General features: G+C 36.5%; 4 protein-coding genes, 1 long non-coding RNA gene and 2 pseudogenes across 10 annotated transcripts; 3 read left to right on the top strand and 4 right to left on the bottom strand.

Moving 5' to 3' along the window:
• The first annotated feature begins 2,487 nt into the window (after positions 1 to 2,487).
• Positions 2,488 to 5,645, top strand: LOC126632210 (putative pentatricopeptide repeat-containing protein At4g17915; annotated as a pseudogene).
• Positions 5,646 to 5,756: 111 nt separating this feature from the next.
• Positions 5,757 to 13,270, bottom strand: LOC126632209 (potassium channel AKT2/3). Of its 3 annotated transcripts, none has more exons than XM_050302504.1 (11): positions 12,706 to 13,270; positions 11,951 to 12,169; positions 10,909 to 11,064; positions 10,328 to 10,385; positions 9,042 to 9,359; positions 8,609 to 8,803; positions 7,747 to 8,085; positions 7,434 to 7,625; positions 7,118 to 7,193; positions 6,468 to 7,028; positions 5,757 to 6,251 (listed from the first exon to the last, which is right to left on the bottom strand). In XM_050302504.1, exons 1-11 carry the CDS (start codon positions 13,014 to 13,016, stop codon positions 6,112 to 6,114), a joined length of 2,565 nt encoding a protein of 854 aa, XP_050158461.1. In that variant the 5' UTR covers positions 13,017 to 13,270; the 3' UTR covers positions 5,757 to 6,111. The 3 variants fall into 3 exon arrangements, with proteins under 3 accessions (XP_050158461.1, XP_050158463.1, XP_050158460.1); XM_050302506.1 differs by having other exon boundaries at positions 8,564 to 8,803; positions 10,909 to 10,947; XM_050302503.1 differs by having other exon boundaries at positions 8,564 to 8,803; positions 12,706 to 13,268.
• A 2,410-nt stretch (positions 13,271 to 15,680) lies between these two features.
• LOC126631518 (zinc finger BED domain-containing protein RICESLEEPER 2-like) lies at positions 15,681 to 16,858 on the bottom strand. Its single transcript, XM_050301636.1, has 2 exons — positions 15,907 to 16,858; positions 15,681 to 15,802 (listed from the first exon to the last, which is right to left on the bottom strand). Exons 1-2 carry the CDS (start codon positions 16,856 to 16,858, stop codon positions 15,681 to 15,683), a joined length of 1,074 nt encoding a protein of 357 aa, XP_050157593.1.
• Positions 16,859 to 25,742: 8,884 nt separating this feature from the next.
• On the top strand, positions 25,743 to 44,652 carry LOC126632535 (UDP-glucose:glycoprotein glucosyltransferase-like). Its single transcript, XM_050302957.1, has 37 exons — positions 25,743 to 26,086; positions 27,273 to 27,719; positions 27,813 to 27,966; positions 28,155 to 28,326; positions 29,318 to 29,391; positions 30,389 to 30,485; positions 30,557 to 30,669; positions 30,827 to 30,942; positions 31,854 to 31,911; positions 32,549 to 32,701; positions 32,803 to 32,901; positions 33,002 to 33,145; positions 33,293 to 33,361; positions 34,489 to 34,577; positions 34,704 to 34,866; positions 35,797 to 35,931; positions 36,014 to 36,113; positions 36,210 to 36,304; positions 36,456 to 36,568; positions 36,651 to 36,861; positions 37,058 to 37,126; positions 37,387 to 37,532; positions 38,016 to 38,117; positions 38,631 to 38,778; positions 40,257 to 40,313; positions 40,410 to 40,540; positions 40,667 to 40,755; positions 40,896 to 41,245; positions 41,384 to 41,473; positions 41,737 to 41,801; positions 42,194 to 42,296; positions 42,401 to 42,559; positions 42,662 to 42,802; positions 42,974 to 43,017; positions 43,119 to 43,233; positions 43,813 to 43,965; positions 44,102 to 44,652. Exons 1-37 carry the CDS (start codon positions 25,878 to 25,880, stop codon positions 44,276 to 44,278), a joined length of 4,950 nt encoding a protein of 1,649 aa, XP_050158914.1. The 5' UTR covers positions 25,743 to 25,877; the 3' UTR covers positions 44,279 to 44,652.
• A 5,029-nt stretch (positions 44,653 to 49,681) lies between these two features.
• LOC126632536 (probable receptor-like protein kinase At1g11050) lies at positions 49,682 to 71,108 on the bottom strand. 4 transcript variants are annotated; one of them, XM_050302961.1, is made up of 2 exons: positions 68,850 to 71,108; positions 49,682 to 49,731 (listed from the first exon to the last, which is right to left on the bottom strand). In XM_050302961.1, the coding sequence occupies exons 1-2, from the start codon at positions 70,865 to 70,867 to the stop codon at positions 49,716 to 49,718; spliced, it is 2,034 nt and encodes a 677-aa protein (XP_050158918.1). In that variant the 5' UTR covers positions 70,868 to 71,108; the 3' UTR covers positions 49,682 to 49,715. The 4 variants fall into 4 exon arrangements, with proteins under 4 accessions (XP_050158918.1, XP_050158917.1, XP_050158915.1 ...); XM_050302960.1 differs by lacking the exon at positions 49,682 to 49,731 and adding an exon at positions 61,377 to 61,581; XM_050302958.1 differs by lacking the exon at positions 49,682 to 49,731 and adding an exon at positions 61,588 to 61,923.
• LOC126632543 (uncharacterized) lies at positions 51,896 to 59,163 on the top strand (annotated as a pseudogene).
• On the bottom strand, positions 53,128 to 56,073 carry LOC126632544 (uncharacterized). The gene is made up of 2 exons (XR_007626737.1): positions 55,885 to 56,073; positions 53,128 to 53,587 (listed from the first exon to the last, which is right to left on the bottom strand). It is a non-coding gene; the product is annotated as an uncharacterized LOC126632544 (long non-coding RNA).
• Positions 71,109 to 71,736: the final 628 nt, after the last annotated feature.

Raw genomic sequence — 71,736 nt, 5'->3', positions numbered from 1 at the left:
GAGTTAAATTATTTGAGTGAGGATCCTCGCTGGATTGTCTTTGTGATGATTCTGAAAATCCTCAAATCACATCTTTTTAGTGTACATTATACGATTATAAATCATTGTAATTTTTTTATTTAAAATTGAATATAAAAGCATATGAAGAAAACTGACCATACAATGTTCGATGAACAAATGTGATTAGAGCATCTCCAGGATCATCACAAAAATAATCCGGTAAGGATCCTCCCTCAAATTACTTTTATATTATATTATGGGACCCACTTTACAGAAATGATAAAAAAAATTGTGTAAATTAATTTAGGTACGGCATGTGATTGGTGGATTATTGGAGACATTTACTAAATACATCAAATTAATAGATTTGCCATTACTGAACTACGTTAAAAAAAAAAAAATTAATGAAAAAAATTTGAAAACTTTGAGTTTTAACGATAAGGATAAAAAAAAGGTAAAGTGAATAGTATCAAATTTGACTTTTTAGAGTAAAAATATAATTTTTTGTTAAAGTGAACAGTACCATAAATTTTTCGTTAAAACTCTCTTAAAAAAACCTATGAGTACTAGCCCAGCCCATACCCAAAGAAGAAGAAGTTTTTATTGTTTTTTTTTTAATACAAGGATATATTTAATTAAGAAAGAAAAGTGTTTGATTAAGCCACAAGTTCAAACTTCAAATTTTTCATTTACAAATAAAAACTTAAAATTTTCCACTTACAAATAAAAAAAAAATCATCGGACCTTTTTCCTCATAATGGTAAGAAGAAAATGTTTAAAAAATAAATATATATAAAAAATGGAAAAGAAAAAAAAAAAAACTTCAGCGCTTCTGCTTGCAACCGTGTTCAGCGCCTCGACCAAGAGTAGGAGCGTCTCCTGCGTCCAGGCTCCAGCTCTCCCTCCCTCTCCCGCTCCCGCTCCTCCCACTGAAACTCCTAATTGGAGGAAACCAAGCTGCCTCTTGTTTTGGTCCACCTCCATTTTTTGGATTCGGATTTCTCACCGGCTACTCTCTCTCTCTCCCTTGTCTACTGTGGAGCTGTGAATTGTAAATTTACTCTTCGAGTTTGTTCCATTGATGGGTTTTTTTTTTCTTTCTGGATTCTCTGTTTGGATCAAAGCAATCGTCTTTTAGAACTCCGTATATTCGGAGACAGACAATCCCTACCGTGTCTCGGCAATAGAATCCACTATGCGAAAGCACTTTTAGCTGTTGAGTTGCTTTTGAGTTGGTGTTGTGTATCTTTCCATTGTATTTGTTTTAAAATAGGTAAAAACGTTTTTAATGAAAATGTTTTTAAAATCAATCTATAGTAAAAATATAAATGAATTATAAAAAAGTTATGACTTTATGCAAGAAGAAAAATTGCCCATACATAGTATTCTGCGACCAACACAATGAATAATTGATTGTACAATGCAATGGGAAATCAGTTGATAAAATGGTTGATAAAATGGTTTGAGAGTCACATTTCGCATGACATTGTTGATGAGGATGCTATGCAAATCGAACGATAACATTATCAGTTTAGATTTGTATTTAGTATGAGTTAATCACTTTGTAATGTTATTATTGCCTAAAAATTTCTTTCTAGCTCGTGGACGTTTTTGTCTGATGGACTTGTTATCACAGCCGATATTGGTTTAGATTCCTTATTCAAAAATTTATTGCCTAAAAGCTTCCCCGCCACAGTTGTGAATACATTGGAGGGGGAGAGGTTTCACTGACGGCTGCCACTGTATTAGCATTACCAGTTTCCGATTATATCCACTGATGTCGGGTTTTAAGGGGAACAAAGCTTCAAGATTGACGTGTTTTCTTATTAATGTATTAAAAGCGTAAGATGTGGGCTGAGGAATCCAAGGGATAAACTAGCCTAGGCGTGAGACAAAGCGTCACAGTATCTAAATTTTTTAATATATACATTGAGCGTACACATACATTATATTAAAAAATAAAAGATTATTAATCAATAATCACCATGAGCACACACATATATTACAAATATATATATACACACACACACATATATATATATATAGAAAACAGAGGATGAAAAGCACAATGAGCACACATATAACAATGTACGCAAACAGCACACAGATCTATTATATAAATAATAAAAAATCAGAAAAAAGGCAGAGAGACGATAGTGCAAGGAAGAGGTATATGAGGCAGTTAAAACCCTACCCAAAATTTGGGTTTGGGAGTTTGTAAAAAAAAAAAAAAAAAAAAACCTTGAGGTGTGCCTAGGTGGCTCCGGCAACGCCTTCCGCCCACTTCTTCAAAATAGAGGCGGCAACCCTCACGTCCAGCCTCAGAGGACGCCTAGCGCGCCCTGATGTGAGCCTTTTAAAACATTGTTTCTTATACAATATTTGGTTTTGTACTGATAAGAGGAAAGGGTGTACGTTGACACATCGTATTTTGACATATTGCCGGCTCGGGTTTCTCGTAGGAAGGTATTATGCGTGATGTACATGATGGTTTCTGGATTATCGACGAGGCTGTTGAACATTTGCATGGCTTCCTTTTGTAAGGCCTGGCCACTGGAGAGAGCAGAAGCCGTTATAATTGACGGCATAAGATTAAGACCTAGTTTGGGAGTGAGGTGCTTAAAAAAAAAGCACCTATGAAAAAAAGCTGTGAGGGTTTTAGGTGTTTGGTAAATTGAAAAAAAGGGCTTATTTTGGAAGCTGCTGTGAGAATAAGCTGAAATCAAAGGAAAAAGCTGAAGCTGCTATTTGTAGCTTTGGAAAACTGGCTTTTTTTTCAAAGCACACGGAGCTACAGTGCTCCTTTAATGAAAAGACCCACTATCAGACTACTTTTTTTTCCAAAAGCTTTTTTACAAAAAAGTTTACCAAACGCTCTGCTGATTTATTTTACAGCCGCTTATTCTCACAGCACAGCTGTTTATTCTTACAACAGTTTTTTTCAAAGCACAACAATACCAAACCAGCCCTAAGGGTGGCTCCAGACGTGGTAACTTACCAGGGGCAGATGCATTAAGGAGCAGGGGTCAGTTGACCCTTCGAACTTAAGTGAATATTTAGGATAACTTGAATGCTGATCATCCGAACTTCGGTGAATGTTCATAGATGATTTGGGTGATGCCCTTTTAAATGTTGAAGTTGCCATTCATATATGCCCTTCAACTGGTTGATAAAATGCATTAGAGAGGTGTTGCCCCTTTACAGTCTAGTCTTAATATTATTTACCTCTGACTTGTTTGTTGGTTATGATTACAATGGTAAGCAGAAAAAAAAAGAACCAAGTAAAAAATTATCCAAAAATACAAAGTAAATGAAATGGTGATCTCAGAGAATAACAAAGCTTCATCATTCTTGGACAAACATATTAATGAGATGCAATGATGTTAGTGTGTTCAAGATAAGTGTGTTTCTTTGTTAAGCATTCACATGGGAATAGCCTTGGAACATGTTAGTTACCCACGCAAATGGGGCATTAATAAGTGTGTAGTATGCCTTTTCCAAATAACTTCAGACCTACCAAGACTCGATGAAATGACGATATGCATGCTATTTCTGTTAAAAAATAATTTATTACTAACCCCCATAATATTATTTCCTTGATCCGCCGCTGACTTACAATACTTTGCTCAGTGCCTATTCTCAGTTTGTTAGCTTAGATGCAGCTTATTTTGTTGTTCATAGAATGAAAGAGGCTGGGATTAGTCCAGATGTCATTACATACAATTCTTTGTTATCTGGCGCCACCAGGAATTGCTTGTTATCACAATCCATGGATCTGTTTGAGGAAATGTTATGAGCCGGCATACATCCTAATTTATGGAGTTACAATATTCTGATGCATTGTTTCTTTAAGTTAGGAAAACCTGATGAAGCCAACAGAGTATTTCAAGATATTTTACGTACCAATCTCACTCCCCATCCGGCTACGTTCAACATAATGATCAACGGCCTTTGTAAAAATGAATACATTGATACTGCTCTTATGTTGTTTAGGAATTTGTAACGTCGTGGATTTGTTCCCCAGTTAGTTATTGGATATATGTCAACAATCTGTGATAAATTTATATATGCTAATAAATAATAAATGTAAACAACTAATTAACAGTGTATGAACAATGAAATGATATTAAACAGAAATATTGAAGATCGAGGCTTGCGTGCCGCAATGTCCTTAAAGCATAAATTTCGTCTCTACTCAGTGCTTGTAGTTCTACGGACGTCTGCTTCACCAGGATTCAAATTCTAGCACCGGAAAACTGACTTATGGTGAATTTATGCGTGGTTCTCTTAGTAAGAAGGTTTAGGAATGTAGAAGAAGAATTTGATATTTTGTGTTTTAAATGTCATGGAGGTATATATAGCGGGATTATGAATGTTCACAAGAGGTATGAAAATGAGATCTGACTGTTGGGAGACATCTCTTCAGATGGGTGTTGTGCTCTCTGTGTTTTTTCATTGACTTCAGACTTCATATTTTTAGATAAGTCTGTTCAAAAGTAATTTAATTAAATTCGAAATTAATTAAAAAATAATTATATATTAATTATCAACTAATTAGTACACCCCAAAACCCAACCCCAAGGTTGAGCCTAATTTCATTCTCAAAGGTCTATTACTCTAATCACCATCTATAAGAGACAAAACCTTATAAAGTGGGAAACCTTTTAGGAATGGCTAATGGCGACAATAAAATTTCAACTCAAAATTTCCAAAACTTGTGACGTACAATATTCTTATCCACGGGCTACGCAAGGCGCGCAGATTTGGGCCAGCAAGGAGAATGCTAAAGGAATACAGTTATGAAATGCTGCTTTAAGTTTAAGCAGTATGACGAAGGGCTTGAGATTATGTCAGAGATGAAGAGTAAAGGGTCTGCTTTTGATAGCTTTGCATGCGGCACAGACGTTGCTGCTTTAGTTAAGACTGGGAGGATAGAAGAGGCAAATGCTTGCATGGAACAGACAATGAGGAATGGCGTTGAACTCGATTTATCGGCTTATAACACTTCGCTTAATATGTATTGTAGAGAAGGTAAGTTTGAAGCTGCCTTTAAGTTGATGGATGAAATAGAGAATGGAGGTCTGGTGTGTGACAAGTATACCCACACAATTATAATTGATGGAATGTGTAAGGCTGGTAATATTATCGGTGCTGAACAACGTTTACAGTATATGAAAACGATGGGCTTCCGGGAAAACTTGGTTGCCCTCAACTGCATGATTGATGGCTTGTGTAAAGCTGGTCAAATTGATCGTGCGATGGAAATGTACAAATCGATGGAGACTAAAGATTCTTTTACCTACACTTCCTTGGTGCACAATCTTTGCAAGGCAGCGAGGTTCCGTTGTGCATCGAAGCTTATGATGAAATGTTTAAGAGATGGCAAGAAAATACTCAGGGCTACCCAACGAGCTGTCCTTGACGGTCTTCGTAGTACGGGGTATACAGATGAACCAAGGAAGCGTCGGTGGAAAATTCAAGTGGCTCGAATGTTACGTTAGAAACTGGCTATGCTTTTGCTGCTGGAAAGTAAGTATCATCCTATTTGGATTGGCATTTTGGACAGCACCCCTCTTTTAGTTATAAACTGTAAACATCAGTTGTTTGGGACTGGTAAGCTTGTTCTACCCGGCATCGATTATTAACGGTGAAGAGTAATGTTGAATCTGAAAGGAAGCCGGCTAACTGCCCTGCCACTGCCTTGCATTGCTTATCTGACAGTGGTTCCGCCGGTGTGCATAACAGAAAGACACTACTTGTAGTAAACACACTACTTCCCCTATTCATGTATGACTGAAAACATTTCTCAAATTCAACTGTCAGTCAAGCTGGTTCTTAAGTTGACGCACCCACTGTAAGATCCCACATCATCCAGGGAAGAGGAGGTGATGTGCCTTATATGTACATGCCCACCTCCTTATGCGGACTGGGATGTGACACCCACTGTGAGTTTCTGTTCTTATGCCAACTGATTTAATACATCTTCTTTGAGTAATAACTCATTATAGTTTGTTCATTATCATCACATGTATATCTCACCATTGTGCATAAGAAATAAACTCGACTTGCTCGCAATCTCGCCATTGGAATCCTTAACAGAGATACTTTCATTTAGGGTTTGACAGACTTTGGGTCTTCAAGTTCAACTAGGAAAAGTTTGTCATTATCTCGAATCACTTCTATTGAGTCAATTTCCGCTCCTCCTTCATCTGTAACCAATATATTTCCTGAATCAAATCCAAACTTTACACCTGTTTAAGATCATGAAATTAACATGTTAGAATCTCATACAACGTACACTTGCCAAATACGTATTTCCATTTGGTGTAAATATATTAAGCATGCATCCATATGGATCATTTCCACCTATAACAACATCAAGCATGATATATACAATTTCCTGCAATGTTTTGAGAAGAATCACAATCACTTAGCAGTTGATACTGGATTACTGTTAATTAAATTACCTGCAATGTTTCGGAGTTCCTCTAGCGAACGTGGCAATCTAATTACTCTACCAGCTTCCCTGCAACATGTTGTTTTCCTAACCATAGGATGGCCTCTGTATATGCTCACTCTTGGACAATTTACTCCATAGGATTCTCTCCCAGAATTACGCTCTCCATTCTTCATCAAGGGCACTTCATTTATTGTGCTGTCTGGAACTGTAATCCGGTGTCCAACCTCTCGTTTTTGTAGCATTTCGGTCAACCTTTGTGAAGGAAATAAGCAGTTCTGTGCATTGGTAACATCTGCACCGTTCATCACTAGCAAATTTACCATGTCTGCATTGTTTTCTTCCATGGCTATTTGTACGGCTGTTTTCCCAAGCTGATTCTTTGAGTCGACATTTAATCCCTGCTTCAAGAGTTCCTCCATTACGGTTAGATTATTTCTCTTGGCAGCAGTGCATAGAAGATCGCCAGCGGTGTATGGATCAGATATGGCTGCACAAAAGTAGAGACTTCGGAATATGGAATGGTGCTTTGATGCAATGGCATCCCATAACGCTGTGTTACCATTTGTATCTGCCGTGTACAGATTATAAAGACGTTGAGTTTAAGAACAGAAAATAGGAGTGACATACGGGAAAGCAAAACAGAGGTATATTAATTACCTCTTACATGTACGTTACAAGCATACTTCAGGAGTACCAAAACACATTCGTAGTGGCCTTTTGATGCTGCTATGTGCTGCAGGTGCATTAAAAGAAACAATTAATTCAATCTTGTCCTTCTATTTTATCATGCTACTTGTTTTAGCTACTGCTAGATAGGCTCATTGCTTAAACATATTACTGATATAGTTGTGAATATCTTCTGTTACAACGATGAACTAGCTCGTTTATCTTGTCAATGTTGTTCTTCTTGATTATATTTTGTCTGGCACTAACAGAACATCTAAATACTTGAGGCTAGAAAGGCATTGTATACCAGGGGAGTTCTTCCCTTGAAGTCTCCAATATCGGGATCCAACTTTGCCTTGAGAAGCTCATCAAGAAGAGTAGCATCGCCTTTGCTGGCAGCAGTCAACATGTTGAATGCCGCCTTTGGGTCATCACCTTCGTCCTCTCCACTCTCAACCAGTATTTCTCCGACTCTCAGATCCCTAAGCTTTTTGTGATGCTGCAATATAACATTTAGTCATTAATTCATTTCTTATTCTAGAAAGATATTTAACTTGATAATTATATACCATATATATATATATATATATATATATATATAATTATATATGCTCGCTAACCTGGTTGAAGTTTTTAAGCATTTGTACTTTGTCCTCTGGTTTGGTCTGCATTGCTTCTACTAGGGCAGTGGTTTTTATTCTCAAGAGCTGTGACAGTGTTTTGGTTCGGTACGTAAAGGTTTGAGGTCTGCATAATTTACCAACTTCTATACCACAAAATGCAGTAACTTCTCCAACCATGTCTCCAGATTGCAAAGTCCCAACAGCTCGTTCTCTCTCCATCTCACAATCAATTATTTCCACTTCTCCAGAAACAATGATATAAACATCCTCCGGCGCTTCGCTTTGCAGCACAACATCTTCTCTAGGAGGTATGTACTCTGCCTTCATCTTCGCAACCTGATCAACCATCGATGCACTTATATAGTTAGAAGGATGCAAAGATTATTAGCACTTAAATCAGTTTTCCTTTTGCAAAGTGTTTTCTTCTTGTCCAAGAAAAGACATATTGGTCTTTTTCTAGAATTGCGATATACATATAGTTACGGCTTTTTAGTCCAAATGGTCCATGAGATTGACATAACCCCTCACTTTGGTCCCTGCTATTAATAGAAGTAGTCTCTGAGATTATCCACCGTCAATCATTTTAGTCATTTTTGTGAAAAATCTTCGTTAAATTGAAGAAATCAGTGGAAGTGGAGGAGTTGATTTGACAAATATACCCTCAATTTAACGGAGATTTTTCATTAACGTACCAAAATAATTGACGGCGGACAATCTCATGGACTACTTTTATCGATTTTAAATCTCATAAACCAAGGTGAAGAATTATGCCATCTGAGGACCATTTTGGCTAAAAAACCTATATTTACCCTACCAGATGCAGAAGTGTTTCCCTTGAAACACCTCTGAAAAGATATACTTTTTCCACAATTGGAAAAAACAGATGTTGGCATATGCTTTTGCAAATGGATTTGGGAAACTGTTCAAGCATCTGCTGCTGGTTCAAGCTCTCCGCCTTAAATCTCAAGCAAATATATGCCAATATTTGGTCCCTCAGCCGTTGAGGCAACCGATTCCGGCACACAAAACTTGATGCTGCTTCAATGCTACTTCTCTGCACAACAATTAATCGAATTGATTGATTAAGCATCATTCAAACCGATATGTAATTTCCGTTGTTTTAGGCACGTAGTTTACTAGTCGTTGCAATTTAAGAACAATAGTTTACCTCAAATGCGCATTCAAAAGATTGACAAAATGAAGTCTGTCTTTGAATTGCAACAATTAGTAAACTACGTACGATCTTAAGTAACAAAATATGAAACCGTTGACCTAATTTTAATGTTGCTTACGAATTCCATGGTACGACGAGTGCCTTCAACAACCAAGTTGGTCATGTTGCCGATCAAGTAAGCAGTGAGGCCAAGGTTGAAGAGCATGTAGAAAATAATGAAGATCATTTCGACGGTGTTAACTGCGTGGAGATCACCGTAGCCGACGGTGCTCATGGTGGTCATAGACCAGTATAGGGCTGAGATGTATCGGATCCAGAGGCCTGTTTCTCTGAAATTTGGAAACACAGTTCCAATCCACGTCTTCCCTCGGTGTGGATATCGATCTGCGAGCAGGTAGTACAGGCATCCAGCACAGTGTACTGAAAACACTGTTACCTGTAGAATGGCAATCCGTCTCATAACTATTTCAGTCTTTAGTTTTTTGGATTTTACGTTTGATTGAGGATATACATACGGAATAAATGAGAGATGAACAAAAACGGAGAAATAAAGGTGACAGGAAATGTATGGGATGGTACATACACAAAATGCAATTAAAAACCAAAAACTGAAAACAATTTTAAATTCTTTTTTAACCCCGAAAAGATAGCATTCGATTTGTTTCATACATTCTCATTCACTCTCCCTCCTCCCACCCACCTAGACCTGGCAAACTAGGTGTTTGTCATGTTCGTGTCATATCCATTATCTCAGCAGATTTTGTTGTGTCAAACTTGTTATCTTAACACGTTCTTAATAGGTCATCCGATAATGACCGGACTCATTAATGGTTTGTGAGGTTTCATGTCGGGTTAATACGTCATGCAAGACATTGTCGTGCCTAATGTCTCGACCTGTCAAATAGGGTCGTGTTCGTGTCTTTTATGTGTCATACTTGTTATCTTAATGAGTTTTTAACGTGTAACCCAATAACGGCCTGAACTATTAACATGTTCTTAGTGGGGAACCCAATAATGACCAGACTCGTTAATGGATTGACCGAGTACCTGTTATTTTTTTGTCGTTTTGTATCAGGTTAACAGGTCGTACAAGAAATTATCAGACCTACTCCCACCCCATGCTCTACCCTTCTTTATCCTTCCCTTGGCCCCCTCCCAATATATTTTTCTTCTATCACAACAAAAAAAAAAATAATTATCAAATGACGCTTAGTTGCATTGGTTTTCTTACTAAAACACCTATACAATATATTGTATAGTGTTTAATTGTATTTCTAAATTTTATTACTTATGTATGTTAAAACTTGCACGATGCATTCGATTTTCATTTAAAAAAAATGATTAAACTTTAAGTAAAAATGATTAGGTTTGAGAGGAAAAAAACATTAAGTGCTAAATACTTACAGATAAAAGCCTTGCACATCTGACCCAAAAATAGCTAAACCTGATATCCTTTTCAAGTCTGCCAAAGAAGATATATGATGCATGTGATTGAGTCACAAATTTTTAATGGAATTAAGATGAGGTTATATATATAATTACACACACACACACACACACACACACACATATGTATATGGTCAGGATTAGGAGACACACGTTTTTTTAACACACATTTTGACACATTTTTTTAGGATTCACTTCATAATTTTTTTCAACGATTCGAACTGTTTATATTTTAAATTATTATTGCAAAAATTTAGATAAATCTAAAACCATTAAAACATTCACTTGTAGCAAAGAAAAGGAGTGGTTTTACACACTGAAATGACTACCATTTAATCCAATGATCAATGATTTTAGATTTGGGTGATTTCTGATAAATATGATCTTTGAGTAAAGACCTAAAATAAAGACAGATCTAGATTGTTGAAAAAAATTACGAAATAAGTCTCACAAAACTTGGTTAAAATGTATCACCCGATCCTAAACCATGCATATATATTACACATATAGAGGCAAATATATATGTACGGAAAACCAACCTTGTGAAGAGTTGCTTTGCTCGTCTTAGTCGCCAGAATCTGAGCAATCCCAATAGAGAGTAAGAGGCACTCAATTTGTTTTTTCCCAGTGCTAAAAAAAGTGCCTCAAATGGCAGTGTTGATGCCAAATCCATCAAAAACCATGTCGTAAGGTATCTGTATATATTTTAAGAATTAAGTAATCATCTTTTTGTTATATCATTTGTAGTTAAATCTTAATTAATGTATTACAATATACATACAATTAGTGATTAATATTCTGAATTTTGTACGAAAATAAGTTTGGAAAGGTTTCAATAAAATCAGATGAAATTTTGAAATTTTTGGAATTCTTTCCACATTTCAGTTTTCATCCGATTCTTCGGAAATATTCGATTTTCGATCGGACTTTTTCAAGTCAGATTGAAATTTCCAATCCAAGTTTCACCAAAGTCATGATGGAAGCATAATATTTTTTAGTACGTGAAATAAAGAAGAGCATATCCATGTAGTGCGGGAATCATATTCCTACATTGGAAATGCATTTCTCACGCCACTTTTCTCTACTTCTACACACTTTTGATTATTTTTTTCTATTTCTTAATTTATTTAGTTTGAAAATCAGAAATGAACATAGCTATGTAGGGAAAAAAAATAGTCATGCAAAAATCACCTTCTTCGAAGTTCAAACATACAAAGAAGCGAACAAATAGTATTCGAGTGTCCTCTTTTCTTAATTGGATAGAAAGTAGCTTTCAAATGTCATCCCCTCGAATTGAGAGATTTTTTTAGTATGTCGAGAATACGATCCGGTATATCAAATATAATAATATAATTAGATGAAAACTTAAAAACAAAAAATCAACTAATTGTTTATATCACCTGGTATATGTGTTTCTCGACTTTTTATTTTTCCTTTTTCCCTTTAAATAAAGTGAGGATTCTATTATGTATTATTACTTGTGCTGAATATTGAAAATTGCTCTAATTTATCACTATATATTATTGAATTTAATTAACTAATGATGAAATTCGAAGCCAACCAATGAATTAATTAACCAACCTCATGGCGATTTTTTTAGAGTCATGAACAAGTAACTGAGTTCTTGGATCAACATATGCGACGAAGAATGTCAAGATAATATCTGCGCCAAAAAATAGATCGACGACGTTGTCTGCAATGTATAGTGGCCTGCTTTTGGACGTGTTAAGAAATGCAACCTCAAAAGGGTAAACCCACGCCGAGTATGCCACCAGAACCACCATGAATGTTTCCCAACACCTGCATTCATAAATTGGTCACTAAAAAATGCAACTACGTGACAACTTTTGTAACTGTTCTCGTTCATTCATGGATAAATCGCTATTGTTTTTTGTCGAAAAACATACATACATACATAAACACGTGCACTTATTTATTTTATTTTCTTCATTCATCTATAAAAATTCCCGTTTAGTGCCGCTCAAGCATCGCTTAGGTGTTAAACAGCTGATCATTGTCCGGATTAATTTGTATTAGAGAAATGATATAAATGATGATACAAGTATATAGTAAATGTAATATTTTTGTTAAGTAAATATTATTTGACCTTGTTGTTTAGGAGAGATTTTTCAATGTAAATGAATACCGCCTAATACACCAAGTTTTACAAAACAATTGATTAGACACTTGAAAACCGATTATTTTGTAACAGTACCGGAGTGCGATTCGTTACCATATTGACGAACCCATGCTTCATAATTCAGCCGACCAAAAAAACCAGAAAAAGCAGAAAAAAATAAAAGAAAAGAAAAAACAGAAAGAAAAAGACAAGCTACCTGTATCTTGAATCCATGGGCGAGACAATCCATCCATTTGACTGGATAGGAGTTTGGTTGTAACTCGAAGCACCCAAGGGAGGAAGGATAAGCTTTGAAATGTTTCTTAAATCAAGCTCCGACGAAGACGACGACGACGAAGGGTTCACGTTTTCATGACTTTTTTTATGCTGCTGCAGCTGCTGGTGGTGCTGCTCAAGCGTATGATTATTCCAGCTGCAGACCTTCTTCATGTTGTAAGAGGCAGCTGCTGCTGGTTGGTGATACGGATGATCAAGATTCTTGTGGGGATTAAACTTCAAAAACTCCATTAATATATGTACCTAAAACTCTTACGTTCAACTCCAAAATATGAGTTGATTTGTACAGCAAAGGGGAAGTGGGGGTGGACCGTGGTCCGGATGGAGTGATTCTGGAAGGCGTGGGACGCGATGAGTAAATGGAAGAATATTGGAGAAAGTAGTGGCATCTGAATATGATATGATTATTGTGGATGTGGGAGATTGGAAAGCAGGTGGTGGTCCTTTCAATCAAACTACAAGCAGAAGTAGTGGCCCCGGAGCAGAACAACAATTTTTTTTTTACCTCTTTAAGTAGATTTGACTGTATAAATCTTTACGTTTGATTTTGTACCATGTCTTCCGTTTATAATTTATTATGTGTCATGTCGGCTGTCAACTAACTAACTCACTCCCCTTCCTCTTTCATCTGAGTTTGTGATCAACAGCAGAATATAAACTTACACAACCGGATTATACAATGATCATATGCGTGTTTGTGTGTGATGGGAACAAGTTTCTGGCACCTGAAGATGATTCATCATGCATTTTGATTACACCTCAAGTGGACGTGGGGTACGTCGCCGCCCAAGAATATTTCTTCAATAATTGCAAAAACGAAAGAAAATCGAAAATTACAACATACCGAAATTATCCTTAAAAACATAAAACTGTAATTTCAAGTTTCAACCCTTTAAACGACCAAAAAAAGCCAAGAACCACCTTACATCATGGGCAACGCCAATGAGTATTGCCCGTCTTGTCGTTGTCTTTTCAGAATGGTGCCCAATTACATCATGGGAAAAATCAGTAAGTATTGCTTGTCTTGTCAACACTATTCACTGCTAGAATCACTATTCACTATTCACGATTCACGATTCACGATGGAAATCACGTTTCTTAGTTCTCTAATCTTACGTTAAGAGGTGTGATATTCACACATCTCATTTTACTTCTCACACACCTTTTTAATTTTCAACCGTCAGATCAGATGAATTGAAGAAGATCAACAGATAAAAATTATCAAGGAGTATGCGAAAAATAAAATAAAATGTATGGATAGCACTTCCTTATGTTAAAATTGAATTTAACGGCTAAAATATCTGTGGTATTGAAACCACATCTGAATAATAATGCCAATTATGTGCGTTTTTTTTTTTTGTGGGGTGGGGGTGGGATTGTGTGTGTGAGAACAATTAGGCCAACGTTTTTAGAGTAATGTTTTTCATGCTATGTTTTTGTACCACATTTTTATCCCTCTTTAGGTGGCATTGATGTGGACAATCATATCATTTAAAAAATTTGTAAAACCCAAGGAAATGAATAAGAAAGACTCCTCGTATACCACAATCATCATTTAATTAGTTTTTCTTAATTATTAGTTTATTAAATAATAAACTAAATTAAAAAATCTGATTAATTCAAATGATGTAGCTGTTTACATCAAATGCCACCTAAGGTGATATGAAAATGTGGTACCAAAACATAGTATGAATATCATTACTCAAGTTTTTATTATGTTGGGATGAATAATAACTTGCCAACAATATAGGTTTTTTTTGGTAGATGAACAATAGTGCCAAAAATTAGGTGGATGTTACATACACGGTTCTCTTGTTAAGTATCTATCATGAATTTGAAAGGTAATAAATACCCAAAAGATTATGTGGCCAAAAGTAGAGCATCTCTCATTCACAATAATAATCACGCGATGCTAGAGTGATTATTTACTTATATTAAGTTTCGCAGACCACATGATGTGATAGCTAATTGTTGGATTTATTTTTTTATAATTTAAATAAATAATTTAACTATCAAACGCTACGTAATGTGGTTTATAAAATATAGTATAAAAAAAATTGTCTCATACATACTATAATTAATATCCAATATAGTATAAAAAAAATTGTCTCATACATACTATAATTAATATCCATGTGATGTGAGGTGGTTGTTGTTCGAGAAGTTGAAAATAACTAATAAAAAAAAGTGAGGAGAAAAAATAAAAATGAAATGTTGCAGTTTTAATTTAATTAGGAATGTGATTGTGTAAATTTTAATATGTTGTGTTTAGTAGGGCTGGGTTTGGTTTTTTGTCAAAACCGAAACCGAATCGAAATTTCGGTTTGGTTCGGTTGGGTTCATTTTTTTCAATTTTTTCTTGGTTCGGTTTTTTTTTTATTCGGTTTTCCTAGTTCGGTTTCGGTCTAGTTTCAGTTTTTTTTTTTTTTTTTTTCCTTCTTTCTTTCTTTCTTTCCTCCAAAAAATGAAAAACAACAATCATAACATAAGATAGAAAATATGACTCAAGATTTTGTCATTTAGATACATATGTCAATGTGTCTATGCATGCTTCGCTATCTGCAATGAAAAGATACATGATCTTTTTCTGTTTGGGGAACCAAAGATTAGATTACATGTTTCCATCTCTCTAGGGATGGGCTCACAGTTTTTCAATATTCTTGAAGGAAGTTACTAATTAATCTAAAAACATAAAATCTCATAAAAGTCTCAAAATATGAAAATTTTTGAGTCTTCGAAAAATCCAAATTTAAACATCACACAATGAAAATAAACATTTAAAGTCCAACTAGAATCATCAATCAAGTTTAAGTCTTCAAAAAGTTCAAATTTAAACATTAAAGTTTAAGTCTTCAAAACGTCCAAATTTAAATATCACACAAGTCAAATAAACCTTCAAGGTTTCATCACTTCATGTCTTGCACAAATAAAATCTTCCAAGTCCTCAAGCTCAAGCTCAATGCTTAGGCGGCCTAGGAGGCAACATAGCACATTTCTTTGAGCTTCCATTTGCATTTCTACATACAAATAAAAAAAATAAAGAACATGATGTAAAGCAAGCATACAACATAGCATCTAATTAAAATAGTCTAACAAAACCAAATGCAATAAGTAAAATTACCTTTCTCAACTTCTTTACAAAACTCAATCTCCTCAATGGTTGGCTTATGATGTAACGCTACATGAATTAACCTAAGCCAATTTTGTGTACATATCAAAGCCTCCACCATTTTTGGACTCAAAGAACTACGATATGGATCAATTATTTGTCCACTTGTGCTAAATGAGGATTCCAAAGCAATGGTTGATACGGGAATAGCTAAAATCTCTTTTGCAACTCGTGCCAAAATAGGATACTTAGAAAGCCCATTCACCCTCCACCAATTCAATATATCAAAGTTTGCCTCTTCTTCCTCTTCATTAGGATCCGAAAGATACCTATCCAAATCATTGTGCACAATACGGGCTCTTTTTGCTTTCTTTTTCAACTTTCTTTCAATCTCTGTCATGGTTGATAAAGGATCTCCACTTGTAGTTGCCGATTGAGAACCACCACCACTACTTGTGCTTTGTTGTGTATCAAAAGATAACTCTTTATGAATCTTGTAAAGATCAAACAACAAGTCTTTCACCGCATTGGTTGCAATTTCAACTTTTTCCTCGTCCTCGCCATATAGTATCTCATAATAATCAACCACCTTCTCCAATTTATGGCGAGGATCAAGCACAAGTGAAACAAAAACATATTGATTCATATCCTCAATTGAACCCCAATATTTGTCATATTTTTCTTGCATCAACATGGAGATCATAGACAAGAATTCATTATCTTTGTTTTCAAGGAGAAGACTTTTGATCTTAAACAAATCACCAAAAGTAGTATGAATTGTTAGAGTATTAGAACAACACGCTTTTAAAGTGACTTTATAGAAATGTCTCAAAAAGAATGCAAATATTCCCGCCTCACTCCAATCATAAGTCGAAGGTGGCCTCTCCTTTATATTATCATGACTTTCTTTAGTAAAGTAAGGAAGGTAATAACCATCATCTACTTTCAACCTATCAAAAGCCATCTTAAACTTCAAAACCGATTCCAATATTAAAAATGTAGAATTCCACCTAGTAGGGATATCTAAAATCACAAGCTCTTTGCTTTCTATTCTCACTTTCTCAACACACATTTTAAAGCTCTCCAACCTTTGAGGGGAAGATCTTACATACCTAATTGCATTACGAATGCTTTGTATGACGGAATTCAACATCTTTATCCCAACATTCACCACCAAATTAAAAATATGAGCAACACATCTCATGTGCAAATATTTTCCATCGTGCAAATATTTTCCATCATGCAAAAGTGCATTAGGAATCCCCCACCCACTTATTCAGTGCACCAAATCCCTTAAGACGGAATCATTTGCCGAAACATTGTCAACCGTAATAGTTAACACCTTCTCTATGCCCCACTCCACCAAACACTCATCCAAAAGTTGAGCAATGGATTCTCCCTTATGATTTGGAATGACACAAAAGTTCAAAATCTTTTTATGTAACATCCAATCATCATCAATAAAATGAGCGGTGAGAACCATGTAATTTGTTTGTTGAATAGAAGTTCATGTATCTGTTGTTAAACAGAAGTCCATATATCCATTGTTAAACACACCATAAATGTTTTCAACTAACTTTTCAATTTCTCATTTTCAGAGTAAAACGGCCAAGTACATCTTTAGCTATTGTCTTACGATTAGGTACTCTCCACAAAGGACACGCATGCATGCAAAAATGACAAAAACCCTCTCCCTCGATGAAAGAAAAAGGTAATTCGTCTATAATTATCATCTCAACGCAAGCCTTAGTAACTTCCACTTGAGAAAAACCTATAGCTTCCAACTTATCTTTTGTGCCAGCAAAGGTTAAGATCTTTTGCCTATTTGCAGCAAATATTTCTTTATTAGGACCGTAGCTCCTACATCTAGCTAAGTGATTTCTTATACTAGTTGTACCATTTTTATCTGCGTCGGCCATATACGATTTGCTACAATACTTGCACACCCTTTTAACTCTACCTCCCTAAATTGTCCTATCAAAGTGCTCCCAAATTGTAGACCTTTCATGACTTTTTAGTGAATCCAAGAGAGTGTCTTCTTTACTTGATCACTTGAGCAACCTTCTTTTGGAGTTGCATCGGAGGATTTTTTAGATCTACCATGAGTAAGAGGAGTTTGTTGAGTTGCCACAATGGGGAGTTGAGGTGGAGTTGATTCACCAACAATGTCATTAAAAAATAATAGAAAGAATCATTACAATTAATTATTAAATAAACTGAGACATAAGAACCATAGAGAAAGTATAGAGATGACAACTTACTTTTGATGGAGTAGACGTAGATGAGTTTATTTTTTCACGGGAGCTATTTGATGATCTCATTGAGTTTGAGCTTGAGCTCGAGGCCTTTGATGCACTTGACTTCATCTAATTAAGATACAAAACATATATTAAGATACATAGATTAGTTTCTTTCTTCCAATATCCCATACAAAATGAAAGATTATGATTTGATTAGGTTGAATAACCAACTATATATGGGATGATATTCACACACAAAATGCAAATGAACTAAACTGTAGAGTTAAGAGCATAGGCATGCAATGGGCATTCCAGTGCATCTGTTCTTCCCAATTGTAACCCTACCGGCTATGCGCTCCTCAATATATTGAGTGATACAATTACACGCAAAACTCAGGGCACATTACTAACTAATTAGTATGAAGGGGGAGACAATATGATTTACTCTGCAATATGAACTGATGTCATCGATTGGGCATGTTAGCACGAAGCAGACTTGAGAAGGGAGATAAAACGATAAAATTAAAAAAAAAGAACAAATAATATCGACCATTTTTCCAATTTCTGCATAACTAATAAATAAACTTTATCATCCCACCTTACAACAACAACAACAACAAAGCCTTTTCCCACTAAGTGGGGTCGGCTATATGAATCCTAGAACGCCATTGCGCTCGGTTTTGTGTCATGTCCTCCGTTAGATCCAAGTACTCTAAGTCTTTTCTTAGAGTCTCTTCCAAAGTTTTCCTAGGTCTTCCTCTACCCCTTCGACCCTGAACCTCTGTCCCGTAGTCACATCTTCGAACCGGAGCGTCAGTCGGCATTCTTTGCACATGTCCAAATCACTGGAGCCGATTTTCTCTCATATTTCCTACAATTTCGGCTACTCCTACTTTACCTCGGATATCCTCATTCCCAATCTTATCCTTTCTCGTGTGCCCACACATCCCACGAAGCATCCTCATCTCCACTACACCCATTTTGTGTACGTGTTGATGCTTCACCGCCCAACATTCTGTGCCATACAACATCGCTGGCCTTATTGCCGTCCTATAAAATTTTCCCTTGAGCTTCAGTGGCCTACGACGGTCACACAACACGCCGGATGCACTATTACACTTCATCCATCCAGCTCGTATTCTATGGTTGAGATCTCCATCTAATTCTCCGTTCTCTTGCAAGATAGATCCTAGGTAGCGAAAACGGTCGCTTTTTGTGATCTTCGCTAGATTGCTCCGGTCATTAGTGTGGATAAGTATATAAATGGATAGAGATAGGAAAGCAAACACAAGATGTACGTGGTTCACCCAGATTGGCTACGTCCACGGAATAGAAGAGTTCTCATTAATTGTGAAGGGTTTACACAAGTACATAGGTTCAAGCTCTCATTTAGTGAGTACAAGTGAATGATTTAGTACAAATGACATTAGGAAATATTATGGGAGAATGATCTCGTAATCACGAAACTTCTAAGTATCGGAGTGTGGTGTCGTCTTGACTTGCCTTATCTGTCTCATAGGTAGATGTGGCATCTTCTCTGGAAGTACTCTTCCTCCATCCAGGGGTGGTATCTTTAACTGGTGGAGATGCACAAGGTAATGTATCAATTTCACTTGAAGCTTACTTGTAGTTTCAGGCTTGGTCAAGCGCGATACAAACCATGTAGTAGGAGTCCCCCAAGTCGCCGAGCTAGGGGGTCTGCTGAAAGAGGTGACAGACAAGGTAAGCAATCAGAGCTCCGACTGATTGTTCACCTTCTCCCCATCTTGCAGCAGCATGAAGGATAAAGAGACGAAAAATGAGAAGAGATGATATGAGATACTTTTGCTTTTGAAGAAGTAACTTTCCACAGGCTTATTCTTGAACTGAGCTGAAGGGTTTTCTGGTTTCCTCCAGAGTATAAGGCCGACTGAAGAATTTGAGGGTCAAAACAAGTCCATCAAATCTAGAGTACGTTCCACCCTGCTGATATGGGATACTTTTGCTTTTGACAGAGTAATGGATGTATCGGCACGTGTGCTGTTACGCTTGTCTCCACATGCTTCCTTGTATCCTTCACACTTGCCCTATCTGTTCCTCAAGCAGATGCGGAATCTTCCCTGGAAACATAAGATGTTGAAGATGAGTACTCGAGAGCAATGCCAGGTAAGTAATCAGGTAAGGGGTTCCAGGCAGTCAGTTCCTGGCTGGAAGCTTGATTCCAAGTGCTGACTGATTGCTTTCTTTCTCCTTGTCTTGCAGGTAAAAACAAGGCCAAAGGAAAAGACAGGGAAAAAGCATGATATGGGATACTCTTGCTTTTAACCCTGATGATATGAGATATTCTTGCTCTAGTATAGCTTGTTTGCATAGGTATTATCGGGGGGAAAGAAAGCTGAATATTTCGAAAGGCTTCGTTGGGAGTGCCCTCTCAGATATGATGAAGGGTTGAGCATTTTTGCAGGTCTGCCTGTCCGTTGGGGATGGAGGTCGACATATATAGGAGTCTCCCTAACAACAAGTAGTAATGCTATTCCTTTACCCTGCTTGGTCATAGCACGGTAGTGGGAGCTGCCAGTTTCACATGTTTTAACTCTGTCAGAGCACTTTGAAAAAAGTGGTCTGTGGTATCTGGCTCTCGAGATTCGGAGAACGATGCCTCTTCGATTTTTGAGAAAGCAATCATGCTGGGGGTCTGGCTCTCGAGATTCGGAGAGCAGTGTCTCTTCGATTTTTGAGGAAGTAATCATGTTGGGAGTCTGGCTCTCGAGATGCGGAGGGCGGTGCCTCTTCGATTTTGGAGCAAGCAATCTTGTTGGGAGTGTTTTCTCGAATGTGAGTAAAGGTTGGGCATGTTTGCTAGTCTACCTTGCCACGAAGCACAAAGGTTGACACACAGGGACTTTCTAATTATCCAGCAATGGTACTGTTCCTTTACCCTCTCTTCGATTTTGAGAAAGTAGTCATGTTGGGAGTCTGGCTCTCGAGATTCGGAGGACGGTGCCTCTTCGATTTTGGAGCAAGCAATCTTGTTGGGAGTGTTTTCTCGAATGTGAGTAAAGGTTGGGCATGTTTGCTAGTCTACCTTGCCACGAAGCACAGAGGTTGACACACAGGGACTTTCCAATTATCCAGCAGTGGTACTGTTCCTTTACCCTTGTGGGTAATAATATGGTAGCTAGACCTTCAAAATTTATGTGTCTAAACTTTGTTAGTGCTGTTTCTTTGCTATTCTTTTACCTTTCTTGGTCAGAGCGATGTAGTGGGAGCTGCAAGCTTCACGTGCTCAACTTTGGCAGAGAACTTTGGCAAAGTTATCTGTGGTACCCATAAGCTATTCCTCTCTTCGATTTTTAAGAAAGTAGTCATGTTGGGAGTCTGGCTCTCGAGATTCGGAGGACGGTGCCTCTTCGATTTTGGAGCAAGCAATCTTATTGGGAGTGTTTTCTCGAATGTGAGTAAAGGTTGGGCATGTTTGCTAGTCTACCTTGCCACGAAGCACAGAGGTTGACACACAGGGACTTTCCAATTATCCAGCAGTGGTACTGTTCCTTTACCCTTGTGGGTAATAATATGGTAGCTAGACCTTCAAAATTTATGGGTCTAAACTTTGTTAGTGCTGTTTCTTTGCTATTCTTTTACCCTTCTTGGTCAGAGCGATGTAGTGGGAGCTGCAAGCTTCACGTGCTCAACTTTGGCAGAGAACTTTGGCAAAGTTATCTGTGGTACCCATGAGCTATTGTTGCGTGTGGGAAGTGGGTGATTGAACAGTAAGATTCATGTGTTTTCTACTTCCCCAGAAGTCTTCGACAGAATGCCCATAATTTCCGCAAAGCTGAGTGTGCGTGTGACAGGTGCTGACAAGGCTGGAAAAGTAGGTGCCTCTTCGATTTCTGAGATCGGCCCTCGTGGTCTCTGGGTAGCCCAGCTTTTGAGAAAGCGAGCGCCTCTTCGATTTCTGAGATCGGCCTTCGTGGTCTTTGAGCAGCCCAACTTTTGAGAAAGCAAACGCCTCTTCGATTTTTGAGATCAACCCTCGTGATCTCTAAGCAGCCCAGCTTTTGAGAAAGCAAACGCCTCTTCGATTTCTGAGCAGGCGCCTCTTCGATTTCTGAAGCTCCGTCGAGTGCAGATTTTTATAGGGGTTGGCATTAAGTTCCAAAGCACACTTGAATCTCCACCAGTAGAAGCTTCATTCTTGCACTTCTAAGATCTTGATTTGTCCGACCTCTTCTCTCTTCAACACCTTTGAAAATGTCTGGCCCCTCCGACCGTCGTTTTGACTTGAACCTTGTTGAAGAGGCAGCCCCGCCTTCTCCAGACAACATATGGCGCCCATCCTTCGTCTCCCCTACTGGTCCTCTTACCGTTGGGGATTCCGTGATGAAGAATGATATGACCGCTGCGGTGGTGGCCAGGAACCTTCTCACTCCCAAAGATAACAGACTACTTTCCAAACGGTCTGATGAGTTAGCTGTTAAGGATTCGCTGGCTCTCAGTGTTCAGTGTGCAGGTTCTGTGTCTAATATGGCCCAACGCCTATTTGCTCGAACCCGCCAAGTTGAATCATTGGCGGCTGAAGTGATGAGTCTCAAACAGGAGATTAGAGGGCTCAAGCATGAGAATAAACAGTTGCACCGGCTCGCACATGACTATGCTACAAACATGAAGAGGAAGCTTGACCAGATGAAGGAAACTGATGGTCAGGTTTTACTTGATCATCAGAAATTTGTGGGTTTGTTCCAAAGGCATTTATTGCCTTCGTCTTCTGGGGCTGTACCGCGTAATGAAGCTCCAAATGATCAACCTCTGATGCCTCCTCCTTCTAGGGTTCTGTCCAGTACTGAGGCTCCAAATGATCCCCCTCCGGTGCCTTCTCTTTCTGGAGCTCTACCGACTGCTGAGACTTCTCCTAAGCAACCTTTGTGAAGGCTCCCTCTTGTGTGTTTATTTTGACTCATGTATATGTACATATTTGTAGCTTATCGGGGATATCAATAAATAAGCTTTCCTTCATTTCAACGTACTGTGTTAAAAACACCAAAGCCTTCTTCGCTAAGTTCTTTGAATTTTCTTTTGTTGAAGCTTGTATGTTGAAGCTTTCTGAGTGGAGCATGTAGGTTGGGGTAGTGTTCCCTTAATTTTCCGAGTGAGGAAAACTTCTCGGTTGGAGACTTGGAAAATCCAAGTCACTGAGTGGGATCGGCTATATGAATCTTAGAACGCCATTGTGCTCGATCCTGTGTCATGTCCTTCGTTAGATCCAAGTACTCTAAGTCTTTTCTTAGAGTCTCTTCCAAAGTTTTCCTAGGTCTTCCTCTACCCCTTCGGCCCTGAACCTCTGTCCCATAGTCGCATCTTCTAATCGGAGCGTCAGTAGGCCTTCTTTGCACATGTCCAAACCACCGTAACCGATTTTCTCTCATCTTTCCTTCAATTTCGGCTACTCCTACTTTACCCCGGATATCCTTATTCCTAATCTTATCCTTTCTCGTGTGCCCACACATCCAACGAAGCATCCTCATCTCCGCTACACCCATTTTGTGTACGTGTTGATGTTTCACCGCCCAACATTCTGTGCCATACAGCATCGCTGGCCTTATTGCCGTCCTATAAAATTTTCCCTTGAGCTTCAGTGGCATACGGCGGTCACATAACACGCCGGATGCACTCTTCCACTTCATCCATCCAGCTTGTATTCTATGGTTGAGATCTCCATCTAATTCTCCGTTCTTTTGCAAGATAGATCCTAGGTAACGAAAACGGTCGCTCTTTGGTATTTCTTGATCTCCGATCCTCACCCCTAACTCGTTTTGGCCTCCATTTGCACTGAAGGGAGACAAACCAAAGGTATTGCAGAACCAAATCCAGCAGCATACCCAAAACAAATTAATCAACCCTATGTACTTTCCAAATTAATCAAACCTCAACTAATAATCTAATAGTGTTCATAAATGAAGTTACCTAACCAAATTCAGCATACCCAAAACAAATTGCAAAACCATGAAATTGAAAAGCTACATATCAGATTCATCAGAACCAACGAAATTGAAAAATATAAAATCTGCAAAACACATCAGGGGGTGAGAGACTGACCTTACAAATGAGGAAATTTGTGGCTTGAGACTTGAGACTCGAAATGACGAGAGGAAGTCGTGCCTCATGGGTCGCGGGTCACCAGTCACGAGGTGAGAGACTGAGAGTGAGACAGCGACGACGAGATGTGACACATGTCGCCGGGAAGGAAGAAGATGAAGTGGAAAAGGCTAAGAGCGCCGGAGCTGGGGATGAGATGGAGATAGAAGGCAAGCATGCGCTACAAAATATAAATTGGACTGAACGACGCCGTTTAAGGGAAAAAATAATATTTATTTATAATTCGGTTCAGTTCGATTTTCGAACCCCAGAACCCAAACCAAACTAAACTAGATCGGTCCAGTTTTACACTTTCGGTTAGGTTTTTTTCTTCAGTTTTCGATATTTCGAACCCACCCCTAGTGTTTAGGATTATCTTTTAAATCTTCCCTATTAACTATTTCATTATTTGTAGGTCAAGTAAGTCTACTATATTTACATGTAAATAAAGGGTCTAATGATGACAAAGACCACCACAGAAAGTCCCCAACTCTTTTTTTTCTCTCTATCCTTGTGCCGCGCCCTCTTCTCTCCCTTCATTAAAATAGGCATATACACGTTATCCACATGCTCTTGACATTACACTACGAATTTGGAGAATGATCTTCTACAACCAAGTTCAAAGGCCTCCTCAATTTCATCAATCAAGTAAATTCTAAAACACAATTTCAATTTCGATATTTTAATTAGCTTTGATAACATGAAATATTTACTATGATGCATGGACCGCAAATATAATTTTCGTATGATATGATGTTTATGTTATTAACCTATTCATGTTCATATTATTAGTTGACAAAAAAAAACCTATTCAAAACATAGGATGTACTTTCATTTCAATACTAGAACATAATATTTGACATATCTCGAGCCATCCTATAATACATCGTTTCACTCAGTTTTCTCTTCTTTAACTGGATTTCCATTTGAATAAATTCAAATTCCGAGATTTGTATAGTAACTAATCACACTAGTCTAATGACAATTAAAGGCAACTGTAAATGCTAACAAGGAAATGTGTTTTCTTAGTGGCGATGCTGACATCAGTTGACCTTGTTGAAAAATTAGAAACACAATTCCAACTTGCATCTCTAAAGACAAGATAGGTATAATTGGTGGCTTGTATTCGTTCACCATACTTAATCATGTCACGTATATTGAATAACAACAAAAAATTTGTGATTGCATGGTGTTTATTTTTTAGTATGCCTAGAGCACGAGCACATACACCGTATATTGCTATACAAATTAAGGGACATTTGAATTTTTTTTCTTCAACTTGTATAAATAACATATGATATACCACACCGTGTTTCGAAGACACTGAAAAATCTATCCTTCGGAATCAATACGTTATGCAATCACAAAACAACACGTCATCATTGTCATATCATACTATTACTTGTCGACCAATACTGAATTTACTAAAACACCCTTGCACATCTCACAGAAAGACCAATACACCCCCGATAGTACAGTCTACTCTCCTCACTCTCCGCACTCTCCTCACACACAACAGAGTCGTCTTCTCGTTCAGTCTACGCTCTCCCTCCTCAGCCGAAAAGCCTTAAAAATCCCAGACGAGCTTCGTTTTCTGGTTCTGTGGATGGTGGATCTATCCGTACCCGTATGCTTCTGAAGGATCCGAACCCGTTCTGTTTCGTTCGGAAACTGCAAATGGGGACCCGTTATAAATCTGCGTTTTGTGCTGTGATCGTCTTGGTGTGTTTGGGAGCGTCAGGAATCGGTTTGGTTTCGGCTCAGAATCGGAGGCCTAAGAATGTTCAAGCTGCGGTTCGGGCCAAGTGGTCGGGTACTCCATTGCTCCTGGAAGCCGGGTACGCTGCTTTCCTTCCAAATTTTATGTCTTGATAACTTTTGGAATTTATTGTGTTGGTTAAGTTTGAACCATGGAGTTGTTGGTAATGTCTAATCCGTTATTGTTTTAAGCTACTGCGAAGCGGATGCTTTTATGAATTAGGAAGATGATGGTTGAGTAGGAATGCGTTTTGGCAGCGCCATAGAATGGGGCAATGAGATGAGGGATATAATCCCAGCATTGTTAAAATTTTGTAGGAAGAGAACTAAGAACCGAGTGGATTTATTTCGGAAGAGAAATGTGGGAGTAATGTGAAAGATTCAAACTTTTTTAATTGGAGATAATCAATTTTAAATTAATTTGAACACTTTTTGAATTCGTTCTAGTGTAAATAGAAATGAAATAATTCTTTAATTTGATGTGGTTTAGATGGTAGCGGTTGTGACATTATTCCGGGATCGTTTGTCTTTTTCCCTAAATATGACCAAAAAAATGATTCCTTTCAGTGATAACTAGCATTGGGGGTGGGCTCTGCTATTTACTTCACGAGTAAACAGAATGAGCTACTGTATCTTGAAGGGGATGATCATCTTGAATGTACCTTTATGTAAGAATAAACTTAAAGTAAGCACGTGAATGAGCTTCCTCTGGAAAGTCTTAGATAACAGAAGGTGGTTTTTGAGTTTAGAGAACTAATTGTCTTGGAACTCTGATGCACAAGTGATTTGCTTCGTTTGAATGATCTGAAGTTTTTCGGTGGAAAGAAAAGGATAGTGCTTGGGAGAAGTGCTATGATGGTAATTTTCTAGGTGGTATGGGAAGAAAGGAATATGAAGAATTTTGAGAATGTTATGGCTGAGGAGGTGGAGTGCTTTTTAGGGGTTTTGGAATATAGAGAGATCCTCTGTTTCTGTCATTTGATCAAATCGGAAAGCCTCTATCTTGTAATTCCTTGTTTTATTTTTTTTTGTTTCGTGTTAAAAAAAAAGAAAAAAAAAAGTAGCATATGTTATGAGTATTGTGATTATATGATGGTTAGAGCAGAATCATGTCTATTAGGTGATTATTCTTTAGGTAAGTTAAAATTGGAGTTCGAATTCTCGATTGGAATCAGCAAATTATTTCATCTGCTTTTTGTAAATATAGTTTATTTCATTTATTGTGCCTTTCCTAAGCTATTATTAGCTTCCTGTTTTCTAATGCAGTGAATTACTATCTAAAGAACAAAAAGACCATTTTTGGGACTTCATTGATGCCTGGCATAATAGTGAGAAGGATGATGCTGAATCTTATACTGCTAAAGGCTGCCTAAAAAAAATTGTAAAGCACGGACTCTCTATTTTGAACGAACCATTGGCATCTTTGTTTGAATTCTCTCTTATGATGAGATCTACATCTCCAAGATTGGTTCTTTATAGGCAATTAGCTGCAGAGTCTCTGTCTTCTTTTCCTCCGGTTGATGAAACTAATTCAAGCAATGACAGTGGAATTTCTGAAACAAATGAACATGTGGAAAGTAAAAGGTCAGATCCCTTGAACATTGGTCGAAACCCGAAAAGCCCTAATGGGAAATGTTGTTGGGTGGATACTGGAGGTGCACTGTTCCTTGATCCAGCAGACTTGAAAATTTGGCTTCAAAGTCCAAGAGATTCGTGAGAACACTCTTTCATTTTGCCTTGTTCTCTATCTCTAGTAAGAGTTGCCATTTGGGCACAGTTCCTTACTTTATTTTTCTTGGTTTGCAGTTCTGGAGATTCATTTCAGCAGCCTGAACTTTTCGAATTTGATCACATCCATTTTGATTCAAGTGTTGGAAGTCCAGTTGCTGTTCTTTATGGAGCTCTTGGAACTGATTGCTTTAGGGCGTTCCATCTCACCCTAGTTGAAGCTGCAAAAGAGGTTAATACATCATGTTGTACACTTTATTTATATGTATTGAATATTGATGCATATGTAAGAAAGGTGAGTGTTGCATGCATAGTTTTATGCACATAATACATATATTTGTTTGCTTGATAACTCCTTTGTGCGTGCTTGTATTTAATATATACAAAATCTTTCTAAAAGATTGGCCCAATAACTTACAGGGAAAAGTTAAGTACGTCGTTAGACAAGTATTACCTTCTGGCTGTGATGTGGAGATTGACCGTTGTGGTGCTGTTGGTACAAGAGATTCGTTAAACTTAGGAGGCTATGGAGTGGAACTTGCTTTGAAGAATATGGAATATAAGGCTATGGATGATAGTGCTATAAAGAAAGGTTAGAATAATTGAATCTAGCTGTTGCCCTTAGAAATTTCTGTTGACTTGTCTTCTCAAGCTCTTGAGGCATGTCCCAAGATCTTAAGGTCGTTTGAATGCAAAAATGTAGGCATTGAACTGTTCCTTGATTAATAATAGTATATATGAAAGATGTGTGATGATAATTAAATTGAAAACTTTGTAAATCTCAAAATGTGCAAGGCATACACTATCCCAAGTCGTGAAAATTTTGTATATGTTTCTAAAACCTTAGTAAACCTGATAATCTCAGACATGCAGTCTTTAACAAGAAATGAGATTACGATGGAATGAGTGAATACAATGTATACGAATCAACCATTTTGAGATAGAATTGTGTTTTCCACTCAGTTTCAAAACCACTGATACATTTGCACTTAAAAAACATCGCTACACTCTTCCATAAACTACGAGAGTGCAATTGGATTCCACTTGAGCGAGTTGCATATAACCATTTTTTTTTTCCAAGATAGACCACTTATTTACAAAAAATATAAAAACTTTCAACTACTTCAAACAAGTAACGCCAATAATTACCAGAGATTAAGAAATTTTGTAAAGCTGCTTAGCCTCCTAAACATGCATGAACGGGTACCTAAGTCATTCTGCTGACCAACTTAAGAGAGATTCGGATTAGCTGCTTCCACATGCACACAATATCTTGAGTAGTAGTCTGCATGCTTATCGCTCAACACAACTTGAATATACTTGACTCTCTTTACTCTTCTTCTAAAAATATCTTGACTCTCTATAAAAAGACTCAGTTAGGCTGGAAAGTTGCAATTATCATGAAATATGAATTGGGCAGTATTTTGAATATTTCTTTTTTTCCCTTGCATCTCCATGTTTTTCTGCTATTTTGTTAATTGCAGGAAACAAAAATATGTTTTGTGCATGTACTCATGTTTAATTGTTCTTAGGATTTTTTTTGGGTTAAAATATTTCTCATTAGTACCGGGTTTATGTTGCAGGTGTCACACTAGAAGATCCTAGGATTGAAGATCTCAGCCAAGAAGTCAGAGGGTTTATATTCTCCAAAATTCTGGTTTGTTATCCTTTATATATTAGTGTTGAGTCACATGCCCCATAAGTGTCCACTAATAAGGCTGCCATGCACCGATATTGTCCCCACTTACGACCTAGGCCCAATCCCCTGGGCGGTATCAAGCCCAATGGACCTCAGGTGCAATTAGAAGTGGAACATCTATATTTAAACCTTAGATTATACTTCTCCGACGTGGGACTCTCTTCACATCCATCTTGGCTTGTATTGAGCCAACCTTTTACACCAACAAATAGCACAAATTACAATAATTTTTGTTCTTAAAAATATAAGATTCAGAGTTTTAAGCATGGACACTTTTACTCTCTTTGGCTTTCACTGGAAAGCTTAAAATAAAAGAATGGACACTTTTACATGAATACATAGGTTTACTGAAACCAAATAATGTTAAACAAAAGAAAGTAGCGGACACATTAAAGCTTGTCGTCTTGTGTTGGTATCATTGCTGAAATAACAGGAATCCAGTTTTGTATTTTTTTTCCTGTGGTGCTTATATTCAGGGTATGACTAACAAATCACCCAAATATGTGGAAAACATTTGAACTAATCTTATTCCAATAATTGTGAAGCCCTTTTCAAAAAGTTTGATTGATAACTTGAGAGAAGAAAGTGGACCTCACATGATTTTTGTTTTTGTAGAAATAAATTATGTGGTTGGCAGAATTTATGAAAGATGATTAATTCTGTGATTAAAGATGAATTCAGATGTTAGAAGGTAGGTATTTTTAAAAACAAAGGTTCACAAAGATTGTTCAATTGTCATATTAAGATTATATTATTGCACCAATTGTCATCTGGTTTTGCATTAAAATTTTTGTTGAGTTGATTTAATGCTTCTCAGTGAGTGTGTGCTCTCTTGCCTTGATCTGATGCTATTATTAACAATGTCAGTTGTGATAGTGATGGAGTTATTGCAGTTTGTGGATAATGAGTAATTTTGAATTCTGGATCTCATTATTTTCTTCCATCCACTTTGCAGGAACGCAAACCTGAACTCACTTCAGAGATAATGACATTCAGGGATTATCTTTTGTCATCAACAATATCTGATACACTTGATGTTTGGGAACTAAAAGGTATCTGCACGTTAAGGCTTTTCTCCTGATTTTGATGAACTACAGTATACTAATGGTTTTCTGTTCAACAGATTTAGGACATCAAACTGCACAGCGGATAGTTCAAGCCTCTGATCCTTTGCAAGCAATGCAGGAAATTAATCAAAATTTCCCGAGCATTGTCTCTTCCTTATCTCGCATGAAGGTAAAAAATTTGTGCAAAAAATTTGTTTGCACATTTTGAGTTTGGTTCGAATGTTAAAGTATTGTCTCATTTTAAAAATATTTCAAAATATATATATATATATATATATTTTTTTTTTTTGCTATTGTCATTGATTTACTGAGCGTTTCTTTTGCAGCTCAATGATTCAGTTAAAGATGAAATAAGTGCAAACCAGAGAATGATCCCACCTGGCAAGTCCTTAATGGCTCTGAATGGTGCTTTACTCAATATTGAAGATATTGACCTTTATCTGTAATGCTTTTGCTCTTACTGAAGTTCTTTTCATCATTTCACACCAAAGAACTTGCACAATTATCACTGTTTATAGTATCACCTGGTGGTGATGCATGTAGTTGTTTGTTATTACCAATTCTTTTAGCTTGATAAATGTGTAGCTGAGGCGGAAAGGTACAGGCTTTCTTTCGATCTTATACATTATAGTTTAATATTATGTCATGAAGCACTTTCTATTTGGCGGTTAATTACAGATATACACCTTAGGGCACATGAAATTAGAAGAATCTTTGTTAGATTTCTATATTTCTTAGAAATTTTTTCCCATGTGAACATGACTTAAAGTTTTTTTTTTATTCTTCCATTTTTGTATCTATTAAATGTTTAATTTAGTTAAAAATATTTTGTCATCATATTAATCAATTGGTAGACATTACCCATGCTCTACTGTGTTTCGCAGTTTGAAATCATATTAATCATGTATATCGTCATAAATTACCTTCATATATGATCTCATCATAGATTACTTTGGCAGTTTGAAATGAGCTTGTTCAAAATTATAGAGTGCTCTCCTACTGTAATATTTGAGTCTTTCTTTCATGCTTGTACTTGGTGTTTACTATCCTCCATAAGTAGTGTAGAAGGAACTTATTTCATGTTGCATGTGCTGTTTCAATCTGTTTGGAAACATAATTGTTTTGTAACTGTCAGTGAAATGATGCAAAAATTTGAAACATTGAGAAACTCAAAGAAATATGCAACAGTTTGTTTAATAATTAATTACAAGTGTATGAAGTTGAACAACTGGTCAACTTAGTCTGTTAAATGCTCAACTTTTCTGTTGTTCATTTGACACTCATTCAAGTGTTTTTAAGATTAATGCTTATCTGCTTAACCTCTGACATTGCATTTCTTTGATATTCTCATAGGTTGCTTGACTTGGTTCATCAAGATTTATCATTGGCTGATCAGTTTTCAAAGTTGAAGGTAGGCATTCAATCTTAGCTATGATTAGCTGGAAGAGTGTACATGATGGGCTAATATGTGGCCAAGTTAGTAAAGGACTGTTCACTCCATCAATTGAAATGCTAACCTTGAATTTTATTCACCCAATGGTATGGAGTTTAAATATGTGTATTTTGACCCCATTCCCTCTATGTTTTTGTTTTTCTTTATAAATTACTTGTCTTTCAGAAGCAATATTTTTGGTTGCGAAGAGCAACTTTTAGATTAGAATTTCATTCACAGGTGACCTTATTTAAGTATATGACCTGACACTATCATTAATCTTCTTTGGTCAATCAGTTGAATACCTTTGAATAGAGTACACGAATCCTTGGTTTGGTATGCCACTCGTTTCTATTTTATGCTTAAAAATGTTTACCATGGTCCAGGGTGAGATATCAGTTGGTCATCCTTTATGGGTGAATTCCAGCTTAGACGATGGATTAGGAGTTGGGCTGGGTTGAGCTTGGTCTAAGGTCATTGCATATCTGACTTTAGTTACTAAGCTCCTGGCCTAGCTCTTTTAGCTTACTTTCAACATTGATATGTAGTAGCCTTGAACAGTGTTATTCAATGCATTTAAGTTGGCTGGCTTTATTCTTACTATCAATTATCACAGATTCCTCATAGCACTGTACGGAAACTCCTTGCAAGTCTGCCTCCTCCAGAATCTAACATGCTCCGTGTAGATTTTCGTTCAAATCATGTTCAATATCTAAATAACATAGAAGAAGATGCTATGTATAGGCGATGGAGGAATAATCTAAATGAGGTGGATATATCGCTTCTTTCAGCTTTTTTCTCTCAGTTTTGGATGGCATCAAATGTCCATGATCTTCTGGAAATATGATTCCTACAATTTATTTTGTGTAGATTTTGATGCCAGTGTTCCCCGGTCAGATACGTTATATACGGAAAAACCTTTTCCATGCAGTTTCTGTTATTGATCCATCAACTGTTTGCGGTCTTCAGGTAAGTTTTATGTCTCCCTACCAAGTGATATGTAATATTCTTGCTTTGTGTTAATTTTCTGGTTATGTGTACTGATGTTTTTATTGTTAAAATCTTGCAGTCCATTGACATGATTTTGTCTTTGTACGAGAATAATTTTCCTATGAGATTTGGAGTTGTACTGTATTCTTCGAAGTTCATCAATCATATCGAAACTAGTGGCAGCGAAGATGACCATGAAATTGAGGAGGATATGTCCAGCTTCGTAATTTCTTCTCCAGCCTTTCTTATTTCGTTATTCTTTTGTGGCTATTTAATTAACCAGCTTCCATATGTCTCTGCTTTCAACTCATATACAAAATATTGTTCATGTCTTATAGCAGCAATTCTTGAAAATGTTTTTTCTTTGCAGATTATACGACTCTTCATTTATATAAAGGAGAATCATGGAATTCAAACAGCTTTCCAGTTTTTGAGCAACGTAAGTGTGATTCCCATGCTTCTGCCAAATATTTATCCGTATATATTAATAGAAATCCCATTAGAAAGATTTTGCAGTCACAATATAATATTAATATTTAAAAAAATAGACGAAAGCTTTTCGCTTGAACCAATTAAAATACAAGAGCGGACAAGCTGTCCACAAAGTAAAACATAAACAGCAACCAGATAATGAATGTGATCATCCTGAACTTAAAACCTCTATGCAACAACAACAAAGCCTTTTCCCACTGAGTGGGGAACTTAAAACCTCTATGTAACTCCATAAATTGAACTAATAGCGGCTTTGCAGTTAAGCCATATATCTGAAAACGATAAATCTCTAAAGTCTGTGAAACAGATGCTATAGTGATGACCATAAACAGACTTTATCCCATAACTCATCCCTTCTTCTGACTGCATGTTCTTCAATGATCAGCCTATTTTTTTACCATGGTTGCTTTTGATCTGCTTTTCTGTTGTAATGATGTCGCAATATTGTTTTATTGCATTAATTTGTGTTTGTTCTGTGTGCTAAGTTTGCTTAAGTGGTTAAGTGTCCCTAATTATATGCCTTTGCTGCTTAATTGACTATTCTAAAGCACCTGACCTGTTTCTTGTTAAGCACGTTGAAAATCTGTGTTTGTCTGTTATTTTTTTTCTCTGCTTCTTATTTCTTTTTGTTTTTTAGATTGATTATAAGAACTAGACTTTATCCATTATAGCATATAGGGGAGCTACATCCTTGGAAAAAAGGGGACACATTGTATCCTGTACTTGAACACAGTGAAATTCTTTATACTACTGAATAATAATTTTCCATTTTTGTATGTTTGTAGCCTCGGCTGAAAATAAATGGGCCTCATGTTGAACTCATTCAGTGAGGCAACTGAGATAAGGACAAGTGCCAATGAAAACCCTTTACCTTTTTGTTGCTTTCTCTTGTAATTTAAATGATTTCAAGTGGTCCCTGTATTTTCCAGTCATCCTCTTGTGTAATGTTACTTCTCGATGTGCAGTGACATTTGTTGATGCTATTTATGACTTGTAAGAGAATGCGGTGGGAAATAATAGTTTATAATTCTTATGCCTAAACAATGTTATTCTGTTTGATTCTGGACATGTCAGATAAACAAATTGCGGATTGATTCTGAAGATTCTGCCGATGATGCTCTTGAAACGCACCACGTGGAAGGAGCATTTGTAGAAACTGTATTGTAAGTGTTTCATAAATTTTATGGTGATATCAATACTTGTATGTTAATGAGGATTGCAAACAAATATACATTTACCTTATTATATTTATGAATGATCTGAATTATGTGCTCATTCTCCTTTTGTAGGCCCAAAGCAAAATCTCCACCTCAAGATTTATTGCTAAAGCTGGAGAAGGAGCAAACTTTCAAGGAACTTTCTCAAGAAAGCTCCATGTTTATCCTTAAGCTGGGTTTGGCGAAGCTGCAGTGTTGCTTGTTGATGAATGGGCTTGTGTTGGAATCGAATGAGGTGTTGTTTGAGATCTTCAGATAAATCTTCACAATAATAAATCTACTTATCTAAGAATTAAGTAGAATACTCGTTACCCCATCTTGGTCCCACTAATGGGGTCCCAGGAGGGATGACCTAACAGCAGCTATATATTTAGTATTTCCACCATCCAGAATCAATTGCAGTTGACAGCCTGAAGTTCCTAAAACTGAAGCAGTCAATATGTCAATATTTTTCAACTTTATGCTATCTGACTTTCTGATTAATTATGTAAGTGCCTGTTTGATACCCATTTCATTTTTAGTTTTGTTTTTGTGTTAGAGAAAGAAAGGAAATACATGGGAGAAATGAGGGATATAAAAGAGTGGAGGAAGGATGGTGGGAGAGATGTAGGAAGAAATGTATAGGGAAAGGCACACAAAATGAAACTAAAAACCAAAGCTATTGATGTTGTTTTCACTTTCAAGATGTATATTCACTCGTTCTTTATTTCTTTCCCTCTCTTTCATCACCCTTCATCCCTCATTTCCTCCATATACCTTCCTCATATCTGAAGCACAAAAAAGAGAAAACTAAAAACCAAAAATACAAAATTGTAATCAAAGGGGCCCTTCATCTCGGATATATTTAATCATTTTGATTTCCCTGACCATTGGCGCTTATAGTTAAACTCAGCAATCTTTGCACCTCTCATTACAGGGTATTTGAATCCATAGAGTGAGCTTAGAAGGCACAATCTCAACATGCAATATGCCTAACATATCAAACTTTATCATTCTTGCACTTGCAATTTGATTTTAATTTTTACCTATCAACTTCAGTTTTATCCATTTTATAATATCTGTATCTCTAATCATTTTATTAAGCTACTGTCTCACATAAATTTTTTATGTATTCTGGTTTCCTAGATGTTGTAAACCATGATTTGTTTTGGTTTGCATTGATCAGGAGGCTCTTATAAATTCCATGAATGATGAGCTGCCCAGAATACAGGAGCAAGTGTACTATGGGCATATAAATTCGCGAACAGATGTTCTTGATAAGTTTCTGTCAGAAAGTGGTACTACTCGCTATAATCCACAGGTGATCATTTTACAATGGTTTTAATCCAAAATTTAGAATATTTATATATCTCAATTGTTTAACATGCAGTGTGGTTTTCCAGATTATTGCTGGTGGAAAGCCAAGGTTCATTTCTCTGTCTACATCTGTTTTTGGAGGGGAAGGTGTCTTAAATGATATTAACTATTTGCATTCTCCCGAAAGTAAGCTGTTTTTTGGTTGAAAATATTAGTTCATACATCCAATTTTCCTCAGTTAATTATTAGTTATAACACATGGTTTATTTTTATTGCACCCAGCTATGGATGATTTGAAGCCTGTGACCCATCTTCTAGCTGTTAATATTGCATCAAAGAAAGGGACGAAGCTGCTTCGTGAAGGCTTGCACTATCTGGTTTTAACCTTGATACTAATCTTACTTGAATTCTTCAAATTTGTATTATGTATTTTGCTGTCATCATTTCACCCTAAACATGTTCATCACTATTATCATAATTATTATGTTGCTTTATGTTTGGTATTTATTGTACTTACTCTTAATTCAGATAGAAGCGTCCAATCGTGCTCGAGTAGGTGTGCTTTTCAGTGTCAATCAGGATGCTGATGTCTCTAGGCATCTTTTTGTGAAGGTGTTTGAAATCACTGCATCCTTGTATAGGTTTGTATTCTTATCAAAGCTTAATGGGTTTCTGTCAATGAATGCATAACTCATGTTAAATTTTCATTGACTTATTATGCAGCCATAAGAAAAAGGTGTTAGATTTCCTGGATCAGATGTGCTCGTTCTATGAACATAATTATTTGCTTCCATCATCTAAGGGTGCTGAGAGCACTCAAGCATTTATAGATAAAGTCTGTGAATTGGCTGAGGCTAATGGATTGTCATCAAAGGCCTATAGATTTGCTCTATCTGAATTTTCTGATGACAAATTGAGAAAATATATGAATAAGGTATGCGTTTATCTGTATGCTTTGGCTTTTTTATCTTTACATGTAAGTTTACTACTTTCACCAGATGTCTACTGTCCTGATAAAAACTGGCCTGCTAAAGGTCCTTACAAATAGTTCTATGAAATCTCTCTGTGATCAAACCGTGGTTATCCATTGTGAGAATGTTCTTACGATAGCTGTTTATGATGGTTTCCAGGTATCCCATTTTTTTTATAAGCAGCTTGGCATTGAAACTGGTGTTAATGCAGTCATTACTAATGGAAGGGTGAGTCTTCTTTGTAGACATTCTACTTGGTTGGAAGTCATATTAAATGTTATTTGAACTCTTTTAACTAAATAAGATTGGTTTGTTGGACCAATTTTTCATTTTCTGTTTGCATAACAATCCGTTCCTTTGGTCATTGTTTCTTAGTTTATTTAATTTGAACATAGTCTAGAGATTTAGTATTTTTAAATGATTATCTTTGCAATAAGTTCCCCAATCTTGGCGGTTATGACTTTATTAATGAAATCATTATCCAATAGGTGACACTTGTAAATGACGGGGGCACATTCTTGAGCCATGATTTACGTCTTCTAGAGTCCCTAGAGTTTGCCCAGAGAATAAAGCACATTGTGGAAATTATTGAAGAAGTGAAGTGGCAGGATGTGGATCCCGACATCCTAACAAGGTTTGTTAGTTTTAACACTTATTTTGTGTAGCTGTACAATGTGCGCTGTTGACTAGAACCGCTTAAATTTCTCTGTTTTCTTTGACTTCTATATATTTGGAAGATCCATCCTCTGGTGCAAGTACATTAGGGTAAAATGAACTGTCCATATTTGGAAGATCCATCTTTCTGTTAATCTGGACTAGGCTGTCTGATAAGCTCCTGTATTCACCGTATTATGTGTTAATTCATTAATAACTGCTTTCGCGTTGCAAATTCTAATGATCAATTTGTCCAGAAATATTTCTGTAAACTCAAGCCACCATGAGTTCTATCAACACCACTACTATCATTTTTGAACATGGGATTGGTGGCTATTTTTTGGTGATATTTTTTCTTCACTAGAATTTTGTTTATTGAAATTGATGTTGATCTTATTTGTTGGCCGTAGTCTCTTTTATTCATGGAAAGACTAATGGTGATTTTATAAAATGATTTGTGCAGCAAATTCATTAGTGATACTATCATGCTTGTGTCATCTTCCATGGCTATGCGGGATCGAAGTTCTGAAAGTGCCCGCTTTGACATTTTGAATGCACAATATAGGTAAACAGATAATTGGTTCTTTGAGTCGATGTATATATGTGGAATTACAACTTTATGGCTCATTATCATTCAGTTTCACTATACCTTGTAAACAGTTTCGATATCATAGATAGATATCTAATATTTAATAGAAAAGCACCGGTGTGTTCTTTAGTGACAGTTCTCCTGGATACTTGGGTGTATATAAATAATACATTTTATGGAGTTGTGTGCAAAATCATTTAAGTATGAATAAACAAGCCCAAAGCCTTCAAAGTAGGCTGTTGATTGTAGTTTGTAGGATTTGGTGAAAACTAAAATCGAATGAGGCATCTTTTGTAGGTTTCTTGTATTGTTATCTGCTTTTTATGTTAGTTTCTGTTGTTTACAAAAGTAAAGCTTTTGAAATTTATGTATCAACTATCATGGTTAAGAGACGATTATTGTTATTGAGTTGATTCTCACGGATAGGTAGTTTATGTGATTTTAATGTTCTTTTATATCTTACACTTATTTTTTCTTTATTCTTTACAGTGCCATTGTTTTGAACAATGAAAATGCTAGTATTCATATCGATGCAGTTGTTGATCCTTTAAGTCCATTTGGGCAGAAACTATCATCAATTCTTCGAGTTCTATGGAAATATGTTCAGCCTAGCATGAGGATTGTACTAAATCCGTTGGTGAGTTACTATTTGCTTCGTTGCTTGTACTTCATTTATGTGATACATGATCACCTTTACCTCTTTGGTGTTTCTTTTCATTTAAGTCTTTGCCATCTTGTCTACTCCATTTGTAACTTATTGTTTCTGTGCAATACAATTTGTTTCTTTTCCACGAAAAATAGATTACTTAATATGGAATGGACCACCCTATTGTGTCGTCTACCTCATAATGTGATTTCTTGATCCGAACCATTCTTTTTCACTTAGCTATTTAATTATCATCTTAATTTTTTCAGTGTTTTTATCAAATTCACTATGTTTATTCATATGAATTATTAACTTCCGAGTTTTCTATTTTCATAGAGGACTCAAGCAAGACAACACTTTTTCTACATTTTCTGCCTTTCCCTGGTCTCCTCAGCAGATAAAAGGATTCAACAAAATATCTATACTGCATTTTTTCCTCATCATAATCATCTTTCCTTCTTTATTCAGTACTTGTTGCATCAGAAGCTTAGATATCCTTTTTATTTTCCAAGTCTGACTTTCTCAATGTTGCTGGTATGAAAAGAGATTTAGGGATGGAAATTTTTGTCACCATTTACAAACATGGCTAAAATCTGATTAATGTCGATGACCCAATATGGATGTTTGGTTTACATTAAAGTCGATCTAGAAATTGCATGCTTGGCTTATGATTGGTAAAGCCTTAAGAAACAGATGTTCATTAATGGAATGTGAAAGAATGAAGAACACAGGAAAGCTGTCTAGTGGCTCACAGATCCTCACTAGCAAATTCTAAGAACTAGGGCCAACACAGATATTAAAATAAAATATTAAAAACAGAAAAACTAATCTTAAGACACTCAACAACTATCCAATCAGACAAAATAACAGAATGATCATTACTTTTACTCTGAAATGGGAAGCCCATGTGGATGCCCAAAACCAGACCCTCTTCGTCAGAAGAAACAACCATCATATCTCTCCCTGGCAACACACCCAAACTTCTCATGTTTGGGAATGAAAAATCAATTAAGTTATAATGGATTGGCGTTGATATGATGCCAATTCATTTTGACTATAACATAACACCACTTTGTTCTGGATAGACTTTAATTTACAATAATTAAGAGGTGTATGACTGCTAGATAAAGGAAAAGAAGAGTAGTAACCGACATTTTAAAATGAAACATAGCATCAGAATTTATTTATTTATTTTGGCGTTAGTCTTTTGAGGTTTGTCCTTTTTTCATAAGTCATGTTGTGTTGTTACCTGTTTCACATTGAAGCTGTTTATGAGTTTTGAGTTCTACAATTAATAACAAGGTTGTTATGTGATGTTTTTCTTGGTATCTATATGTTGATAGTACGTTTATAACCTCCAAACATTATTTTCCATCATCAAACCAAATAGCCTTTGGTTAGTTTGCAGTTTACTTGCTGCTGCGGTACTCTTAATATTTTCCTCATTCTAACAATTGAATTCATGGCAGAGTTCTCTTATTGATCTTCCTCTGAAGAATTACTACAGATACGTCCTACCAACAGTGGTATGCCAGATGAATGTTTAGTTATAGCCCTAAAACTATTCGCTCCATTGGAATGTGGACATCTGTTTCACACTCTCAGTTGTGCCATATTTGCAGGATGACTTCAGCAGCACTGACTACACAATAAATGGGCCAAAAGCTTTTTTTGCAAACATGCCACTGTCCAAAACTCTCACGATGAATCTTGATGTTCCTGACCCATGGCTAGTTGAGCCTGTTATTGCAGTGTGAGTTTCATCATTAACAAAGTTTGTAGTTACCATACTTTCATTAGCTATGCTTTGAACAATGTTACTTTATGAGTCACACTTTTTGTGCTTTAACTTTACTAATTTTTTTCTAATCATACCCAGCCATGACTTGGATAATATTTTGCTTGAGAATCTTGGTGAGACACGGACATTACAAGCTGTTTTTGAACTTGAAGCTCTTGTTCTGACGGGTATGATTTAGTTGTTTTCTGTTTTTTGGTTTTTAGATAAACTGTAACTTTGAACTAGCATGCAATTTTACTCCCAGTTAATGGTGAGGCAAGGGTTACCAACTATGTTGTGATTTGCACTGACAAGTCATCTTAACCAGGTCATTGTTCTGAGAAAGATCATGATCCTCCCCGAGGCCTTCAGTTGATTATTGGTACTAAGAGTACTCCTCACTTGGTTGATACTCTTGTGATGGCCAATCTGGGTTATTGGCAAATGAAAGTGTCTCCTGGGGTTTGGTACTTGCAACTTGCTCCAGGTAGAAGCTCTGAACTTTATTTTCTGAAAGAGAATGGTGAAGGAAGTGGGAGCAAAACATTATCCAAACGTATCACCATAGACGATTTACGGGGTAACGTAGTTCACATGGAAGTAGCAAAGAAAAAGGGAAAGGAGCATGAGAAACTGCTGGTTCCTGATGGCGAAGACAACTCAGACGATAATAAGGAGGTGAGTTTTTGCTGTTATTTTGAAATAATTGTTCAAACGCCTACTAATGTAGTAAGTTAATAACTGAAAATGTGTTTGTTGCAGTCTTACAAATGCCATTTTTTATTTTTTTGTATTTTTATTTCCTTTCTGTTGCAGGGAAGTAGCTGGAACTCCAACTTCTTGAAATGGGCTTCTGGTTTTATTGGTGGCAGTGAGCAATCTAAGAAGAGTGAAAGGACTTCAGCGGTGAGGAATTTGTGCTCTTCCGTTCTTCTGTTCACGGGATTGTATTAACTTGTTCAACCACTTTCATTCTTTTTTTTGGGTATTGCAATTTATCATGTGTCATATTTTCAATCATTGCATTGGGCAACCATAAGAAACTATTATACGCTATATTGGAGAAAATATTTGATGTTTCACTTGGTATCTGTTATATATCAGTTTTCCACTTGGTTTCTGATTGTGTTTGAAAAATACTCTCTTATCTGGTTTTGGATAATTATTAGGAGCAAGGAAAGGGTGGACGACATGGAAAAACGATTAATATTTTCTCTATTGCTTCTGGACACCTGTAAGTGTTTTTCCTTTCTTGATTTCTGTTTTCTTATTTACTTTTATGCTTCCTCTAGTCTTTTCGGGGGTGAATTCTACACCATCCTTTTGTTTATCAAATTTTTTTCATGTTTCTGCCATGTATTATAAATGGACAGTAAAATTTCACTTACAAATAATCCAAATGCCATAGTCATGAATTGTTGAATACTCAGAAAAAGGTTTTCGCCCTCTTAGTTGTATACTGAAATAAATTTTCATTTTGAAAACTATTGTGATCATATAATATGATAGAATAATTGAAATTATTATAATGAATAGTAAGTTAATAACAATCATCATCATGGTAGGACGTTTACCTTCTTTTAATTTATTTATTTAAGCGTGCAATCTTGTGATATATTTTGGCAGATATGAACGTTTTCTGAAAATCATGATTTTAAGTGTCTTGAAGAACACCCGCCGTCCAGTCAAATTCTGGTTCATAAAGAACTATCTCTCTCCCCAGTTCAAGGTTATAAAGTGTTTAAGTTGTAAATTTATCACGGTTTTGTTTTACTTGCTGAGAAGAAATGAGAGTTCTTAACATGGATGCTTGGTCGTTGTTCTTATATGCAGGATGTCATTCCACCTATGGCTCAAGAATATGGTTTTGAGTATGAACTAATAACGTACAAGTGGCCTACATGGTTGCATAAGCAGAAAGAAAAGCAACGGATTATTTGGGCCTATAAAATCTTGTTCCTTGACGTTATCTTTCCCCTTTCATTGGAAAAGGTATTGACATTATGTAATTCCTAATTGCCCTGTTGCCTTATTAGGTTTTCATCCCTAGTTACTTGTACATTTGACATCTACGATATTTTCCAATATCTGCAGGTCATTTTTGTTGATGCAGATCAAATTGTAAGGGCAGACATGGGAGAGCTCTATGACATGGATATAAAAGGACGACCTCTGGCATATACTCCATTTTGTGACAACAACAGGGATATGGATGGATATCGGTTTTGGAGACAAGTAATTAGCAATGACCTTTTCTTTTGCTCATTGTTTTCTTCAGTTTCTATACTTATGCATCCATCTACCAAATATGTTACCAATTTTTGGATCCGTGTCCGTTTAAAATGTTAAGGGAATAATTTCTTAATTCAAATTTATTGCTCAAGTCTTGTTAATTTTTTGGAACAGGGTTTCTGGAAAGAACATTTACGGGGGAGATCCTACCACATAAGGTCAATACATGCTTTATCAGGACTTAAAGCTAAAAAATTAATTACATCGTAACAAAACAGTAAGGAAAACCCAGTGGAGTTGACGTGTTGATTTTGTGCAGTGCTTTATATGTTGTCAATTTGAAGAAATTTCGAGAGACTGCAGCAGGAGATAATCTGAGAGTTTTCTACGAGACTCTTAGCAAGGACCCAAACAGTTTATCTAATTTGGACCAGGCAAGTGGTTAAGTTCATGATTCGCAGTTTTGATTGCATTGTCTCATGCTTACTCTTCCATTTATGATGCATAGAAGCCAAAAATTAGTGTGCGACGTCTCTGATTTTCTTTGAATTTTAAGGTACTATAAATTGATTTTCTAGGACGCGTTTCTAACAGTACGCTAACAATATTTGGGGTCCAACATGTGAAAGGTTTGATTAATTAGGAAGGAAATAATTAAAGAAGGGGTTTGAAAATCAGGCCACACTGCTCTTTTACCAAGGATAAATTTGATTGTTTTTTCATTATTTCCTAACGCTTTACTATTCATAAGGATATAGGCAAGCAATTGCTTTATTCTTAAGTATTTAACCTCTATACATGTAAGCAACGAAAATGGATCCATGTTTGCTGCCCCCATCGAGTGAAAATAACCAAATGCATTCTCTTTCTCTCTCTCTCTCTCTCTCTCTGGAGGAAATAAAATGAAAAATCAACAAATTGATATCGGGAACACATAATTTGGAGGCTTCTTGTAGATTCATATTTCCATTTTGTTTTCATTCATTATGCTAAATTCATCATTCATATTTCAGGATCTTCCAAACTATGCTCAACATACAGTACCCATCTTTTCATTACCGCAAGAATGGTTGTGGTGCGAGTCATGGTGCGGTAATGCAACAAAATCCAAAGCAAAAACCATTGATCTTTGCAACAACCCCATGACAAAGGAACCCAAACTTCAGGTAGATATGTGTTCGTTTGGTTTGTGATTTTTTACTTACTGAGCAGTGAGCAAACACCTAGACATTATACCCTTGGTACGTTTTCTCGGTTTAGTGTGTCCAATAATTTTTCCTGAATTTCACCTGAGTGTTGCAGGGGGCTCGAAGAATAGTTTCTGAATGGCCAGATCTTGATTTGGAGGCAAGGCAATTCACGGCGAAGATCTTAGGTGACGAACTGGACATCCAAGAGCCCGCACCACTTCCTAGTCCATCAGAGAAATCAGCGACTGGCAGTCCGGAGGAGGACCTTGAATCCAAGGCAGAGCTGTGAATGCAATATAACAAACGCTATGGTTCAGTTTAAGCAGAGAGAATACTCGAAGATCTAAGGTAACAAGTACACTTACACATAATTTGACCTCAAGGCGAAGCTGCTTGCAAACGGTGCTCCTGTGTGCTAAACGAGACCTTTCGGCTAAGCAGCAAGAAGAGAATGTGATACCTGAAGATGGAGGCCTTGCAGGCTTTCTATGTCATTGCATTAGCTACCGAGACTCATTCGGGCTTATTAATTATGCGCCCTCGATGCACTCTTGAGAAGGAAAAAATAGATTTTGTTGAGCAAATTTTGCTAAAGAAATTTATGTGAACGTTTGAAACTGGATGGATGACAAGAGAAATGAAAGATGTTTACTTTATTTAGAAGGCTTTCGGTTCTTATAAGTAGCTTCAAGATGGTTTTGGCATTTCTTTTGATGCATATGATGAATTATATCCTTACAAACTTACCTAAAGTGAGTGGTCATTTCAAGACTCACTGGCAAATGCCTGACGGCCATAACCATTCACTGAGCGGCTTGCTCTCTTTAACTGCTGTTATTTTGGCCGAAATTGGGAAATATCCGACGACGATTCACGTGTGGTCCTCCAACCTAAACCATTGTTAAAAATGGTGAAGCTTTTATAATACTCAAATTGACGATTAAAAAACATGTAAGGTGGTTGGTAAGTTCAGTATTTTTGAAAATATATTTTAATAAAAAAACATTAACATCTAAATTAAATAAAATTAAAACAATAAAAAAAGGCAGTAACATCAAAACTAGTGGCGGATTCAAGAAAAATATTTCGGAGGGGGGGGTCACATGTAAAAGTTTACAAACATTTTTTAGACATATAATAACCTTAAATTTAAACCATGGTTCTATCATTCATAACTTATAGAACAAATAAGTAACAATACAAGTTACAATAGTTCCCGATGTGTTTTCATATTTTGAAAACGTTGCATTATTGCTTCATTGTCAATGGAAGAAAAAACATTGCTCTCAAGATAAACCCCCATGCTATCACTCAACCATTGATCTCCTATTCGGTTACGCAATGGATTCTTCACATTATTCATAGCAGAAAAAGTTCTCTCCACTGAAGCAGTAGCAACTGGTAGAACCAAAGCCAATATACTTAGCTAATACACATGATTATATACTCTGATCCTCCCCGACTCCACCATTTTTTTTTGCAAGGCTACCAATTCCTTTCAATTGAGAAAATTCATTACTTGAAAGCATATCAAGAATATAATGCCCAAGTTGATCTTCAAGTGTCAAGAGTTGACAAGTAGTAAATTCATTCGGATAAAATGATAAACAAATTAGCTTTTGTTCATCAAAAGCCGAGAATGAATCATCCGTGCTCAAACTTGCTAAACAAAGAAGCAACTCGGTATTTACCTCTTCAAGCGACTATTTAATTCCGCAAGTTGCTTATCAACGATAGCAACAAAGAGCTCCACATGATAATGATGGAAGTTTGTGATTCTTTGAGCTCTACGTTGTGATCTCCCTCGAGTAACATATCCATCATCCATGTGTTTATTTTTTTGGCTCTTCGTGTTTATTTATTTTTTATTAAACTTAGGGTCCAAAACTATGTCGTTTTGACAAAGTCATATTTATTAAAAAAAAGAAAAAAAAAAAAGAAGAGCCACTCTTAAAGTTGGAGGGCATGTATGAAGCCAACTCCAATCTTTAAATTGGCATCATCCAAGTTATCCATGAACTTCACCGAAGTTCGGAGGGTCATCACTCAAATTATCCCAAGACATTCACTGAAGTTCGGGGGGTTAGCTGACCCCCTGCCCCTCAATGCATCCACATTTGATCGAAACTGCTACAATAATTTAAGAGTTGAGAGAGTGTCGAACCCGTGATAAACAGGTGAAACCCAACACCATATGTCCACTAGAATATTAGACCCGATGCAAATTAAATTTTACCATTTGAGCTAATATGAGTTGTGTAAATATTAGGAGTCCTATATTTGATAGAAGTAGGATTTGTATTTATTCTTTCAGATAAGACATATCTGTGTGTATATATATTGTAACCCTAAAGATTGATGCGTACGATTTGAAGTATATATTCAGTCATTCATTTTCTATTATGGCGGGTGATGACGGAGAATTACGGATCTTCTCCTCCAACGATGACGATATAACTGTCGAGATACTTTCATGGCTACCGGTCACATGTCTCCTCCAATTCCGTTGTGTATGCAAGTCACTATGACTGGAGAGCACTCCCCTTTCGATTTCCCCAACTCACTGACTACCAATCACTGAAGAAGAATGTTGCCGGCGCCTCCTCCGCTTCTTCAGCAATACGAGCAGCTGTAGAGACGTTGAAGATGAATTTCCAGATGATACTAGCCTCAACGATTCATCACTTGTGGGTTCTTGCAATGGTCTCATCTGCCTAATAATTAACCCTCCACTTGATTCAGGGACGAAACCAGAGATTTATATGAATGGGGGCATCCTCAAACAACAAAGTCATAATTAAAAAGCTCAAGAATTTACTAAACACAATACTTATATATGAATCCAGAAAGTTTTCCATACAACATTCCTTACAATATCCCTTGACGCGTTTTCATGTTCTAAAAGTATTGCATGACAACATCATTACCAATACTATCAAATATCTATCTCTTTATAAAAATAACCATGTTATCATTCATCCATCGATCACCCATCCGATTTCTCAATAGATTCTTTAGAAATTTCATGGCTGAAAATACTATTTCAACGGTTGCAGTAGCAACTGGAAGAGTTAGTGCTAATGTCAGAAGCAAGTAAACCAGAGAATACACCTTGTGCTTTTTGCATTGAACCTTTATTTTTATTTTTTTGCAAGGTCTCCAATCTTTTTTAAACCTGAAACTCAATGCTAGACTGTATATCCATGATAAAAAGGAAACATAGATGGAATTTGGGGGGGGGGAAGCGGTCCCCCATTATACATACTTTATTTTTTTTCAAATATATACAAAACGACACTGTTTTGTTTACGTTTTTTTTTTACAAACCAAAACAAAGTTGTTTTGTTTGGATTTAAAAATAAAAAATAAATAAGATTTAGAATGCATACAATTTTTTTAATTTTATTATTTTTTTAAATAATCTCAGTGGGGGCATCCGCCCCCCCAAGCCAACTGTAGCTCCGCCCTTGACTTGATTGCTGTACAGGATACTATGAAAATTTAAGACTTCTGTTGTGGAACCCTAGTACCAGAACAGCCCGTAAGTTACCGGACATTGATTGGTTTCGTTACAGCCCACTTTACTATTGATTCGGCTACGATTCCACCACTCAAGACTACAGGGTCCTTTTGGGTGGTCAAAATCATAAAGATTACGTCGATTATGAATTTGTTGCAATCTACGCACTCAAAGGGGGTTCATGGAAGATTGTTGGCATGTTGGAGGAGAACCTCTCGAGGCTGCGGCCTCCTTACATGTTCATGGGCGAGAGCGAGAGGGTGCTTCTTAAATGGAGCTCTACATTGGGATGAGAGAGACTATAAGGATAATGAGGGATCAATCGTCTCTTCTTTCACACTTTCTGCCATACTTCCACAATTCTTCCTGACTTTGAGGATGCTGGCTTTACCATATGGGTGATGATGGAATATGGGGTTGATCAATCTTGGACTGTTTTCGCAAAAATCCGCCCGGAGATTTTCCCTCCTAATGTGTTGTTGTTGAAGCCGATACTCCACGACGATGGTGCAGTTTTGATGCAATCGAGTCAAGGTGACTTGGTATCATATACGCCTAAGGAAGATACATGCAGGATTGTGCTCGGCAATTCTGATGATGAAGAATTGAGGGCTTCGGTTTCGTATGCAGAAACGGTTATGTACGTAGGCACTAAAGTTTCACCGGCGACGGGTGGCGGCTAGCTCATTCATTTGATTTGAAACATCCCAAATGGTATTGTGAGCCTTGCCTTTCCTTAGCTCTTTTTATTAATGTAACAATGTAATTTCGTACAAATTAAGATAGTGGTTTTATCCAATGTTATTGAGAACTATATTCCTGATCTATTACTCCTTTCATGATCATGTATGAGACCAAATTTAGATTATATTACTTACTCTTGATCTATTCCTCTTTTCATGATCATGTATGAGAACAAACGGATGTACATAGCTCCATCGATATAATTCCAAGTTGCATTCCGTTAGTGTTGAGGAAAACGAAGATGACAAGATCAATGAATTTGTACTGAAACTTACAGCATGTTTACATATAGAAAAGTAAACTATTAATTTATACGCGACTTATTGTCTGTTTAGTTTTCATCGAGTTGGTGAATGGGATCAATTAGTCACAACTCGCCAGGTTGTGGGATAAGTTGGAGGGTCTGGGATGAGTATCTGGGGATGAATCTAATGAAGCAAATGGGTTTCCGAGTCTCAGATGCATTTCCTCCTTTTTTTAAGTTGTTTTTCTTCTTGCTCTCTAAAAATCAAATCAAGCTCTTGTGATTGAAATTCTGGAACCAAAGATTCGAAATTAGTTAGCTTGGCCCGCTCTGGTTCATAACTACCACACACACGTGGCAGTTTGGCCACGTGTGCGTGGTAGTTATGACACTTGGCTCAGGAGGAACTAAAATAATGTAAAAGAAACATATAGGGGACGTGCAATTAAGAATATTACATGAATTAATGTAAATGTAGTTATGCTTTAGGTGGTCTCTTAGTACTACAATATAGTGATATTCCTCTTCACTTGTAAGTGAGAGGTCTTAGATTTGATTCTCGCTAAAGGCGAATTTGAACTACATTATTGCTAGCTCATTGTGAGGCTAAACTCACCCCCTCCCACTTAGCGTAGATAGTATCGTTTGCTCAAAGTTATACATTTAGGTGATCTTGGGGCTATTCTCACCATTTGCCACTGGCTTCTCTCCTCCGACAAGGAGGTTCATGGTTTTAATATTTTAGTTCAAGAAAGTTGTCAAAAACGATCCAAATCGAAAATTGAGATTGTAAGGTCCAAATCCAATTCATTAATTTTGCAGAACAAGGTCCAAAATTTAAATATCTCTGTACTTTCCAATTACTTCTTAGAGCATTAGGAAATACGACGGAAGTGGCGGCAAGGCCGTGAATGAACATTAGCTAGTTGAGTTACAAGTTGTCCACAAAAATGTAGTACAAGCAAGGAAAACAAAGCAACAAATATTTCCCGCGGCTACAGTTACAAGCTGATAGGTATTTACTATTTACCTTACTATTACTATACAAATAAGTCAAAATTCACCAAAACTTACGTACCTATGGTTTCGAACTAATAAAAACGTTAGAGATACTAGATTTTCACCCCCAACCCTCGCAAGGCGAGAGAGACTTGTTGGTTGGGGTCGCCCTTTTAGAGATGTAGGAATCTTCCAAGGACTCAAACCCCATCATGTGTTTCACGCTCTGTTAAACCTGTTGTGGGCATAAACATCAATTATGCTACTTCAATTGAAAAATACAGTCATCGAATACAAAATAACTATACATATTGCAGCTTGGTTAAGAGAGAGAGAGACTAATAAAAACGTAAGCGATGTAGGAATCTTCCAAGGACTCAAACCCCATCAAGTGCTTCACCCTCCGTTAAACCTGTTGTGGTCATAGACATCAATGATGCTACTTCAATCGAAAAATACAGTTATCGAGTACAAGATAAAAATACGTGTTGCAGCTTGGTTACGAGAGAAAGAACACAACACATAAAAGAAAAGAACCCATGATAAGATAGAACGGAACAATGCATGAAAATATAGCTTCAATAAAGAGTTGATTTCTCATTAGATTCATTTCCACATTAAACTTCCAAATTCATGATGATTTCGAATCCAACTTCTTGAGTCGATCTGTTTTTCTGGATTAGCTGGTTCAGTTCAAATAATACTGTTTGCTTATACCGCTATCTAGATCTTCATTTTCTATTTACAATGTCAAGCCTCAAACCATTTATATAGTTTGGTAAACATAATAACACCGCAACAATTTACATCCTTATCAAACACAAAGAAACACGTATGATCCTACACTAGCCGGCTTAATTCCTAACCTCGGATTTTTTGAGCTCGTAGTGTAGCTTTTAAATTTGTCTATGACTTCTTGTATGTAATATTCACAATATTCTCAACCACAGTACCTTGAATGAACTCATGGATTGGAGGGTCTTCCACGAACATGCTTCTCACTCTTTACATCCTTCAAGGCAATGTACAAACTATATATAGAATCGCAATTTTTTTTCTAGATTACCTGAGCATGTCTCCGCTTTGTAATTTTGGGCCGCTCAAAGCTGGTGATATGCTGAACGTGTTACCATTGCCATTGCCATAACTTGAAGGATGGCCAAGGGCAAGGGGCATCGACCTACCTGGAATTCGTGGCTTCTCTTACTAGGAGGCAGAGGGTTCATGGTTTTAATATTTTAGGTCCTATTTTTTAAGGGATACTTAGGATGCGGTCCCTAATCCTTAACATTCTTTGACTAAAACCTTAATGGTATTCAAAGTTTGATTAAAGTCCCTCGACTTTATACACCTCATTACATTACAATTAATATTTATATTTTTATAGTTTTGACATTAATTGTTTGATATTTTATGAGATTTATAATCCTTTAAATTTAAAATTCCTCATTATAATACTATTAGAAACGGTTACAATAAAAAATTCAAACATTTTGATTGAATAAATGGATAAAAACTATGTAAAAATAAGAAATAATAAATGACAAAAGAATGTATCCATAGTGTTAAAAAAATTGGTACATTTTACAAAAAAAATGGTACATTTCACATATAACAAAGTGGTAAATTAATAAAGAAGAATGTGTACATTATAAATAAATTAGGGTACAGATAAAAGATTAAAAAATTATGAGTACAAATGAATTTTTAAAAAATATAGGCCCTAAAAAAAATTAATACATGGGTACAAAATAAAACTAAAAAGAAAATACTACAAATTTAAAAAAAATTGTTGCAAATTAAAAGTGGGTACAAACTAAAAATATAAATATATGATACAAAGTTTAGGCATAAAACATAAATATACCATATGTAATTTTCTATCATTGATTAAATATACAATGTCACGTGACGGTATACACATAGGTACAAACACAAATAAAACTTTAAAAAATATGGGCACAAAAAGAAACTAATATATGGGTACAAATTAAAAATGAAAAAAAAATTGGTACAAATTAAAAATAGGTACAAACTAAAAATAAAAATATATGATAAAAAATTTAGCCATAAATATAAATGAATGAGATTTTAATCAATGAAGTAGAAAAAGAAGGATGTGAACCTAATTTCTCTATTTTTAAATCACTCTGTACTTTCTGGTCACTTCTTCCAGGATTAGGAAACATGAAGGAGTGGTGGCAAGGCCCTCACTTGGCATTAACCACTCGAGTTGCAAGTTGTCCACAAAAACGTACTACAAGCAGGGAAAACGAAACAACAAACATTTCCTGCGGTTACAGTTACAAGCTGATACCCTAATATTACTATACAAATATAAATAAAAATTTCACCAAAACCTATGAACGTACGTTCTTGAACTAATATTAAACGTTAGAGATGTAGGAATCTTCCAAGGATTCATACCTGTTGTGGGCATAGATATCAATGATGCGCCATCTTTACATGCTACTGATTACCAAAAATCACCCCATACAAGTCTCTTTCTTCCCTTTGAAACCTAAAACCCTAATCAACCCTTCATAAGTCATTCTTTTTATAGCAGAGTAGCGCCATCTTTACATGCTACGTGGTTTTCAGATATAAGATTTAAAACCTTCTTCTCGTCGACCAGTACATCCGGCTCATCCAAAACCGAATCCATTTTTGCAGTTTTGTCCTTGAAATCTCTCTCGATTTTCCATGGAGATCCCCAAGGATAAGCCGTCCGCTGTGTTTCTCGATCGGACATCTCGTTCCAATGAAGGAAGAGGTAATGAAATTAACCGATTCCTTCGACAAGGATCAAAATTTGGGACTCAATATCTGAGAATTTACGTTTTTTTTTTTTTTTTTTTTTACGATTTTTCAGGGTGACTAAGTTACTTGATGAGGAAATTGAAGAGGATCGATGAGATGTTCTGGAACCGGGAGGCTCTCATGAGGTGAAAAAAAATTTTCAATTTTATATTTGGTCTAATATAAATCATTAAGTTGTATATATATATATATATATATATATATATATATATATATATATATATATATATTAGGACTCCTATATTTGGCCGGAGTAGGATTTGTATTCTTCCTTTCCTTGAGAGATATGGCATATCTGTGTGTGTATATATTATAACCCTAACGATCAATAGGTACGATTTGAAGTATATTCAGCCATTCGTTTTCTATTATATTATGGCGAGTGATGATGGAGAATTGCCGATCTTCTCCTCCAGCAACGACGATATATTCGTCGAGATACTTTCATGGCTACCGGTCGTATCTCTCATTCGATTCCGTTGTCACTAGTAGGAAAAACACTTTGCGCGACGTAGGTCCTTCGTCGCGCAAAGTCCAAAAAACGTCACGCAAAAATTAGCGCAACGAACCTGCGTCGCGCGTTAACCGTCGCGGCAAGGCAGTGACAGAAGGGTTTGCGCGACGAAGAAGTAACCTACGTCGCGCAAACCCGCTTTGCGCGACGCAGGACCTGCGTCGCGCAAAACTACTTTGCGCGACGAAGAAGTAACCTACGTCGCGCAAAGTAGTTTTGCGCAACGTAGGACCTGCGTCGCGCAAACCCTTTTTTTGGCAAAAAAAAATTTTATTTAATTTTTAATAAATATTGTAATTAAATTCTAAATAATAATTAATAAACCAAGAAAAAAGTATTTGATTATAAAATATATGAAAATGTACATACAAGATGTCCGAACAAAAAAGAAAAAACTACAAGTAGTCTTCAAGCTACTAGTATCAGCAGGGTGAAGTGGCTGGAAGGTCAAAGGTGGAGCAAGATCAGGTGTTGGCATCGAGATTTGGAGGCCGGACATCTGTAAGGCCCGTACAATAGCCCTCATCTTCTCACCCTAGGCCGCAAGCTGACCTTTTAAGGTTGTCACGTCCTCCTTCAAGGCATTGACCTCTCATGTGGTCGATCTGGAAGAAGAGGCACCCGTCTCATGAACCCACGCCTTCCCCATACACCGAACAACATTGCCATGACAACGACCGAACTTCTGATCCAGGACCTCATTCAGGATCTGAAAACTTGCATCCTCGCCTTTTGGCCTTTACTTGCCTTTACTTTCCTGATTTGGAGGGTTAATAAACTATGCAAAATATATACTCGGCTAAAATACTACTCTAGTAAGAGTTAAGATGGACCATCCACAAATAAAGAAACTCATTTGTAAAGAATCCCAAGTGTTTAAAATCTATTCAGAACACTCCACAAACCCCAAACAAGATGGACCATCCTATTTCTGCCTAGAATCTGCCAATTTGGATACAGTAATGAGCTATTTTGTACTCATTATCTTATGTGCTTTCTTGTTGATGGGTGTATGTAGCAAACATCAGACAAGACGATGGTGGTCAATTTTGTGATCCTTTAGACTTTGAATGATCATCATCTCCAATTAGCCATTTCATACTTTAGTACTATCGTCAGATCCAATTAGCAATCCAATATCACCATAATTTTGAGTGTACAACTACAACAATAGAGGCACTTGAAAATAAGATGATAAGATGGTAACTTCATTCTGGTTAATCAAATATTTTAGCTAGCAGCAAGTGGGTCAAGGCTTGATACCAAAGTCATAACTATGATTTTAAAGCACATTTCAACCAACAAAACCCAGAGTACACATGATAAACTATAATTCATTGATGGGAATGAAACATCTGAGAAAATATGAACTCAACAACCAAACCCAGTGTGCTCATGTCAAATATTAACAACAAGGGAATTTGCGTATGTATGTCAAGACTCAAGAATCAATTAAACAATGTCACCCAAGATAATAATCAATCAGGGGTGCTTTCTGTATTAGGAAGCCCAGAACAATATTTAAAAAAAAGGCTATATGGGTTATAGATCAGAAAGGGGTGCTTTTGCATGCTCAGAAGATTTTTATGTAACCAAATCGGACAATTTTGGATAAGATTAAACCACAATAACAACAATATAGTTTATACCAGCATGAGTCCAGATCTCAATATAGTTTATAAGAACAATATTTAAAAAAAAGGCTATATGGGTTATAGATCAGAAAGGGGTGCTTTTGCATGCTCAGAAGATTTTTATGTAACCAAATCGGACAATTTTGGATAAGATTAAACCACAATAACAACAATATAGTTTATACCAGCATGAGTCCAGATCTCAATTCAATTAAAGTAACAAATAAAAAAAAAATATTTAAAAATATGAAATGGTGTAGACAAAAAGGAAATTACCACCACTTACCGATAAGTGATGCAGATGAAAACAATATGTCGATGACAACACAGAAGAACCTTACCAATACAAAAGATAAGAAGATGAAGGTGAAAAGGGTCTCACTGATGTAGGCTCTGTCCTGCCCAATGTATATAATGAACTCCTCGAGCAGCTAGACCATGTATGTAATGCAAATCAGATGAATTTCAAATATCAAACTCAGTAACAAATTAACATAAGAAAGAAGAAAAAAATTGCTACGATCAGAACAAGACTACGTTGATCAATACATCTTCTCACAAATAACTTTTTCTCATCCAAGGGACTGAAATTGATAGAACCAATCAGACATTAGGAGATGAAATTTGCTAGAAAATAGTGTTTAACACTAATCACAGTTGTAAACTGATAGTAACTTCCTCCAATGCTCAAAAGCATACATCTTCTCTCAAAGTTCACAATGTAACCAACCATGATCGAAACTCTCAACCAAAACCACCTTCCCACTTTCTCTGTTTTCTCCATCAAAACGAAAGTCCTAATCCTGCTATGCTATTGTTCATCATCCTAAACTAAATTCACCTGAACCCTCCAATTCGAAAAATAAATAGTCATTGAAAAAATAAACACTTTTTACATCAACCTTCAAACAATAAATTATAAGATCTCAATGTGTAAATTAGAATATTGGAATTGTTTCCTTCCATGCATCCTAATATCAGAAACAAGTAATTTATTTCACACACAATTTTCTCCAATATATCCACAACCACAACCCCAAGAAATTAAGTTGAACAGAACACCGACACATATAACTAAGTGATGCAGATGAAAACAACATGTCGAAGACAACACAAAAGAACCTTACCAATACAAGGGAACGAAGAAAAAATTGCAATCAACTTACAAAAACTTAGCTGGTTACAGAGTGTGAGATCTATGGCTGGTTGCAGAGGGTGAAGAATCCACCAATACCATTGAAGGACTTCGCCAGTATTGAATCCTAACCCTAAAATTCGATTTAACACTAAAACCCCCAATTTCTAATTTAACTTTCCAAATTGAATCTAATTACAATACCAAAATCTTAAACTTAAGGCATTAAAGCCTGATTCTGACCTTAGAAAGAAGAAAAATTAAGAATTAAGAAAAGATAGATACCTGATTCTGAGATGAATCTATGGCACGGTTTGCAGTCGGGAGTGGCTGAGATGAGCGATGGAAAGAAGCGATGAGTGAGAGGGAAGGATGAGGAGGATGAGGACCGGCTGAAATGAGCGATGGGGAGCAAGGATGAGGAGGAAGCTACAGGAAGAAGAGAGAGACCGAGTGAGAGAGAGGGAAGAGACAGTTTTTCAATTGCACGGTTTGCTGCGAAAATTTAAAAAAAGCGCCTATTTTTTACATGGCGCGACGCAGGTATACATTTTGACGTCGCGCAATATGATTTTGCGCAACGATCATATTGTGACGTCACGCAAGGCATTTATAAAAAAAAAATTATTATTAAATATACTGAAAATGTAATTTTTACTTCTTTCAAATTCAATTTTTTAAAAATAAAACCCACAATAATATATTTTTCTAACAAAAACCCGACCCGATCTACAATAATAAATTTAAAGCTACTTAATAAATATACATACCATTAAATTTTTTAAGTGTTATATGTACAAAATAAATAAAATTAAATTTACTTAATAAATATATATACCATTGAAATCGATGGGATACGCATTGTACGAAACTAATTTCAACGATCCAACCGTCAAACTTGTTTGTATATGCTCCAATATCGCATACGCCAAAAATCGCAAAAAAAAATTATTCAGAGATCAAGTAACGGGACAAACATTTTCGACGGATATAAACAAAAAATCACGATTTAACGGTAGTTTTAACTCCGATTTTGATGATTTTTTACGGCTACACTCCTTGACTCTATATGAATACAATGAACTAATTCGATCGTCAATTTAAAACATTTACACAAGTGGATACCACAAAATCTTATGTTATACTTAATGAAAGTATAAATGAACTCAAGTGTTAGTGGGTCTATTGTTTTAATGGGATACGTATTGTACGAAACTAGTTTCAACGATCCAACCGTCAAACTTGTTTGTATATGTGTTGAGATCGCATACGCCAAAAATCGTAAAAACAAACCTTCAGAGATCAAGTAACGGGACAAAAAATTTCGACGGTTATAAACGAAAAAATCATGATTTAACGGTTATTTTAACTCCGATTTTGATGATTTTTTATAGCTACACTCCTAGATCCTATATGAATACAGCGAACTGATTCGATCGTCAATTTAAAATATTTACACAAGTGGATACCACAAAATCTTCTGTTATACTTGATGAAAGTAAAACTAAAATCTAAGTGTTAGGGAATCTAACGTTTTAATGAGATACGCATTATACAAAACTAGTTTCAACGATCCAACCGTCAAACTTGTTTTTATATGCATCGAGATCGTATACGCCAAAAATAGCAAAAAAAAAAACCTTCAGATATCAAGTAACGGGACAAACCTTTTCGACGGTTATAAACGAAAAAAATCATGATTTAACGGTTATTTTAACTCCGATTTTGATGATTTTTTACAGCTACACTCCTGGATCCTATATGAATACAAGGAATTGATTCGATCGTCAATTTAAAATATTTACACAAGTGGATACCACAAATCTTCTGTTACACTTAATGAAAGTATAAATAAACTCTAAGTGTTAGTGAATGTATCGTTTTGATGGGAAACGCATTGTACGAAACTAGTTTCAACAATCCAACCGTAAAACTTGTTTTTATATGCTTCGAGATTGCATACGCCAAAACTCGCAAAAAACAAACATTCAGAGATCAAGTAACGGGACAAAACTTTTCGACGGTTATAAACGAAAAATCACGATTTAACGGTAGTTTTAACTCCGATTTTGATGATTTTTTACAGCTACACTCCTTGATCCTATATGAATACAATGAACTAATTCGATTGTCAGTTTAAAACATTTACACAAGTGGATACCACAAAAGAAAAAGGCAATGCAAGAACCCCAAAAGAAAACAAAAAGGAAAATTAAAAAAAAAAAAAAAAAAACACTTTGCGCGACGAAGACATACGTCGCGCAAAACATCTTTGCGCGACGTCGGTGCACCTACGTCGCGCAAAGTTAGGAAAAAATCATAAAGCATATTGGTTTGGCGCCAAAACTTTGCGCGACGAAGCTTGGCGTCGTGCAAAGCTGTTTTGTGCGACGTAGGGTTACCTTCGTCGCGCAAAACAGCTTTGCACGACGCCAGGCTTCGTCGCGCAAAGTGTCGTTGCGCAAAGTTAGTTTACGCGACGTGTTCTGTATAGCGTCGCGCAAACATACTTTGCGCGACGAAATTTGCTACGTCGCGCAAGTTTCCGTCGCGCAAACATGTTTTTGTACTAGTGTGTGTATGCAAGTCATGGCGCGACTTAATCTCTACTTACCAGTTCGTCGCCAAGCACCGAGCACATACCAATGACAATAACAAGAATGTCCTGATTCTCTTTAAACACCCCTATCCACTTCCCCATGACTGGCCACCAATCCCCTTTCGATTTCCCCAACTCACTGACTACCAATCACTGAAGAAGAATGTTGGCGGCGCCTCCACCTCAGCAGCCGCATCATCAGCAATACTAAGCAGCCGTAGAGACCTTGAAGATGAATTTGCATTTGATACTAGTGTCTACAGTTCATCCCTTGTGGGTTCTTCCAATGGCCTCATCTGCCTACTACTTGACTGGCCTCGGCCACCTCGTGACTACTATGCTATGTAAACATAAGGCTTCTCTTGTGGAACCCTAGTACCAGAACAGCCCGTAAGTTACCAGACATTGATTGGTTTCATTACAACCCGTTTTATTATGGATTCAGCTATGATTCCATCACTCAAGACTACAAGGTCCTTTTGGGCGGTCAAAATCCTAACGGTTGTGAATTGGTTGCAATCTTCGCACTCAAAACGGGTTCATGGAAGAGTGTTGAAGATCCCCTCGGCCTGGAGGTTGCCTCGTTAGATATTCATGATCGAGGGTGCTTCTTAAATGGAGCTCTACATTGGCATGAGTATTATTGTTATGAAGATGAGGATGGGAATGAAGATGAGGATTGGAATGAAGATGAAACAGGTTATATGAGAACAAGAATCGTATCCTTTGATTTCGCACAGGAGAAATTTCATTCGTTTTCCTTTATTAGGCATAAAGGACATATGGGGATGGCGGGGGAGTGGGGACTATTGGAAATCGTCTCTTCTTTTACACTTCCTGCTATACTTCCACAAATCGTCCTGACTTGGAGGAGGCTAGCCTTACCATATGGGTGATGAGGGAATATGGGGTGGATCAATCTTGGACTATTTTTGAGAAAATCCGACCGGAGATTTTCCCTCCAAACGTGAAGTGGTTGAATCCTATATTTTCATATGGAAGACGATGGTGCAGTTTTGATGCAATCGAGTCAAGGTGACTTGGTATTATATATGCGTAAGGAAGAGAAAGAGGAAGATTTCTGATGTTGGAGAATTGCCGGCTAGGTACGAAGAGACGGTTATGTACGTGGACACCTTGGTTTCACCGGTGATTGGCGGCGGTTAGATCATATATTTGATTTGAAACATAACAACTGGAACTGGTAGTCCGAGTCTTGCATTTCGTATGCGCTTTTTATTAATGTAACGTATATGCCATAAAAATTAAGATAGTGGGTATTATCTATTATTATTTAGAATTATATTAGTTGCTCTTGATCTATTCCTCCTTTCAATCATGTACATTTGTCTGCGGCTCGATCGATATAATCCAAGCTGCATTTCTTTATAAATGAGACCAAACATACATGCATATCCTTATGGAAGAGAAGGAGACAACGACAATAAATTTGTATGTCAATTTGTTGTTAAAAATTGTAAAGAAATTCGATTAAAAAATAAAATAAAATTGTAAAGAAATTTCAGTTGAAATTGAATACTGAATCATAACCACTAGAGATTTTATAGTTAATTGGTAAAATCAAGTAGTTTAGTATTAAAGTTTTTATAGTACACGTGGCATGTGAATTGTAAAACAATTTTGAATAAAAAAGGGATTTTTGAACATTAATCCTTGCAAAAGATTAAAATTAAAAAAAAACCTGGTGCTAGATTAAATAATCAATTTAATCCTTTGAGTGTACTTTTATCAAAATTTACATTCAATTTTTGTTATTTAATGTGTATTTTTATTTAATCTCTCCATATTAAATTTTAATTTTATTAATATGCACATATTTAGTTTTTTTTTAATTAGAAATGAATGTAAATGAGAAAATATTTAAAAAAATTTGTGATACAAAAATATATAATTACATAAGTGTTTAGAAATGATTGTGCCAAAATATTTAAAATTGAGTTTTTTGTACCGAAATATTTGTACCTACATGATTGTACCGAAATATATTATAATGAACCTAAATGTATGTACCGAAATGTATTATATTGAATTAATGTACCTAAATGTCAATACCGAAATGTATGTACCTAAATGTCAATACCAAAAATGTATGTACCTAAATATCAATACCAAAATGTATGTACCTAAATGTATTTACCGAAATATAATAATTGAATTAATGTACCTAAAAGTCAATACTCAAATGTGTGTACCAAAGTGTACGTAACGTAATACATTATATTGACCGAAATGGATTATATTGAATCAATGTAACTACATGTTTGTACCGATGGATATACTAAAATATTTAAATGTATTAATGTACCTAAATAAAGAACATACAAAATTGTTATCGGAATATATATTATAAAAAAATTAGTTGCCTAAATGTAGACATTAAAATATATTATGATGAATGAAATAAAAATTAAATTTAAATGTAATTAATACATTAAAATAAAAATAAAAGGATAAAATAAAACATCAAAATACAACTAATAAATGATATGATTAAATGTGCTAGGGACTAAAATTAGATTTTAATCTTACATATGGTTATAATCTAAAACTCATCTTTTTTAAGGATTAAAATGAAGTTTTCTAAATAAAAAATCTATGGGCTATAGATGTTCAGTCTAGCAGATAGGAGTTTGAGGCACCTAAATTGAAAGCTACCTTTTATTGATAAGTAGTTAGATTAAAACTAAAAATAAAGGATAGTGTTAATTGCAGACTGATTTTTACCTCACACACTTTTGTTAATTTTTTATCATTGTTTTTTTTTCAATTTATTCGATCCGACAATGGAGGATTGAGGGGTGTGTGACAGTGTGAGAAGTAAAAATGAATGATATTTGGGGCTATTGTCACCATTTGGCCACTGACTTTACAAATCTCTTAATTTTCCATCATAATACTCATGGCTTCTCGCTAAGAGGCAGAGGGTTCATGGTTTTAATATAAGAAAATTGTCAAAAACAATCCAAATGGAAAATTGAGATTGTAAAGTCCAAATTCAATTCATTAATTTTGCAGAACAATGTCCAATTTTAAAATCATTATGTACTTTCCAGTCACTTCTTACAGAATTAAGAAATATTATGAGAGTGGTGGCAAAGCCGTCATTGGACATTAACCGCTTGAGTTACAAGTTGCCCACAAAAACGTACTACAAGCAAGAAAAACAAAACAAATAATATTTCCTGCGGCTATAGTTACAAGCTGATAGGTATTTACTATTTCCCTTACTGTTACTATACAAGTATAAATCAAAATTTCACCAAAACCTATGTACGTACAATCTTGAAACTAATAAAAACGTAAGATATGTAGGAATCTTCCAAGGACTCAAACCCCATCAAGTGCTTCACTCTCTGTTAAACCTGTTGTGGGCAAAGACATCACTGACGCTACTTCAATCGAAAAATACAGTTATCGAATACAAGATAAATATAATTGCAGCTTGGTTACAACTTACGAGAGAGAGAGAAAGAGAGAACGAAACACATAAAAGAAACAAACCCGTGATAAGATAGAACGGAACAATGCATGAAAGTATAGCTTCAACAAAGATTTGAGTTCTCATTAGATTCATTTCCACATAAAACTTCCAAATTCATGATGATTTCAAATCCAACTTCTCGAGTCAATCTGTTCTTCCAGAGTAGCTGGTTCAATTCAAATAATACCGTTTGCTTATACCGTTGTCTACGTCTTCATTTGCGCTGTTTACAATGTTAAGCGCAAACCATATAGTTTGGTAAACATAATAACACCACAAGAAGTTACATCTTTATCAAACAGAAAGAAACACGTATGATCCTACACTAGCCGGCTTAATTCCTAACTCGGATTTTTGAGCTCGTAGTATAGCTTTAAATTTGTCTGACTTGAATGAACTCATGGATTGGAGGGTCTTCCATGAACATGTTTCTCACTCTTTACTGTTGGAAATTATATATTATAATTAATATTATAATATTTAATTTTTGTATGAATGAAAAATAAGAGTCATGTGTTATAGTTGAATTCAAATTCATGAGTTGTATTTGTTCGTTGGAACTTTAGGCAACAGTCATAATGTTTCAAAAAGGGTGACTTGAGTTCTATATAAACTCAAGCATCCCACCTGTCTAAAAAAATTAAGAGAAGAGTTTTATCCAATGTCTTAGTAAAAATCTGAATTGTGTCTTGAGAGTACAGAATATATGAAGTTGGCTAAAGTTCGAAGATTGAAGTGCTTTGACTTTGGATTATAGATTGTTGAATCTTGGGAGACAGACGCCTACCAAACTATAAGCACAAGAGTAGAGGCGAAATTCTGTCTTTAGGACATTAATTGCATTTATGCAAGCCTCAGTCTCCAAGTTTGTCAGTTTTTCTAACTCTCTCTAGTTGTTTATATTATAATCTCATACATAAATTGATGTTGTGAATTTCTTTATGATTATTATTAATGGAATTCTTGTGTTATTTTCATATTTTCTAATATTGCTCCAACAATCTAAAGACAAAAACTTTTTCTCTTGCATTGTTAGAGAACATGACTTGGGAGCAGCCTCTCCATAAATGGGGGTAAGGCTAGCCGACATTCACCTCTTCCAGACCCTGCGTAAAGCGGGAGCCTTGTGCACTGGGTATGACTCTGAGTAATAGAAGTTAAAATCAATAACATTGAATGTAGCCCTAAACGCTAAAAAGAAGAAACTCTGATCATTCTTTGAAAGATTTGTGGGGCTGAGTTTTATATGCATATTGATGTATATTAGTAGAATAATGTCTGTATGTTGCCATACTAGTGTTAGCTGCATCATACGTTTTTGAACTTCTGATTTATATATACTGGAAGATGTCTTTCGCCTTTCATGGCAGTTATTTACGTGCTTTCATTGTTTGCATATGTATGTTATGGCATACATGAGTATATGTATACCTCTTGGTCCTGGCTATTGTCTATAAAATGAATTTGCCATGCATATGAGATTAATAAATAAATAAAAAAATATATCTGCATTTGATAGTGAAAGGGTATGATGTTTTTGACCAGTTCCCACCAAGTTAAAATTTGAATTTGTCATATGGAATGATGCCCAGAGTGTTCTTTACAGAGAAATAAAAAAAAAGAATGAGTATTTGTTGCTGAGTCTAGCGTTAGATCAGAATGCATGTTGCTTGTTGTATATTCAGTATACAAAATAGAGAAAGATCAAGTGCCAGTGAAGGGACTGGTGGTGAATTGAAGAAATATTGGAATTGATACAATGATCAGTATGCAAACTGGTGGTGCTGTTTGGGGTAAAGTGGAGTTCCAAATTGGAAAACTGTTTTTCCTTGTGTCAGTTATATGCTTGGTGTGTTTTGCCGTCTGCCGTGTCTCTGGAGATGACATCCTTTTATACCCAACAAATGAATAAAGGGAAAGGGCTGCCTCTTTGCTAAACGTTGGAAGGGCATCATGACTTCCACGACCGTAATTAAATTAAGAATGTTATGTGGCAATTTGGATATAGGTTTTCTTTCAGATTTTGCAATCTGAAAGTTACAACTCTATATGAAGAGGTGTAAATCATGGTACGTTTCAATGGACATGAATTACATGGTCTCTATTCCAACCAATTGGTTGAGACTGATGATAACATGAACGATGATTTTTCCCATATATATTCATGAACAAATGCAGAGCAATTCGATGTTTGGTTGTGCCGATATTTCCTAAAGAAATATTAATGGATTAAAATGATATGCCTTGTGAATGTTAGCACTGGATTTGAATGCAGCTATGTTTTAAGGATTTCCTTTTATTACCACCAAAAGATGTCTTTCCTCTTTCACTGAATTGTGTCTTTGGAGTAGTTGAGACGATGCACCGCTTGGCATCATCTGATGAAAAGGCACTGGAATTTGGTTTAGAAGATAGACATACAAAGAGGCCATGATTGAGAGAAGATTAAGTCTTGAAATTATTTAAACGAGGAACAACGTCAGTGTTTGGATAGTTAGCGTGTGGACCTCAATATAAGTGTACATACTTTCATGCTACTTTAAAGAAGTCTGCATTTCCGAGAAGAGGGAAATGTCATGGCAACCAATAAGTTAAAGTGTGGGGGTCTTTCGTAAAAGGAATGTCGAGACACTGAAAAAAAGGCTTATTGAGTAAGCATGCACAATTGAATTAGACAAGGTCATGCTTATTAAGTAAGCATATGAAACTGAATGTACATAGCCATTGGTTTGTGTTATTCATAGCTTAGAGCATCCACAGGTACTAAATGAATTCAATGACGCTAACTAATTAAATTTTTTACAATATGAAATCAAAGTATGTGAAATCCCGTTCCCGGATTTCACTATTAAAATTACATATCTCATATGTAGTATTCATATTCGTAGTTTTGACTCATTTATATTTACGGCGTATAAAATTTTATCCGATAAGTAAAAGGACGAAATTGCCCCTATTGTGTTAAACGTGATTCTTTGTGGACGTACTTGTTCTTTCCATAATTTTCCAGATTTCTTTGCATATTTGGATAGTACGTCTCGATACGAACGCACGGACACAAATGGAACATAATTTGGAGTTATTAACGAACAAAGAGGAGGGCAAAATGGTCCTTTAATTATTAAATCTGGAAGGCTCCAGATTTGTTAAAGCAGGAATGGGTGGGATGAAGCCACGTGTGTGGCTGTGATGGAGAAGAGAAAGGGGTGTGGAACTGCCCAATCAGGGAGGGGCAAACCAATGAGAGGAGAGAGCTGGGAGGGGAAGGGAGATGAGAGAAACACTAGATCACCCTGGACCTGACGACCCGACCCGGTTTAGTCAAACTTCTGCGAGTTTTCCAACGATTTTCCGTCAGCTTTCTGACGAATTTCTTCGAGCTACCACCTAGAAAACCTTCCCTAATTTCCCCTCTCCCATTTACACCCATAATCGAAGAAGTTTGATCGTAGTTTCATGAAGAACGGAACCCGTTGGCGTTAAAGGGTGCAGGGCGGCGATTCGCTGTTTCTGCGAGCACCACGGTCGACCACCACCATCAATTGACTCCTCTCAACCCTAAGAGCAAGGCCCAAGCATTAGATAAGGCGTCAGAGTTCGTTTGGTGATGAATCGAAGCTCACTCTTTTCGGGGTTTCCGACGGTTCGAGGGATTTTCTGGCCATTTTCCGGCCGAACTAGGCTTCGGCCCAGGTATGAAAAATGTTCCTCTCCTTGAGTTGTACATTTTTGCAAAATTTGGTGAATTTTAGTGTTGGTTGGAATTTGGGGTTTCTGTTCGCCGGAAATCGCCACCCGCGGCGGCGCGTGCGGTGGCCAGTGAGCCGACGCTGCCTTTTAAAGTTAAATTCGATGTTCTGATTCAAATTTGATAACCATTTGATATAGTTCGATAGTTTGAACCTAAGATGGAATATTACGCCACTTGACCATTTTGTGATTTGACGATCCGACCGTTGGATCGTGACTAAACCTTACTACATTATAGTACGTAATATTTAAGGACCATAGGAACTGACGGATTGGGAATCCGACGTATGGATCTTTCCAAATTGAATTTCTAAATTTGTAAAACCAAATGTTGATAGCAACCTAATTCTAGCAATTAGCAAAGACCCTTAGGAAGTTACGGGTCAGAAATCCATGGGTGGATGTTCCAAATTGACTTGTATAGGGTTGTGGACCTTACCTTTGATAAAGACTTGACTTTGGGTCAATATGCTACAAATTGATCTTAAATATTAAAATCAGTATTACTAGAGACTATGTAGGGCTTAGTGGGCCTATATTGGTTAGTGAGTTATCCTAGAGAATATATACATTGGTTTACACGTATGGGATGTCATATTGTGATATATATGTGTTTATTTATCTTAATAATGTGAATGATAAGTATGATAAATGTTATGACAATGTGATCCTAGAATCATATTAGAAGTATTCTGTAGAACTTATATGGTTGGTTGACATATTAGTTGGTGGCCATGAGAAGTTGATGGTGTAGGTGACTACGTTGTAACTCATAGGGGTTGAGGTATGGGTAGGTTGTGTGTTGAATTTATTGCACCATGTAGCAGCGGTACATGGATGGTCATGCTTGGCATATCCGTTATGGGAGACCATACGTATTTCAGAGGTGATCATGTTTGGTATATCTGCGATGGGGGACCATACACATTCCAGGAGATCTGAGGATTAGTTGTACTTGGTACATTTCGATAGGCGATCATATTTTGGTTGGATTCCGTTGAGTGGTCCGGAATCCCTACTCTTGCTGACTTCCAAGATAGTTTGACCCTAGATTTGAGTGAGTAGGAATTGCTCACAGTAAACGTTATGTTTATAAATTAGAATTATCATGTTATTACTTGGAATCCAGGTAGGGAATTATGTAGAATTTCTTTATTAAATTTTGTGTATTGAAATGTGATCTTAGTGACTAATTAATGTAGTTAAATGTCAACATAGTGCATCTCTAATTTTTAGGATTGATTAATTGGAGTGATTGTGGAATGATGTTAGATGTGATTGTTATTATTATGATTAGACTTGTTGACCAATGCGGTTAGAGAATAATATTGTGTTTCTTTGATTGTTCCTTGAGATGTTGTATATTATGAATTGCAGTATTATGTAAAACATAGTGATTTATATGATGGATAAACTGGAAATCTTGATTGTCAAGTGGGTTTGTTATGTAGCCCTAAATCTAGTAATTTCATGCTTATTAAGTTCTAATAATTGATTGAGGAATGCTATGCTTTTCCGCTTGAACGTACTGTGATAAACGTCGGAGTGTAGTGAATGGTGAACTACGAATGACTTAATCCCTATTTAGAGTACGTAGACAGTCTAACGAGAAGGTTAGATGCAACCATAAAGTATACGAAAATTACTAAGCAATTCGAATCTTGATTTTATGCTTTGTACATATCCTAGAGGCAGAGTGTTGGATATATGGATACTTGGTGACGTAACGTGTCGATCCTAGACGTATGTCGGGGTCGGAGTGTGACAAAGTACATAAGTGGAAATACATGCAGTCACATAAGGAAATCAATCCTCAATTAGAGGTGTACTGGATAATCTGGATATGAAGCATATTGACTTCATATGTTGTGATGGTTTGTCGAATAGGACAAAGTAGAATGTCTAAATTGAAAAGAGTACTTTGCAAGATAAAAGAGATAATACGCAATATATCTTATGATAAATAATGTTTAAGGTATGACAAGGTTGGAGACCTTCTTACAAATACCTTAAATGTGGGGAAGTTTACTCAAGTGCTTAGTGTTAGCATGTCCTAATATAATTTTGAGGACTTGACATTTCAAACAATGTCAAACAACTACTCTCGTATGAAATATAATTTCATAAGATGGATTGTGCACACCATTAATGATAGTCAACCTAGTGGTGGATCCAATTATTAAAGGTTAGACTAGAGAGTAAGTTGATCATCGAGGGGAATGAGACTAAAGCCAACAAAACTAATAAATCAGCCGAACGGAAACCTAACATAGTTGATTGGAGATCTCATGGTCTAAGTTCAATAGGCAAACTGGTTGGGCATAATTCAAAGAAGTTAACACACTATATACCTCAATCCTATGGTGGAAGAAGTGTGTTGTTTGCAGAAATTTTAGGATGTATATTTATACTTAATGACAATGATATCTTATAAATAAGAGGAATATTGCAAAGTATTCTTAATCAGTGGTCACCTATATGAGAGTAGAAGTGGGTCGCTTCTGTGAGTATGAGATGGCTAAATTCTCTAAAGCTTTCATGAATCTGGAATTTGTTGAGGATCAAAATGAACACAATCGTATGAACCAGAATAACTTAGGATTAGTGATGTGTGTTGCTTATTGTCTCGGTTTAATGTTGCGGTGAACAGTTCAAGATTCCATATCCACTGCATCACCAAGTAAATCCAATAAATATTCACTAGGGTATGTTCAAATCCAAAAGACACCTCTCCCGATACATCTCTTGTCCGCCTGTACTCTCAAATTCTTCCTAATTTTTCATTCATGTGGGGGATTGTTGAAAATTATATAATATAATTAATATTATACCATTTAATTTTTGTATGAATGAAAAATAAGAGTCATGTGTCATAGTTGAATTCAAATTCATGAGTTGTATATATTCGTTGGAACTTTAGGCAGCAGTCATAATGTTTCAAAAAGGATGGCTTGAGTTCTATATGAACTCAAGCATCCCACCTGTCTAAAAAAAAATAAGAGAAGAGTTTTCTCCAATGTCTTAGTAAAAATCTGAGTCGTGTCTTGAGAGTACAGAATATATGAAGTTCACTAGAGTCCGAAGATTGAAATGTTTTGACTTCGGATTATAGATTGTTGAATCCTGGAAGACGGACGCCTACCGAACTACAAACACAAGAGTAGGGGCGAAATTCTGTCTTAAGAACATTGCATTTATGCAAAGCCTCAATCTCCAAGTTTGTCAGTTTTAGTTGTTTATATTAATCTCATACATAAATTGATGTTGTGAATTTCTTTATGATTATTATTAATAGAATTCTTGTGTTATTTTCATATTTTCTAACATTACTCCAATATTTACATCCTTCAAGGCCATGTACAAACTATATATAGAATCGCAAATTTTTTTCTAGATTACCTGAGCATGTCTCCGCTTTGGAATTTTAGGCCGCTCAAAGCTGGTGATATGCTGAACGTGTTACCGTTGTCGTTGCCATAACTTGAAGGATGACCAAGGGGCATCGGCCTATCTGGAATCCGTGGCACCTCTATATCTCCCTCCAACATTTTCAGGGCATCCAAAATGGTAGGCCGTAAAGCCACCATTACATGAGCACACAAAATGCCGACCAGCAAATATCTCTCCATTATGCTCTTCGGATTCGAATTCGCATTATCCCCATCTTTCACCAATGAAAAGTCTAAAGCCTGCTCAGCTTTTCCAGATTTCACCAATGACCAAGCCCAATCTGTGATCAGAAAAGCACGAGGGGATTCCAAAGACAAATCAAGAGCTTTCCTCCCGCACATAATCTCCAAAATAACCACTCCAAAGCTATAAACATCGCTCTTCTCAGTCAGCTGTCCATAAAGAGCGTATTCGGGGGCTAAGTACCCGTGAGTCCCTGCCACTCTAGTAGTGAGATGGGACTGGCCTTCCATGCTCTGTTTTGCAAGCCCAAAGTCCGCCACCCTCGCTTTCATATCTGCATCTAGTAGTATGTTTGTCGCCTTAATATCTCTGTGATATATTGCAGGCTTCACTCCATAGTGCAGATAAGCTAAACCCTTGGCCACATCCAATATTATGCTCTTTCTTTGAGGCCAAGTCAAGGGTCTCCTTTCAATTCCGCTCGAATTACTTGACTGAGAAATAAAGAGATGATCATCTAGATTCCCATTCGGCATGTAATCGTAGACAAGGTACCTGTGACTTCCTTTCTCCTCGTAATTGTCTTCCCCCTCGACCATACAACACCCTCTGAGCGGAACAAGGTTTCGGTGCCTCAAATTGCTAATAATCTCAACCTCATTGCAAAACTCAGCATCCCCTTGAATATCAGATTCTATAACTTTCTTAACAGCAACTGTAGTCCCATCCTGCAACACACCCTTGTAAACAACACCAAACCCACCTCGACCGATAAAATTCTTCTGCGAAAAGTTATTAGTTGCCTTCTCAAGGTCCTGAATTTTGAACCAAATTGAACCAGTGTTTGGTCTCACTCTACTCCTAGAATCTCGTTCTTCCAAGTCGAAACCGGATTCCATCCCTTCGTTCTTCCACCTCCTATCATACCAAAAGTACAATCCCAACAAACTACACATAACAAACAACGCAACTCCAGCGCCAGTGAGGCCGAAAACAAGAGCAGTATTGCTCTTTTTCGACGAAGGCGTATTTGAATCAAACGACAACCCAAATATACAGTTCACAGCACCATTACTCTCAGGGCCAAACTCGTTGACAATACCAGCAGCATAAAGAATAGTAAAGTACCAACAGTCCTGACCGTGAGAAGAGTTACCATCAACGGCAAGCAGCATCTTCTGAACGGCAACGCCGGCGTCGACGCAGCCCCCGCAGGAGGAGAGATCGGTGAGGTCAGGGCGGCAGGCGGAGTCGAGGACGGTGGAGTGGCCGAGCTTGGAGACCCAATCATTGGTGGACTGAATGTTGGCGCAGATGTTGGGGGTGATGACAAACTGGAGAGGGTCCCAGCAGTAGTTGACAATATTGGGAGGGAGGGAGAGGGAGGAGAGGGAGGAGAGGGAGGAGAGCTTGGACTGGTAGTTTTGGAGGCAGGAAATGGAGGTGGGGAGGTTGGGGAGGTTGAAGAGGGAGGTTTCTTTGAGGCGTTGCGCGAAGGAGATTCCGAAGAGGGACAAAAGGGTTTGGCAGCAGGGGTTATTGGTGGGGTCCTCCGACTCCATTTGTGGGGTTTTGGGAGGAGGTTGGAAGTTTTTGCAGGTGGAGGAGTTGAAGGGGATTCTTAGGACATAGCTCAGATCCATGGGACATGTTGCTGTTGTTGTTACGTTGGTTGTGGGGGGAGGAGGAGCTGGTGCTGGTGCTTCTGCTGCGGTTGATGGAGATAAGGTAGAGAGACAAAGTAGAGAGAGAAACAACCAAAAACCACATGCAAGTTTCATCATCTCTTCTCTTTGTCTGCTCTAAATTTCCAAACTTTCTAATAAATTCCGAAACTTTAGGTTGTGGTGGGCTGTGATTGTTTTGGAAAAGATAAGCTGCTGTGCAGCTACTTCTAGAGAGAGAAAAGTTTCTAGAGGGAGAGAAAGGAACTAAATTGCTTGGTGTGCTGCGTTCGAGTTCTGAGCCACTGTGCCAGTGAGTTTGAGAGATGGGGTTTGGTTTGATGAGTCAAACCTCCTCTGCTTAATTTCTGCTGGCTGCTGGGTTTGGTTGGCGTCACGGAAACTGTCAAAAGGCGCGTGACCAATACAAAATATGATTAGACTAGATTTGGTAATTAATTACTAATTATTTAATTTAAACACTGTTGCGGCGGCGGTTTCAGTAGATTTTTTTTGTTCTACGTAGCTTTGTTTTTGTTTGTGGGCCTCCTCTGTTTTATGTAACTTTCCAATGTACCAGGAGGATCCCGCCGAATCTTTTTGTGAATATCCTACATCTTTCAATTATAATTGTTTATCGTATATCGTACAATTAAAATTATTGTAAAATTTTTAATTTAAAATTGAATTTAAACAGTACTTGATAAAAACTGACCGTACAATGAACGGATGTAATTAAATGATTTATAAGATCCTCATAAAGAGGATCCGACGAGGATCCTCTCTCTCCGATGTATATGTTATTTTATTTTTTTAATTTAAGTATTCTAATCAATTATGTATTTTTAAGTATAAACAAACATTTATTTATATGACATAAAACAGTTAGGCCTCTAACTAGTACCCTAAGCGCTAGTTCGGCTAGGCTCCAATATACCGCCGAACTAGCACCTAACGCCTTTTAGAACTTTAGTTCATACTTCACAGAC

This window comes from Malus sylvestris, chromosome 8 (genome assembly GCF_916048215.2).
Source record: "Malus sylvestris chromosome 8, drMalSylv7.2, whole genome shotgun sequence".
Taxonomy (NCBI): Eukaryota; Viridiplantae; Streptophyta; class Magnoliopsida; order Rosales; family Rosaceae; genus Malus; species Malus sylvestris.
Note: the sequence above shows the minus strand (reverse complement) of the source record. Positions and strands in the feature narration are given on the sequence as shown.

Excerpts from the sequence above, each read along its gene's own strand:
- LOC126632535 (XM_050302957.1), top strand. The coding sequence starts at position 25,878 with ATGCTTCTGAAGGATCCGAACCCGTTCTGTTTCGTTCGGAAACTGCAA. Across the intron at positions 33,146-33,292 it reads AGGAGGATATGTCCAGCTTC|ATTATACGACTCTTCATTTA; the intron begins GTAATTTCTTCT and ends TTTTCTTTGCAG. Across the intron at positions 38,118-38,630 it reads ATTTTGAATGCACAATATAG|TGCCATTGTTTTGAACAATG; the intron begins GTAAACAGATAA and ends TATTCTTTACAG.
- LOC126632209 (XM_050302503.1), bottom strand. The coding sequence starts at position 13,016 with ATGGAGTTTTTGAAGTTTAATCCCCACAAGAATCTTGATCATCCGTAT. Across the intron at positions 7,194-7,433 it reads TCAAGGGAAGAACTCCCCTG|CACATAGCAGCATCAAAAGG; the intron begins GTATACAATGCC and ends ATGCACCTGCAG. Across the intron at positions 6,252-6,467 it reads GGAACTCCGAAACATTGCAG|GTGTAAAGTTTGGATTTGAT; the intron begins GTAATTTAATTA and ends GATCTTAAACAG.
- LOC126631518 (XM_050301636.1), bottom strand. The coding sequence starts at position 16,858 with ATGGCTTTTGATAGGTTGAAAGTAGATGATGGTTATTACCTTCCTTAC. Across the intron at positions 15,803-15,906 it reads TTGTAAAGAAGTTGAGAAAG|AAATGCAAATGGAAGCTCAA; the intron begins GTAATTTTACTT and ends ATTTGTATGTAG.
- LOC126632536 (XM_050302958.1), bottom strand. The coding sequence starts at position 70,867 with ATGATGAAACTTGCATGTGGTTTTTGGTTGTTTCTCTCTCTACTTTGT. Across the intron at positions 61,924-68,849 it reads CAAAGCGGAGACATGCTCAG|CGCAAATGAAGACGTAGACA; the intron begins GTAATCTAGAAA and ends CATTGTAAACAG.